This window comes from Nannobrachium achirus (assembly GCF_963921795.1).
Source record: "Nannobrachium achirus genome assembly, chromosome: 9".
NCBI lineage: Eukaryota > Metazoa > Chordata > Actinopteri > Myctophiformes > Myctophidae > Nannobrachium > Nannobrachium achirus.
In genome coordinates, this window is record NC_137818.1 from 57,014,149 (window position 1) to 57,085,233 (window position 71,085).

General features: G+C 42.6%; 2 protein-coding genes across 2 annotated transcripts; both read right to left on the reverse strand.

The window, feature by feature from the left end:
• Window positions 1-10,573: 10,573 nt before the first annotated feature.
• LOC308291001 (NUAK family SNF1-like kinase 1) lies at window positions 10,574-41,838 on the reverse strand (the record flags this gene model as incomplete). Its single annotated transcript, XM_080732914.1, has 7 exons — window positions 10,574-12,830; window positions 13,375-13,507; window positions 14,166-14,285; window positions 20,856-20,921; window positions 27,345-27,496; window positions 30,040-30,160; window positions 41,446-41,838. The coding sequence occupies 7 exons, from the start codon at window positions 41,836-41,838 to the stop codon at window positions 11,536-11,538; spliced, it is 2,280 nt and encodes a 759-aa protein (XP_080589040.1). The 3' UTR covers window positions 10,574-11,535.
• A 4,957-nt stretch (window positions 41,839-46,795) lies between these two features.
• LOC308291003 (kelch repeat and BTB domain-containing protein 12-like) lies at window positions 46,796-59,191 on the reverse strand (the record flags this gene model as incomplete). Its single annotated transcript, XM_080732916.1, has 10 exons — window positions 46,796-46,956; window positions 48,594-48,791; window positions 49,472-49,619; window positions 51,754-52,030; window positions 52,913-53,274; window positions 54,052-54,201; window positions 54,594-54,677; window positions 56,773-56,905; window positions 57,986-58,167; window positions 59,021-59,191. The coding sequence occupies 10 exons, from the start codon at window positions 59,189-59,191 to the stop codon at window positions 46,796-46,798; spliced, it is 1,866 nt and encodes a 621-aa protein (XP_080589042.1).
• Between the last annotated feature and the right edge of the window lie 11,894 nt (window positions 59,192-71,085).

The following is a 71,085-nucleotide window of genomic DNA, read 5'->3' on the forward strand; positions in this document are numbered from 1 at the left end:
AAACAAATGTCTATTTGTGAGCCTATATCTTTTCAAAGTCAAAGCATAATGTTTTCAGTCATTTCTGATCATCAAACATTTTGTCCCCCAAACCAAAATCATTTGGTGTGACACTAGTTTGGACAAATTAAACAGGCAATTATTTGGACACCTATTGGCTAGAGAGGTCCTTCTTCTGTAAGGCTATTCAGCACTCCCAGCACAACTGCAAGACAGGTGTCTGAGGTGAGTTATGATTTTAACATTTTCATGAAATGCCATCTTGTTGAAACTTTGACAAACTCACCACTTTGGATGTCTGTTGGTGTGACACCTTTTCATTAAAAAAAGCTTAAGTTATTTGAAGTTTTGGTCATATTTCCATGTAGATCTAGGTTGCTTTGTTATAGCTAGCATGCTGTTAGCATGCTAATGTGTACATAGTAGCCTCAAGGTAAACCTAAATGCAGAAAACGTAATATGGTGTGACACTTAATCATAATGGTGTGACATGTCTGCTTGTCACGCCATATGACTTGATTGTCACACCATATGATTTATACTGTATTTAACTACAGATATAACAATAAATAACAAAGTTCCATGTTTCTTTTGTACTTTTAAACATTTGTTTTAAACATTTTTACATAAAATGTAATTTAGCTTCATTCAGTGATACTTCAAATTCATCAGACAGAGCAGAAACCCCTTCACAGAAACCTTAACATATTGTTTCAATCTAAACAATATTTTCTCTTTGTCTTAAACTATACATTCCATTTTCTTTTGTCAGCTGGAAAATGACAAGTGCTGAGAGAACGAGAAAGTACAGGGAGAAACTAAACAATGACCCAGCAAGGAGAGAGGAGCCAAAGGGGCGAGACTGCATTTTCTACGAAGAGCAGGAGGTTGTCTGTGGCATAGCAGAACCGCAACAAGGCAGCCGGTTTGCTACCCTCACCAAATACGACTGGCTGATGTACAATACAGTCTAAATGTATAATCTAATCTGATCTAATACTTTTGTACTTTCACTCACTGGACTGGACAGTGGACAGTGTTAAGGTAGGACCCGAGACAAAACTAGCGAAAATGGCTGATCTACAAGCTCTCAACACGTTGTGCTGCGAGAGCTTGTAGATCAGCTATTTTCGGAGTTGCGCAACCCAGCACTCTTTAGCTAGTGGAGATGTGGTGTAATGTCATGATTCCTAATTACATTTGTTCAACACAAAATGCTGTGTTCAAGTCCAGGAGACTTCGGAAAAAAACAATTTACCTGAATGCTGAGTTCTGTTTCCACTAATTGGTGTTAATAAAATGTTGCCTTGGCTCCAAGTGTGGCTATGCGCCTTATTGTCTCTTTAGGATCCTTCTGCCGTGGGCCGGCAGAAGACTTAGGTGTGCGTAGCATTCCTGTGCACATCCTCATCATCCATCTACTACTACAATTCTTTCTTATCCCATGTTAAAGCCCTACAATAATATCCTGTTCAGAAATATTAAGGCCATGTTATCCTGGGTAATTGTTTAATCAATCAGTAAAGTTCAGTACTCACTAATAGGTAGGTTAAAACACAGTTTGCTTTGACACATGAAGATATGATCATACGGTGTGACACTAAATCATTTGGTGTGACATTCCAAATAGTGAAAAATCATACCTTTATTAATGATTAAACCAAAAAAATGTTTATGGATTACATAGAAAATATTATCAGGAAGAGTCACAAATATTTGTGTAATTTTAGAGAAAGTTTTGACAGAATACATTTAAAATATGTTGTAAGATCATGAACATGGGCCTCACACAGAGTGTCGATTATGAAAAAAATATACAGATATAATTAATTTTCAAAAAACTATAGTGGATCACTGGTTAGTTATGATAAAGGACTTTGATAAAGTGAGTAACTTAAGAAAGATGTACTCCATTTTCATTTTATGAACAATTATTTTCATGTCACACCATATGACGATTTTAGGCACAAGTACAACAAACTGCTGAATAAAGTCTGATTCCAATAAAATATCTAAAAACAAAATGTATTTCCATAAGGTTGAGAGTGAGTAGAACAAAAGTAAATAACTTTTATGCCTGCAATTTAAAGTTTTTTTAAAAACACATTTTTTGGGGCGTCACGTCACTGACCCACATACCACCTGCACATGCCCAACAAATGACATTTTTCACATCATCCTTCTCTTTTCTTTTCCTTTCCTCCTCCCGTTCTCTCTTTCTCTTTAGCCACACATTCCCTTAGGTTCTTGTTTCCATGTGGTTCATGTACACCTCCCAAAGCCGGTCAAAGTCACTCTGTCTACCTCTAACCACATAGGTTAGCCTCTCCATCCCGATAGAGTTCATGAGCTCCCTATGCCACATCCTCAAAGTTGGGGCTTCAACACTTTTCCAGCATAATGCCACAGCTCTTCTAGCTTGGAGAAGTCCAAAGTCAAAGATTTTAGTTTGCTTTGCTGAATGTATAAAGTTCCTTGGGTGGATTCCAAGTATACAGAGCTTAGCACTCAGTGGAACGGTAATTTAAAACATTCCTGACATACACTTTATGACTTAATTCCAAAATATTTGCATCTTAGGACACTCCCACATACAATGAAATAAGGTACCTTTCTCAATGAAACATTTGGTACAGATATCTGGAATGTTGGCAGACACATGGTGGAGTTTGACAGGAGTTATGTATGTTCTCATTAACCATTTATATTGGAGTAATTTAAACCTTGTATTAATTGTCTGTTTTTGTGCTTTTACACATGTCTGTTTCCACTCTGCGTCATCAATATCTTATCTTCCTGAATGTCCAATTTCCATGCATTTAATGTACCGTATCTATTGCCGAATCAGTAGGCTATTATATTCAACTAACAGATTATAATATACAGATATGGAACCACTCCCTTCTAGATTTAACGTTTTCTCGATTATAATTACATCTAACGATGCTTCTCGTCCATTCACGTTTGGTGAATGTAGCCTTGGACAGGAAAATTTGATGTATTCAGGCGGAATCCATCGATCATCAGGTGTTTCGACCCTTGAACCGCTACACCCTCCTGATGGCAGGGTCGGCAGTGGTGGCCAAATCACTGCCCATCTCCTCCTCCTGGCCAAGGCTAAACTCCCCTCTCCTGCTCTATTTATTTTTGAGCTGTGCAAACTAGGGAGTAGGGATGCGAATCTCGACCACTGAGGCGATACGATACGCACCTCGATACACTGCCAGCGATACGATATAATTGCGATACATTGAAATCCTGCCGATGCGATGTATCACGATTCACCCCTGTTCCCGATACGATACGATTCACCACGATTCAAGCCCACATCCCAAAATTTACAAAACATAGCGACTAAAAATGTATGAAATTTAAATTCAAGGGAATTTATTGTTTCACTGTAGTACTAGGCTCTGTCTAACAACCCAACATATAGTATTCTGGGAGAACACAAAGCTGCTGGCTATTGTAGAATTGTTTGATAACTAATCATATAGAAGGCCTATGTCATTATTAGTATGTCTTCAACTGGGGGTCAGGGACCCCAATCCAGGGTTATTACAGGGGGCCTGCCAAATATTTATGAGATACAGTAGTCTATATAATGCCTAGCCTACAGCGAGAGTCCCTGCTTGATCTCTGTCTGAGCTAAGGGGTCCTTGACCTGAAAAACAATAAAGTCCCTCCCTAGTTTGTATATTATATTATATTATATTATATTATATTATATTATATTATATTATATTATATTATATTTAATCCAGGACCCCAAAAAATGTAGTAGGCATGATCGCAATCGTGAAATTCCATGTTTAACCCCCATTCCAACCCCATCTTTCAAACATGGCAGCCATGTTTGTTTACATTTCAAGAAAACATAATGGCTGCTCATGAATGCCTGAACGGATTTCCATTCGGATTTTTTTGTTTGAAAGCTGTGAACAGTGTGCACACACGTGGTGCATGATCTATAGGCATGGGCGTGCATGATCCGTGCACTATGAATTACACGGAAGTCTATGGAGAGGGAGGCGGTGTGGAACTTGTAAGCCATTTTGAAAAGACCCTGAATTAGTTAATTTAATGATGACATTTTAAAGTATTGCAATCCAAATAAAGAGATATTTGTGTTTAAGTACATTTTGTTTTATTATTGAGAGCTTCTGCATTTTGCATCATCCAGTGATGCTTTTTGCATCATATAATGCAAAATGCATCACTAGCATGCTGAATACTAAAATATCTCAAAAAACAGACTGAACACAAAAAATAACTCAGGATTGTGTTGATTGTGTCCCAAACAACAATAAAATAAGATAGGGTTGTCCCAGGGGTGAAGTGGTGCTCATTGGATAAAAGGATTTTTTGTTGTTTTAACATCTGACGAATATAGCCTATATATATATATATATATATATATATATATATATATATATATATATATATATATATATATATATATATATATATATATATATATAAATGTAATGGTAGATTTGAAATAGATGCTTGTTCGATGCTTACCCATCCTGGGGGTGAAATAGTATTAAAATAATACGATGCAGTCGCTGCCATATACCATCTAAGATTGGGCAGTTGGAGTTCCCCTCTTTCACAGCTTTCTTACCATTCCAGATAAATCTGCTAACTACTTTAGATAGGTTGTCAAAGAACGTATTTGGGAGTGGCAATGGGATTGTTTGAAAATAGTATAGAAATTTGTGTAAAATTGACATTTTTATTATATTTATTCTTCCAATCATCGATATGGGCAAATTGGACCATGGTCTTGTTTCAATTGTTTTGTCCACCAGGGGGGTATAATTTGCTGGAACTATTTCCCCAATATGAGGGGTAATCTTGATACCTATTGCTTTGTTGGTGTAGAATATTCTGCTGCCACTAGAGGGAGTAACACCCCCACATTACTATTGTACCAAAGGTAGCCTAGATGTTTTGACTTTTACCAATTAAATGTCATCCAGCCACACTACACTAACCTAACCTCCCACAGGCTTTCCTCCATATCCACACTAAAATGACTTTGCATTCTGGGATGACTGTTCTTGTTGTATTCATGTTATATACTGGTCATTTTATGCCTATAGTTATTTTACTCATTGTAGACTACTTCCAGTATACCGATATTAGACCTAGAAACACCTGTTGTGTAGGCTAAAAGGGTTCCTTGAATATGGTTCCTAGTGAGATGATGTAATTAATTCACTTGTTTTTTCTATGAAGGATATTTTGCACAGCACATTATGTTCTACAAATGGCGTGTGGCCTACCTATAACTTGACTATAGGCTTCCCTATTAGTAAAGCCTGATTTAATTATTCTAAATAGCACACCTACAAGCTCATAATAAGGTGTCCATCCACAACAATAAATTAAGCCTAATTTATGGTTGCACAAATTAGAATTAAGAGACCCAAGGCTCAAAAAGTCTGGGTGGGCATTGTTCATACAACAGAACATTTGTTTCTCCTTCTTCTTCACCACATGTGAGGAGAGGAGAGAAGGAGAAAAAAGTCTGCAGGATTGAACTTTGAACCCTTTCCCCTGGTATGACATGCCAGATATTTGGCAGAGTTCCTCATCTTCAGTGTACTTGCATGGCTTTGGAGTCATTCAGTTCTGCTTATGTAAACAGTTCATGTAAACTGTAGCCTATTGATTGATTGATAACCCTAGCTGTTTGCAATAGAATCACTGGTACAACGTCAACTAAAAGGAGATCCTGGTAAGCTTTACGGCTTATTTACGCAGGAACCACTTCATGTGTATCTCATATAACATTGAAAGACAGACGGACAGAACATAGTACTTTACATAGGATAACATCAATATTACAAAAGCGGAAAAATGGGGGAATAAAGGGGGGGTGGTATTTACATGTCTCGAGTAGCAGCCGCCTGAAGGTGACTTTTTAACCAATTTTGAAGGAGGCTAGGGATTTGCACTTATTTAAGGCTTGCGGAAGGGCGTTCCACATATGTTGGTGGTATAGCTGGAGAACGAATTAGAGCCTTTTATAGTGTTAAATCTCGGTTGAACATGATTAGTGGAGATGCCTCTCTGGTGTTATGATCGTGGACATCCTTGACCTTTAAGAAGTAGTTTGTCAGGTACATGGGTATCTTGGAGGTCTGTTCACCAGGCCCATTGCAAGATGCTGTACTACTTTGAGCCACCCCACGCCTTCGTGGCGATGAACGGTAAGGTGGGCCCGAGGAGGAAGACCAAACACGACCCTAATCAATTTGTTCTGGGCTGTTTGGAGCTATAACTTTAATGCTTCTGGGGAATCGCAATACCAAACGAGGATTCCGTAATCAATGAGGGGCCCAATAAGTGCACCTTCTAGGGGCGTGATTTAATATTGATCAACCCTATGCAAGAAACTAATTTGTTGGTTGGCTTTATTCATTACCTTGGTAGTAATTGTTTCACTGGATAGGTTAGCCTCCAGGATGCAACCTAGGTAGCAGTTTTTTTCGTCACCTAATTGTGAAGTTCTTGACTTTGCTGAGTTTCTGAATAGATCCAAAGAGGATACATTCAGTTTGAGAGTCTGTTGTCATTGAGCCTTGTGCAGATCATGTTTAGTTCACAGTTAAGGGCCTTTTCAACCTGCAATATGTCTCTGCCTAAGACTAGGAGAGCCGATTCATCCGTGAACAGAAACAGATTGCAGTCACAATTCAGATGACATGTCGGCTTTGGGGGACTCCACATGCAGTCCACAGTTTACTGGGAGGGGGGGGGAGCAGGGTTCCGTTGACTTCCGCCATCTGTTCCCTCCCCATCAAGTAAGAGTGCATCCATCTCATGTTTATCAATCAGAATAGAGTGATCGACAGTGTCAAACTGTATATTGTATATGACTGACAGGAGGGCCACACACAGATCAATATACCATACCAATATAGCATTTTTAAGGCAGATATTGCAGATGCCGATATGGTCGATTATTAATAGTGTATCCCTGATTTTAAACTGTTCCTCATTTTGCTGGAACCCCCTCAAGGAGCCGTGGGGGGCCCCTGCATGGACCCCACTTTGAGAACCACTGCCTGGTGGTATAAAGCTGTCCATGCCAGACTTGTCAAATGTAAACAAGAGCCGGCCCGGCGGTAAGCTTTCATTTGTTTCATCAGAGGCTCAGTCCATTAAGTTAGAAGGAGCACTACAGGACACGAGAGCAGTGTTTAGAGGAGAACTCATTCAAAGTCAACAATGGAAACAATGGTGGAAAATATGTTGTTTTTCAGCATTTGTGGCAAAGTGTAGGTGTTTAGATTTTCCGTAGCATGCAAGCCCTTTGACCTGCACGTGTAATGGTCAGGTGCAAACTCACACGCGTGCGTGTGAACGTGCACACGCACGCACGCACGCGCGCACACACACACACACACACACACACACACACACACACACAATGGGGACAATATAGCCTGAATTCCTGGATACGAAATTCCTGTCTATATAGGTTACAAACGTAAATGATTGAAAACATATGTCCACTTGAACTTCTGATTAACTTTTATTTTTACAGTATATAGGCCGCTGAGGGACTACGCTGTGAATGAAAGCGGCCCCATTAGTCATGCTCACTAAAGTATTTTCGACCTTTTCATTCTGTTGGGGTGGCTCTACAGATGCTTTTAGGGTAAATGAAAACATGAGTAAATGTGGCTCTTTTTGGCTCTCTTGTTTATGGAGAGCGCATGGCCCTGGAGTTTATCAAATGGATAGTGGTTGGCATGTCATAAACACTAGTGCCATATTTTCCTATGCGGTTCATATTTGGAACCAAAAACAGGAAAGTACCTCTTAGTGTACGGAATGAGAAATATTTGGAAAAGAACAGTAATTTGTAAAAAAAAAAAAAAAAGGGCATTTTGTTCAGAGTGCTTGGTGCTTCATAATGGTCGTTATCGTTTTTAAAACTAATTTGTATCTCTAGAATGTGCTTAAGCTTCTTTATAACCTTTCATGTTTTCTCACAATTCTTTGGACTTATTTTTAGCAACATTGGACGTCCGTGTGAATGGATTAGCGTGCCAGCAACACAAATCTGTCAAGCTCCTATCTCATCTATAATACTTATGCTATTTTAGCGTCGGCTATTTCTGGCCACAAAGCCAGAAAGAGAACACAAGACATTTCAGATTCACATAATTTATTTTCAGTTGAAGTACCAAAATGGAAAAAGGAATTCATTACAAAATTATACACACGCAATGGCATACTGTAGTTATACAACCACATTAAATGTACCCAAACCACCCATGCAAAAAATCCACAGCAGCATTAATGGGGTTAAGATGAAAGCAATGTGATCCACCTGCCAATCACACTTTGTCTGTTGGCACAATGGAGCATTTACCTATTGAATACTGATAGGGCTGTCACAATTATTACATAATTGTCTAATCGTGATTATTTGACATAATCGTGATTATTTTTCATAACCGTCATAATCGTTTCCATGTTGAAAGATATTTTTAAGAAAGTCAAAAATAGTGGAAATAGCAGATCTACAAGCTCAACGTGTCGCGTTGTGAGCTTGTAGATCGGCTATTTCCACTATCAATGTTCTTTTTTAAGTATAAAGTTATCAAATATGTCAGTCATTTCATTGTATATTTAAGGTTATGTGTCATAATCTGCCATGTGCAACTTCAAAGCCTACAAGCCAAACAGAAATGTAATTGTCAACGACAAAAACATAATTAAATCGTTAATTGCAATTATTTGAGAGAAAATGTATCGTCATGTAAAATGTCATAATCATGACAGCCCTAATACTGACACCCAGTGATGAAATACCACCTTACAGTTTAACTGTACTCATACTCCCAACATATAGCAGGTACTATGCTTTTATATGGTCTTCTCCTGTTAGTTTGGCATCACCGTTGACATGGTGCATTAGTATAGTGTAGTGCAGTGGTTCTCAACCAGTGGTCCAGGGACCACCAGTGGTCCTTGAGGGGTTTCCAGGTGGTCCCCAGCTAAATGATGGGAGAGTTGGTAACCAAAATGGAGTTAATGTATTGTTAAAAATCTGCACAACTTAATTTACAAGATGTCTACACAATTAGAGAATGTAGAAGAATTGTTATTTCGATCAATGTGTGCCAATGGTACCACATCAATACAGCATGGAGTCTTATCCAACGATAACAGAATATTCTATGTTTTGAATCTGAGAGGTTACAGTAAATCTCATCAAATGGTGGTCCGTGGCTCAAATGCCTAATAAATAAAGGACCTTGATGTGAAAAAAGATTGAAAACCACTGCTGTTGTATACATAGATTGATTCACATAGAGCATCGCAGCGGAAGTTGATTCCTGGGGTCACTACGTCATTCCCCATTCATTTTCGCCATAGACTTTTACAAAAATATTTATAACAATTATGTTAAGCCTCGAACCAAGCCATCCAGGATGGAGGTGAATCATGACCATATAACCTTTTTTTCTATGAAAAGAACATTTTGAAAATCGCTAAACAAAGGGTAGTTATTAATGTAGTATATCAAATAATGTAATATTAAAATATGTTTTCACATAGGATCAAAGGTTATATGGTCATGATTCACCTCCATCCTGGATGGCTTGGTTCGAGGCTTAACATAATTGTTATAAATATTTTTGTAAAAGTCTATGGCGAAAATGAATGGGGAATGACGTAGTGACCCCAGGAATCAACTTCCGCTGCGATGCTCTATAGACACCATCATATCGTTGCTGTTGGGCAAAAACATGCACTCTATGACCAGAACTGCTAATACCTTTCAGGAAATGGAACAAAGAACCTGTGCTCCAATCAATCTGGGAACCCACTCGGTTTGGCTCCTCCCCTTTCTTAGTCCACTTCCTCCTGGTTGATTCTGTGTTTATTCCTACCAACAATAACCCTACATGTTTAAGGCAGTTGTGATGACAGCGCATAATCTGTCTTGAGAGATTAGTTCCAATTCCAATGGATTCAATGTTGTAGTTATTATTTAGTCACAAGCTCTTGTTAATACTTTAACTTTACACATTGGTTAAATATTTCGTCGTTGTCGGGTGAAAACCTTGTATGTCCAAAACCATTCGTTTTGCATTTATTATCTTAAAAATTATTTAAAAACAGCCGATCTACAAGCACACAACGCCTCGCACCGCTGTTTTCACTACTTTTGTGCGACGGCCTTGTATGATGAAGAAGGGCTTTACTTAGCGAAAGAACGTACAAATTTGAAACTTGGAGATACGAGGTTTCCACCCGACAACGTCGATTTGGGGGTGGCAGTATAGCTCAGAAGGTATAGAGCGATTAAGACTCTGAAGCCCTAACTGCTCCCGATAAACAGGTTGTTGCCTTGCATGGTTTTCTCCGGCCATCGGTGTGTGAATGGGTGAATGTAATGCCCACTTTGGATAAAAGGCACTATATTAATGCAGCTTTAACAATATATATTTATAGAACCCACAGACAGACCCATTTCAGCTTTTTCAAACATAGCAAAACATTGCAGATGCGACACGCTGTGAGCTTGTACATTGTGCAACACTGTTGTACAGTATGATCAATTTGGGCAGTGGTTGTCAACCAGTGGTCCAGGGACCACCAGTGGTCCTTGAAGGGGTTTCCAGGTGGTCCCCAGCTAAATGATGGAGAGTTGGTAACCAAATGGACCTGTGCTGTGCTCCATTTGGTTTCATTTTACGCTCTAAATTATAGTATAACATCTGCATTACTTAATTTACAAGAATTCTACACAATTAGAGAATGTAGAATAATTGTTATTTTGATCAACGTTTGGTACTAATATCAATACAACATGGAATTGTGGACAAAATCTTATCCAATCTTATCAAATGGTGGTCCGTGGCTCAAATGCCAAATAAATAATGGACCTTGATATGAAAAAGGTTGAAAACCACTGAATTAGGGCATTGATTTACGAAAACGTCAAATACAAGGTATCTGCCCGTCAGTTCCAAAGACACAAACATTGTTTGCTCAGTGAAGCAAGTACCTTTTCCAGATTAAAACTCAAACACAGCTCCTCGAAAATAGAAATCCGTCATAAAGCCATCAAAACATAGGACCTCATGTGCAGGTGAGGTCCTGGACTGCTATTCAATAAACCGACACAATCTTTTGACAATACTTAAAATAAATAAATCAGACGTCAGTTTACAGTATATCTGTTGTCCGTGTGGTCTTCTTGTGCTAAAATGCGCGGTCAAAAAATACAAATAAATGTATCACTTAATACTGACAAAGTGTTCCCAAAAATATAGTGCTTTCATTGATGGCAGACAATTCATTGCAGTCCAACATAGTACTTGAGATGCACATTGGAAACATAAGGTCCCTCCCCCCCCAAAAAAGGCCTTTTCCAGGGAGGCGTTGTGGATTACCACAGACAACACGTGTCTCGTACATCATAGATGCATCATTTCTGAGACAGAGACATCGCTGAAGTGCTGACATTCACGTCCATATTAAGTCGTTCCAACGGGCCTATCTTAGCATGTCCTTCCTCCCCTCCAGTGAGACTGCTCCTTCCCCGTCTTCGCCGTCCCACTGCCGAGCCCTGTCCAACTCCACCCTGTCCGCCTCCACTCCCAGGCCCTCCAGGTCCTCTTCGGAGCTGCAGGCGCTTCGCCTCAAGCCGCGCGAGAAGATCCTGCGTCGCGACTGGACGCTGAGATCCAGCAGGTCAAAGGAGTCCGAGGAGAAGAGGCTGTCCTCGCTCACCACGCTGGGCGGCCGGCTACTAAAGCCCCCTTCCGCGCCGCCGCCCCCTGTGGGAGCTCCCTGGAGGAGCCGCTGGAGCGCCTCGGGGAACGCCATGTTGGGGGCCGACGAGGACGACAGCCGGACGTCGTCGGGGAGGTCCAGGCTGCGAGAGAACTTGCCGTTGCGTTTCAGAATGCCCTTCCTTCGCCGCACCGCCTCCGTGCGCATGGTGGGGCTGTCCTCGGCCCTGAGAGGGGAAGAGTCCGGCGTGACGCCGGGAGCCCCGCCGCCGCCTCGCAAGGTCAACTGAGAGGCCCCCCGCTCCGGGGCGGAGGCGTACCCCGACTCCCCTCCGTACTGGTTCTTCAGGATCCCTTTCTTGGGCATCTTGGACGAGGGCTGGCTGAAGGTGGAGGTTGGCGGCAGGAGGAGGCCAGTGGCCATCGGGACGTCGGGGAGCGCGCTGCGCGGTCGGTAAGGCTGAGGAGGGGCGTTGCGCGACGGAGAGGGAGGAGGGTTTTCTTTGTTGGGTTTTAGAAAAGCAGAGTCAAAACTCCTCTGGGGTTTCAGGATACCTTTCGGCTTCTTCCTCTCCGCGCTGGAGCTCCTGGAGGACCCGGCGCCGGCAGCAGCGGTGGCGGCGGTTATAGGGGCCGCGGCGCAACAAACCGCGCCGGTAGCGCTCCCTGCCGTTGCCTGGGGAATGGCGTTCTCCTTGCGCGACTTCCTCAGGCTGGACGCCGCCCCGCGCGTCCTCCCTCCTGCTCCGCCGCCGCCGCTTCGGTCGCCCTTCAGGGGGAAGCTGAAGTAGAAGGGGTGAGCGGCGGGGACAGAGCTGCTGCCGCTGCAGGCGGGATCCACGGCCATGCTGCTGGTGGCGGCGACGCGGTTCTGCCAGTCGATGTAGCGCGCCAGCAGGGGCGAGGGGCAGTCCTGGTGCTGCGCGGACGCGTGGGGGCAGTCGCACACGCTCTCCTCGTAGCCCCAGTTCACCCACCAGTGGTTGGCCACGTCCTCCACCGTGGCCCGCTCCTCCGCACGCACCGTCAGCAGCCAGTCGATGAGAGCGCAGGCATCTGGGAGGAGGAGGAGTTTACAGATCAGGTCAGAATCTAAATATTATAACCTGAAACATCGATGTACAAACAGGCAATAATAAAAATCATGGACCAGATATCGATGAGATGGCACCACTGTGGTATTTTAAGAAAACAACACCGTTTTACTTTCTGCAGTCTTTTCAGTAAAGAGGGCAACAAGTCTGGAACTTATACAGTATTTAAGTATATTAAATTTTGTTTAGAAAAGCCTCCTGAGGACAGGTATTGAAAATTAGCACTACTACAGTGCCAAGAACATCTAAGCAATACATCTGGGCTCTCCAATGTGATTGTGGTGTCCAGGTCAAATAAACATACATCAATCAATCATTCAATACCGGCCGAGAGCACACTTTTCATTATTATAATCCAGCGGTTGACAAGTTGCTATAGTGACTGACTACTAGAAGAACCAGTGGGCAGTGGTACTGGAATATGGGCATTTTGATGCCAATACTTTTGTACTGATACTCGAGTGAATTCTGAATGATGAACAGACTTCCTCCATCACTGGGTTTACCTGAGGGGGGGTTGGGCCTTCGGTAGCGGCCTTGGCTGATCTGCTCTGTCAAGGTTGCGTGGCAGGCACCATCAAAAGGCATGCTGCCATACACCAGGGCATAGAGCAACACTCCTAGTGCCCAGCAGTCCACCTATAGCACACACAAACAAACAAACTGTCACATGGCATTTGCAAAATGCTGTGGAGATTATTTGGCTTGTGATTATGACTGCGACTGCTTTGGCTGGATGAGTGGAAACTATATGAGCCTGACACACACTAGGGCATTCACGAATAGTGATTTTTAGTATTCGAATTATTCGTCCTCAAAGTATACAGGACTGTCCAAACTGTCAAATATTAAGTAAGCAAGAGATAAACATTGTGAAAATAGCCGATCTACATGCTCACAACGCCTCGCGTTGCGAGGCGTTGTGAGCATGTAGATCTGCTATTTTCACAATATTTATCTGTGGAACCGAGTCATACAATTCCAAGTGCTTGTCAGGGTGGGGGTCCCCAGTTCAAATATGTTTATTTTGGGGGTCACAGCCTAAAAAGGTTTGAGAACTCCTGGTATAGAGCATTAACAAATTCATCCACCAGGGGCATTGACAAAAAAAAAGAAAAAGGCGAATATTCGACTTCGGTGAACAACGTCGAATAGTGACTTTGATATTCGAATATTCGAAAATTTGGTGAATGCCCTACTGTGGAGATTATTTGGCTTGTGATTATTTGGCTTGTGATTATGACTGCGACTGCTTTGGCTGGATGAGTGGAAACTATATGAGCCTCTGGACACACACCTCTGGGCCCTGGTAGGGCAGTCCTTTTACGATCTCAGGAGAGGCATAGAGCGGACTTCCGCAGTAGGTCTGCAGCAAACCGCCTTTTTGGAAATGGTTGGAAAGGCCAAAGTCAGCCAGCTGCAGAACAAGAGAGAGGAAGGGAGGGAGAGAGAGGGAGATAAAATTCATGATTTCCATGATTAAACGGTACAGCCTATCAGCTGGCACATTCTGCACGGCAGAAACCAGTCCAGACTACATGTCTACCACTATGAGAGGTTCTTATGATATAATGGCCTAATTAGTCACAACTGACCTATTAACAACAAGCACACCGACACTCACTCGCTCGCCGTGTAACGCGCGCGCACACACCCGCCAAGTGGCGCGGGCACAAGTGCACGCACGTACCGTATATGCGCGCACATGACACATGACAATTTGACAAACATAAACACCAGTGCCATAGTGCAGATTCCATTTCAGTTGAGTATTCGCCACAAACCGTATGGCAAAAATGAATCACACAAACCCACAAGAATCCAAAGCAGTTCCTTTTAAAAGGGCCCAAAAATAGACAGTGTGGTCAGCTTGGGCCATGTCCGTGCGAGCGAGGGGAGAGACTTGGGGCCATGTCCGCAGGGGCGTCACCAGGCGAGGGGGGGAAGTGGGACTGAGTTACTAGGGCCCAAGGTGGAGAAGCCTTAATTATTTTATACTTTAGCTATTGAAAAATATTACATTTTTTCAATATTTCAATACTAAAATATTTTTGAAAACTCGTGAAAATGTGTGCAAATCTTTGAATATATGTATTTTTTAATTTAACATTTGTAACTCAAATTTTGCTTCTGGGGAGTCCCTGGAACTAAATATTTTGAGATGGGGGTACGTGGCCAGATACATATCATTTTGGGGGTCCTTCACGTGAAAAAGTATCAGCACCACTGACATAGAAACATAGATTTTTTGAAAAAAACTATGTTTCAGAAATGTCAGAAATGTTCAAAGACATTTTCACAATTTGTCAAAAATAGCAGATCTACAAGCTCGCAGCGCGGCACTCTGCTATCTTTCAATAGTTAAAGCACACAATCTGAGTGAATCCTTGTACCACAGGGCTCCAGAATTTGGTGCGACACGACACCCCTGCATGTCCGTGTGAGTGAGGGGAGACTAAATGAACCACAGGCCAAACGCTGTCACGTAACAGCACAGCCACTCCAGGCTGCCAGAGGCCACAGGCAGTCAGGACCGAGAGAGGCTGACTCTATCTGAAGTGATTATTAACACGCACGCCCGGCCGGGCCCGCACGCTATCGCTCCCCCTGGGTGTTGACAGTACCAGACACATGACAGGTTTATTTCCATGTAACAGAGAGGCATGTTTCAAGAGCGGCGAATTGGTTTCCGCGAGTGACCGAGGTACCTCTCGGACGGAGGTTGACATTGTAATATATACACAACTCAGACGTCGGCTCAGTGTGTGTTGACGGTGTATTTATGTAAGGTTGACTCTGATTACAAGTAGAATGAGGCGAGTGGAAGAGGTAGAAGAGTTGTGTGGTTTCGACGTGACAGCTTCCCCTCCTTCTCTACACCTAGTGTAGTAGCCTAGAACAGGGGTTCCCAGCACCTCCCAGCACCTTATATTTATAGCATATCGTCGTCGTCGGGTGGAAACCTTGTATGTCCAAAACCGTTCGTTTTGTATTTATCATCTGTAAAATGTACTAAACTAGTGAAAACAGCAGATCTACAAGCACACAACGCCTCGCATCGCGAGGCGTTGTGTGCTTGTAGATTGGCTGTTTTCACTAGTTTTGTGCGACAGTCTTGTATGATGAAGCAGGGCTTTGCTTTACCAAAAGACGTACACATTTGAAACTTGGAGATACGAGGTTTCTGCCCGACAGGGACGATATTTTGGTGATTATGTTGCGAGGAAAACGTTGAGATAATAGCCATTTTGGTTAGAACTGACTGAAAATGACTTTGTACTTCAAGTTTAAAATGATACTAAATGTATTTTTAAGTGTCCAAATAAATACCAAATATTATCAAATTATCTCGCGGCACCCCAGGGTGCCCCGTCACCCACTTTGAAAACCCTTGGCCTAGAATAATAGTGTGTGGGTGCGTGCGTGCGTGTGTTTGTGTGCCGTGCAGTGCAGTGTAAATTCTTCCCTGGCACCAGCGCCAGTCAGCCGGCCAGAGTTAAGCCTGCATGAGATTCAGCCACTCATTCCTGATCGCTGTGGATTCTTGGGTGAGACATTCTTCTAGCCCAGAGAATGCCTGTACACACACACACACACACACACACACACACACACACACACACACACACACACACACACACACACACATACTGTACACAACTGTACGTGCGTGCACAGTGCACACATACATAGTGCACAAACACTTTCCCTTAATCATATAATTCCTCCGCACTTGGTTGAGAATTACACTGGCTATATTGTCAGACATGCTAGGATCACCATCCACTGTCTATTGTCTGTATTGTGTTGCAGCGTATACAACAGAATCCCGGGCCGGTGGAGTTAGACCCCTGGTTTATATTGTGATAAGGAATGTTTACAGCCCATTGTTTCTGTTTATGATGAGGATGATATCATTGTTAACCGCATGAGGCCTACTGTAGACTAGCGGCCCAATATATTCTGGGGGGCAAACACTACGCAGAATATTGTGTAGTGAACTTGTAGATTGAAGTATATCCACAAGTTTCCAACGTCCCATCGTGCATTTGCGCAGAAGGTGTGCGGCAGTTCCGGCGTCGCAGCCGAGAGTGATCTACAAACTCACAACGGTTGCATCTGCGACGCGACGTGAGCTTGTTCTCTGGATGTGTCCCACACAAAATGCTACAGTAAATTCTTGTGGAAACAGGTGGATAGGCAGTGGTGTGTTCTAGACCAGGGGTCTTCAACAGGGGGTCCTCAGAGTTACTACAGGGGGTCCTCCAAATCTTCCAATCCTTCTTATATTAACAACTTGAACCCTAGTGTCCATATTCTGAGAACTGTAGCCAAAAATAGCAGATCTACAAGCTCACAACGCCTCGCGCTGCGAGGCGTTGTGAGCTTGTAGATCGGCCATTTTTGGCAAAGAGGTTTGGTGTAGAGGGGAACAAGAGCAGACTAAGTACAGAGTAAAAGGTCAAGTTTATTATGATGGTTCAAGTGGTTAAATATCTGAAAACACAAATTGACATGAATCCAAAATACACTGATGATCGTGCTGTCAAACAACGAAACTATATGGAATCTATAGGGTTGTGGGGGTCCCTGCTTTATCTCTCTCTCAACTAAGGGGTCCTTGGCCTGAAACCGTTGAAGACCCCTGTTCTAGAATTTTTTTGAGGGCATACTATAATCTATGATCGGCAGCTATTCGTGTGGCCAGGGCATACGCCAGTGCATAATGCCTATCAAATACGCTACTTTGAAAGGTTCACGAGGGCAGACGCTATTCATATTTTTATTTCCGACAGCAGACGCTGTAAACGTGCGTTACAGGTAGAACATAGCACTCTTGCTCTCAGTGGGGGCTTAAAGGGATAGTTCGCCCCCAAAATGACTTTTTTTTCTATCGATTCACCCCATGGAGACGTGAATTCATGGATATTTTGTTGCATTCCTAAGCCAATAATTTGAGGAGACTCTTTGTGTCTCCATAGGGAACAAAGCAGGCTCGTTGTGTCTCCATAGGGAACCACTGCTGGTCATCAAATGATTGGCTCAGGAATGCTACAAAAACAATAAAAAATCCATGAATTCAAGTCTCCATTGGGCGAGTAATCAATAGAGAGACATTTTGGGGGTGAACTGTGCCTTTAACAGAAGGCTTTAGGTGGAGCAGCACAAGACACCAACCTTCGGAGGGCACCAAACAGTGGGCAAAGGTGAAAGAAGACTCACAACCACAAGAGTGCTGAAATCTTGGAGCAATGGCTGCTGAAGGAGCTCCAAACCGCTGAAATGAGCCCCCGGTACTTTAAACTCTACACTAAATCTCTTTGAGAGAAATAGCAGATCTACAATATCAGAACTTGTGAGCTTGTAGATCTGCAATTTTTGGCAAAAGTTCTCCTCAGAATAGGAATGGTAGGGCAAAAATCCAATCGCACAGATTAGGTGGCCCCCTCCTGTAGTAACCCTGAGGACCCCTCAGGGTCATGGACCCCCTGTTGAAGACCCCTGAATAGAGTTGAAGTGAAATGTGTTCGTTTGACATCTGGGATGAGGTTCAGTCTTATTCTTTTTTTTTACCCAGTAGAGGAAAGATATTTTAAGCCAAAACACAACCTCCTCCATGGATAAAGGGTTAGACGTTTTTATAAAAGAAAAATACCAGCTGCTATGTGACCTTCAGCTGTTTCACGGCGGCTTTTCAAACCCGGTCATTAGTTTTATTTCATTAACATTTCATCCCTGCAATCTGTCTCTCTGCACTGAATGCCATGGGGTCACGGCTCGGCTTTGAGGTCAGTGTCCCCAAACCAGAACTTCAAAGTCCCCTCAGTCTGGGGTAAGGCAGGGGTCTTCAACGTTTTCAGGCCAAGGACCCCTTAGTTGAGAGACCCCCACAGCAGGGACCCCCACAACCTGTTAATAGATTCCATATAGTTTCATCTTTTGACAGCACAATCATCAGCGTATTTTGGATTCATGTTAATGTGTGTTTTAAGATATTTAACCACTTGAACCGTCAATACTTAAAGAACTTGACCTTTCACTCTGTACTTAGTCTGCTTTTTTCCCCCCGCTACACCAAAGATCTTTGACAAAAATAGCCGATCTACAAGCTTGTAGATCTGCAAATTTTGTCTAAAGTTCTAAGAATATGGACGCTAGGGTTCAAATGGTTAAAGGAGCTATAGTCAACTTTTTTTGTAGGGCCGACACTTTGTTTACATTCTTGTCTATGTTAGATTAGGATGTAAACAAAGTGTCGGCCCTACAATGGCCAAAATGATTATTTTATCATTATTTTACGCTTTGTGTGGTCATTTTTGACACATTATATGAAGCTTATTTTTTCATAAAATATTTTTGAAACATTATTTTTATTTTGGCATCCGTCTTTCAAAAGAAAAGTTGACTATAGCTCCTTTAATAAAAAAAGGAGAAAAAAAGTTTCTATCACACAAAGATTTGGAGGACCCCCTGTAGTAACTCTGAGGACCCCCTAGGGGTCCTGGACCCCCTGTTGAAGACCCCTGCTCTAAGGTATCTGACTCTCAGTGGTGTAAAGTAACTGAGTAAATACCGGTACACTTAGTTACCTTGTCATTCTCTGTTCAGCATGCAACAAGCAGCCCACCTCCATCCCCAACTCCACCTATAGTCATAAACATCAGATTTGCCTGTAGTCTGAACAAAGCTTAACTGCCTACTGCCTACAGGCGCTGTGAGCTTGTAGATCGGCTATTTTCACATCGTTTGTACTTTCTTAACCCATTTAGGCCTGATGCCGATTCTAAAAACGCCTTCTTTTCTGAAAAAACTTTAAATATTTATATAAAAAAAAAACACACAAAATAATTATGTTGCTATACTGTACGGTTCCCGTCCATTAACATTTGGCAATTTGGCCAATCCAGTAACATGCAGGCATTAAATTGTATGTTTAGAATTGTGCAGATACCCTATAGTGTATACACTCAATACTGTATGTTGGTTTTGTACACTGTTGGGTGAGAAAACAACGTTGCACATTAAGCTAATGGTCTGTTGACTCCTTGGGGTGCCGACCCCCACAAGTTGAGAACCATTGGCCTACATGACACTTCCTTTCGCTACACATGAAGGCATACCGTGTATTCCTATACATTATCCCATGAATTCCACTGAGGCTTATACTGTAGACCCTACAGTATGTCCTGGTGTGGTATGTGCTGTGAAAGGCGATTGTGGCGAGACTCACGCAGGCATGGAATGAACAAGACGCCGCTGAGAGAAACACACACACACGCACTGTTTTCTTTTGACGGACAGACGGAGAGCATACTTACATTAACCCAGCCGCCCGATTGGCCCAATTGCCTTTTGGATTCCATGCATTCCCCCCCCTCCCTCCCTCCCTCCCCCCGGGCTCTTGTATTGTACCCATATAAGGAGTGGAATGCCCAAATAAGGCAAGGAATGACCCCTGGGTTTTGTTATAGGACCTGGCACAGTGTCTTTTTTAATGTCGGTTTTCTGAGCGCAGCATGCCTTCGACAACACATTAAACTTATTCTGGGGCTAGCACTGAATTCCAGTATAATGTCTTATGAATGTGCGGAGATTTGTGTTTGCATTTTGCGTCGGAGCTGTTGCCAGAGGTTACCGCTTACCAGATGCAATGTTATAGCCTTGGCTGGCGTTCCGCGGAAAGGACATGCACAAACGCACGCATACCCAGTACACCAATAGGAACACAATGGAAATAAGCTTTTTTTTTATTTTAATGTTTATCCTTTTGACTAATGTGTGCAACTGCACGTTTGTGCAATTGATGCTGTCAATGAAGAAGTAAACCAGTCCGGACTGCTGACCTAGTGGTCCGGTCACTTATAGGCTCTAATGTATCCTGACAGCGCATCATAGGTTCGAGTCCCATTCCTGCACATAAAGGCACAAAACTCCTATAATAAAGAAGTCAGTCGACATGATCTAAACATTAAGACGTTAATCTTACCTTGACATTAAGTTCTTCATCCAGAAGGATGTTCTCTAGTTTGAGGTCTCGGTGGACAACACCATTCTGGGGGAAAAAAAGAGGGGGGGAAAAAAACACAGAAGACCCATCAAGTCCTGCTCGGAATGTGTCTCTCTTGACTCTTGTTTATTTATTGAACCACTTTACTGTAACAGATACTTTTCTCTTGGCATGAATACGACTGCATGGCATGCAGCATGAAATCATACTTGTGATCGTTAGCCATTCTCATCATCAAAGGCTTTGGTGTCTTTACAAGCGAGGCCAGATTTAGTTTTTTTTCCCAATTATTCTTTCATAACCATTAACATTCCTATCCGATTTCATGGGGCAGAGCCATGTCTTTAAAACGTCTTAACATAGCAGACAGCACCGAATCGTCATGCTATGAGGAAGCGAGTTGTTTTGAGTTCTGATCTGAATCAGCCCCCCTCCCCCCCCCCTGTCCCGTCCCATCCCCTGTTAAGTACTGGGGGGGGGGGGGGGGACCTCTCACTGGTTCCCCGATGACTCTGTGTTGGAAACACTGAAGTGCAAAGCGGGTCAGATGGGAAGGAATGTCTCTCTAGTGTCATCTTTAGCTTTATTTAGAAACAGGACAGTGGAGTAGAAAGACAGGAATCCAGGCCGGGATGGGGGCCAGACACAAAAACACAGGTCACACGGTTGGAATCGACCCAAGACGTCTAATAATATGTAATCTCTCAAGACAGACTCTAATAGCTCTGATAACAAAATCTGATCTGATCGATCAAAGGAAGAGGAACAGACAGAGTGGGCGTTCCCTTTTATTTGACGATGGTTCGCCAGACTGAATAATATGTGATGTCAGTGGTTCTCAAACTTGTTCAAGACAAGCCAAGGACCCCCAAATTGATGTATTTATTGCCCGCAGACCCGCATCTGAAAGGAGTTTCTTGCCAGGGTGACCCCCCAGAAGAGAAGATTTACTGTATGTTAAAAAATAATTCAAAATTATTAAAATTCCTACAAACGTTTTCATTTTATTTTTTATTTTTCATAGCAAATAAGCAAGTTCGCAACGGACAGTAGCATATCTCCTGTTTCTATCTTCAGAGTCTTTGGTATGACCCAGCCCGGGGATCGAACCCCGACCGCCCAGTCTCAGGGCGGACACTCTAACCACAAGGCCTCTGAGCTGCTGAAGCAGTTAATAAGCATGTGCAGGAAACCATCAAGATGCCCCCCCCCCAAAAAAAATATGTTTTATTTTAGCATTTCACAAATGTTTCAGATTTTCCCTTCCGTCAAAGTAGGCCTACCACATGAAAATGTGTGTGGGCTGAATCCAGCTGGACGTCATATGACTGTAAAAACCACTAGTGTGGTTTTGCGGCAGGCAGGGATAGGAAGTGGACTGTGCACTTTCTCGGTGTGTGCTCCCAGCAGACTTCAAACGGTGTTCCAGAATAGAACATGAAAGCTTCGGCGTGAATGAATTATTTAAGTTGCCTCTGAGGTATGCCGGACTCTCACGGGGGAAGTGTTTGGGCTTCAGGAAAGAAAAAGAGGGAGCATTATTCACAGCCCAGGCTGTCTTGTTCCTATCCTTAAGGGTGATGTATACTTAGCTGCACATCGGCGTCGCGCAACCATAAATAGCCGATCAACAATCTCACATTTACATGACGATAACATTTCTCTCAAATTATTGCGATTAACGATTTGTGTTTTGGTCGTTGACAATTACATTTCTGTTTGGCTTTTAGGCTTTGAAGTTGCACATGGCAGATATGACACATAACCTAAATATACAAAGAAATTACTGACATTTTTGACAACTTTATACTTAAAAAAAACATTGATAGTGGAAATAGCCGATCTACAAGCTCACGACGCGTCGTTGTGAGCTTGTAGATCTGCTATTTCCACACATTTTTACTTTAAAAAATATATATGAACATTTTTCAACATGGAAATGATTATGACGATTATGAAAAATAATCACGATTATGTCAAATAGTTGCGATTAGGCGTTTATGTAATAATTGTGACAGCCCTAAACGCATCGCAATGAGAGCTTGTGAATCCGATATTTTTGGTGCTGTGTGCGGACACACCGGTGTGCAGCCAAGTATAAATCAGGCTTCTAAGGGGAGAGGAGGGGAAAAGGGAGTGGGGTGAGCAGTTGTCTGCTCTGCACACACGGCGGATGCATACCACAGGCTCACATACATGTACAAAAGCATTTCTGGAGGTCGCGGGTCACTTCCTTCACTTGATGGTTCTTGAGAGGGTGTAATTGGCGAAAGAAAGTGGACTGTTCCGGCTCATTAGCCCGGAAGCTAGCTAAGAAGACTCCCCATGCACAGTGGTGGTAAAAGTACTCACATTTCTTACTTAAGTAAAAGTATACTGCATTGTACTGCAAGTAGAAGTTCAGAATTAAAAATGTACTTGAGTAAAAGAACAAAAGTATCATTATCGAAATATAGTTAAAGCACCCATTATGCAGAATGTCCCGTTTCAAGTTTTCATATGTATAAAAAGCGTTGTGCTTGTAGATCGGCTATTTTCAAATGTCCGAAATGTATATGAGGCTGAAGTGGTTAATGCATGTTTTGTAATAACAATCAGAATCTACAAAGTAACTAGTAACTCAAGTTTTCAAATAATTGTAGTGGAGTAAAAGTACAATATTTGGATCCGAGATGTAGTGGAATAGAGGTAAAAGTATTGGAAATTGGAAATACCCGAGTAAAGTACAAACACCTCAAAGTTGCCAAGTACAGTACTAAAGTAAATGTACTTGGTTACACCACTGAGTATGTGAAACTGACAAGTAAGAAGACCCCCCATGCATCATTCACCACGATTTCTGGGTGGTCTTTATAGTCAGCCCTACAGTACAGCAGTGGTCCACAAACACTTTAATGTGGACCCCTGTTTCTAAATGTTTTATACCAGGGACGTCACAGAAGACTTTTGTTTGTTAGATTTTGTCTAGACCAGTGGTCCTCAAAGTGGGGTCCAGGGACTCTCTGGGTTCCTTTTGGGAGGTCTAAATTGATCCTTACAAGTATGTAACTCTGACAGTCTACAAATGAAACCAAATGGATCCTTACGGGTCCATTTGGTTTCATTTGTATACTTGTCAGAGTTAAGGGGAGACCTTGACATTTTAAAGTTTGAGAACTACTGGTCTTAACTGTATAGGAGGGACATAAGAGGGACAAGAGAGTGGAACTTACCGTATGATCTGAATAGTTCTTTTACATTCTCCCATTGGGCTTTTAGCAGTGATGGAGGAAGTACTCACATGTTTTATTACTTAAAGGTATCAACACTGCAATTTGGAAAATAACCGATCTACAAGCTCACAATGTACTGTGAGCTTGTTTTTTTCTCCAAATGGCCGAAATATATATTGGGTTGAAGTGGTCAGTGTGTTTTGTAATAATAATCAAAATCTACATAACTAGTAACGTAACGTTTTTATATAATTGTAGTGGAGTAACGGTACAATACTTTCCTCTGCGATGTAGTGGGGTAGAAGTAAAACTATTGAAAATGGGAAAACGGCAAGATTTTTTCAAAAATAGCAGATCTACAAGCTGACTCCGTGCCACGCTATGAAATGACACACAGCTGTCCCGGTTTTAACGGGATAACGTGAACACTTTACTGTGCGCACAACGAAGACGAGGTCATGAGGAGGACACAAAGGCAACACGCAGACGTGCAGAGAATGTTAGAGAGACAGGGGCTGACATTTCTAAAAAGGCCTTTTGGTGAAAATATTGAAAATAGCCGACCTCCAAGCTCACAACGCGTCGCAGCGCGACATGTTGTGAGCTTGGAGGTCGGCTATTTTCAATACTTGATACCACATGAAACTAAGCATAAAAAAGGCAATACTGGAGATGTGGCATACGATTTCTCCACAGTGAGGGCAATTCTTGATAATGCATTCATGTTCAGAGTTTGGACAAGGCAATTATCTTGAATGCTGCCTTCAGGTATGGCATGGAAAGAGGGCATTTACATTTCATTCACCATAGTAAAAACTGCCTTCATGGTCTGGAGAGGGAACTTGGTCTGGATAAAAGGGCAGGGGCTCAAGCCCCCTTTCATGTGCCCGTGTCTGAATGACACACGGCTTTCCCGGTTTTAACGCGATATCGTGAACACTTTTACTGTGCGCACAACGAAGACGAGGTCATGAGGAGGACACAAAGGCGACGCGAGCAGCCTAAGTGTCAGTGTGTGACTGTTACAAACAGTCAAGTGTTAATTGTTTTGACCCCAAAGACGTCTGAGAACTCCGGTCACGTTTTTTTTCCTGCAGCATTAATAGGATCATTGGGATTTACTGGAATTATACACTAAGTTTGACTGTGTTGTTTATTCATGGCACTGTTGGACAAACCGCAGCCTTGTGCATACCACCGGCTGCAGTAATCACAGGGCTAATGTTTTCTCAGATACAAGCTTCAATAAACAGTGTGTCCGGCCTTGTTTGGTTCATGAATGAATGGTACGCTGTAAAGTCCTCCGTTCATTTAACTGTGAGAGTCGTATAAAGGAAAGCAAATGTAAGGTAACCCATTAAAGGAGTAGATCACCCCCAAATTACTTAATTTTTTTCCCTATTGATTACTCATGCCATAGAGACTTGAGTTCAATAATATATATTTTTTTTGTGTTTGTCGCATTCCTAAGACAAAACTGTGATTATAGTAAATTTACCCCCATTGTTTCCGGATGCATGTGGACCCAAATGCATGGCACTGTTAGGGTAATCTTTTTTTTTTCGTCTTAGGAATGCAACAAAAAACAAAAATTATTATTGAACTCAAGTCTCCATGGCATGAGTAATCAATAGAAAAAAAGACATTTTGGGGGCGAACTACTCCTTTAAGATAGTGTAGTGTTATTTAAGGTGCTGTAAGTTATATTTTTAGGTTCAAACTAAAAGTGTTGCGTTAAAAAGTTAAGGCTTTATATTCTGAAAGCAGCCATTGCTTCAGAGTGTTTGTTCAGTAATAGGGGTCTCCTTGTCTCTGCAGCTCTTTAGAACAGTGGTTCTCAACCTTTTCAGGCGGCGACCCCTAAAATAATCATATTTTAACTGGGGACCCTCCACCCTGACGAGCACTAAGAGTTGAGGCATTACATTTTGTATAACACGGTTCTATTGTGAAAATAGCTGATCTACATGTGTGAGCATGTAGATCAGCTATTTTCAGAATTTCTGCTTCTAATATTTGACAATTTGGCCAATGTTTCATTTGGTATTAAAAGAGGTAAAATTAAAAAGTCCTTAAATTGTCACTTTAGAAATGTGCAGTTACCCTCTATACACTTAACTTTATGTTGGTTTGTTTACTGTTGAGAGAGAAAACAATGTTGCACATTAGGTTAATCATCTGGGGACCCCCCAAAATAATTTGGGGACCCCCCTGGGGGTCCCGACCCACAGGTTGAGAACCACTGCTTTAGTGAACAGAAATGTGGGACATCCCATCAGGAGGCAATTTCACTGCTATCAGAGCAAATCTAGGAAAACACAACATAATATTTATAGAGGTGGCACTTGGAGTTGCTAGGAAATGCACTGCAATAACATGGAAGTCTGACTCCCCCCTCCTCATTGCGAGACGGTTCTCAGAAATGAATTGCTGTGATGATTACTTATCTTCTGAGAAATGGGTTTGACACGTTTTTTGGAAGATTTGGGAACCTTATTTGGATTATATGGAAACGTTGTCCCTACCTGTATCAGAGATGTTATAGGTTGTTATCTACAGTTATCTGAGTCTATAGATCTATTATTTCTTGAAGCTACTTAAAGGACAACTTTCGTTTTTTACAACAAGGGTTCATATTTTAGATTGTAATTAAAGAATGAGTGTTCAAATTATTTCATTTACTTCTTTCTATTGTTTTAGAGATTTTTATTTCAGTGGTTGGGGGCATGTGTACAAGTGGCTAAATATGTAATTTTACACAGAATAAGCCCATTCCCAAGATACAATGCAACCTTTCATGGTTGGATGTGACTTATGGGGGCTAGAAGTGTTACTGTAAATAGCAATAAAGAAACTGCTGGCTTATTGTGTCTAAAACCACTTTAGACACAATAAGCCACTTGTACGCATGCCCCCATGCGTACACATGCCCCACATTTTAGCACGGTTAAACGCGATAAAACAATAGAACGAAGCAAACGAAAACATTTTAAAACTCAATTTTTCTTTTCTCTAATTACAAACTAAAATATGAACCCTTGTTGTAAAAAAAAACAAAGTTGTCCTTTAATGTTACAGTAGATTTGTCTCTTCTCTTCTTTTTTGTACCTGCCATTTTATTTTTGATTGTTATGTTTTATCTGTGTGTGTGTGTGTGTGTGTGTGTGTGTGTGTGTGTGTGTGTGTGTGTGTGTGTGTGTGTGTGTGTGTGTGTGTGCGTGCGTGCGTGCGTGCGTGCGTGCGTGCGTGCACACACCTTGTGGCAGTAATGCAGAGCGGAGGTGATCTGTCTGAAGACCTCTCTGGCGTCTGTCTCCGGCAGCCTCCGTCTCTGGTGGACGTAGTCGTACAGCTCTCCTCTGCTGGCGTACTCCATCACTATCACTATCTTATCTCTGCTCTCGAACACTGCACAGCACACAGGGAAAACGTTTAGATTAGCCGCGCATTACAAAAGCTTTGCAAATGTACTTAAAAAGGCATAATTTGTGCATGTGTGTGTGTGTGTGGTTCTCTGCTTTGTCTGGGTGGATTTCAGTTGGATTGTGAGGCCCAAAAGGCTATTTGGTCAGTGGCGTAATCCTTCACTTTACAGTACTGTACTGTATATCATCAGCCAAAGCGAGAGGTCTTTAGTGAGACTCTTGGGAACACACATTTACACAGAAAATAAACAAACTGCTAAATGGTGCATATCGCTGCTGTCGGATGGAAAAATCGTATATACAAAACTGTTACTTTTCAGGATTAAAGTAAAAAAAATAGTAGCAGAACTACAAGCTCTAGCTTGTGGATCTGCTACTTCTGATGCTTTCGTGGGATGCTGCAGAATCAAGTAGGGCATTAATTTACGAAAAAACACAACAAAGTTAGAATATGGAGATATAAGAGGTTTCTACCTGACAGCAACAATATATGACATATCGTCACTGTCGGGCAGAAACCTTGTACGGTTTCAAATGTGTATGTTTTTTTGCAAAGTAAAGCCCTGCTTCAGGCCGTGGCACAAAAGTAGTGAAAACAGCTGATCTACAAGTACACAACGCCTCGCGGTGCGAGGCGTTGTGTGCTTGTAGATCGGCTGTTTTCACTATTTAGTTAATTTTTTTAAATTGATAAAAACTAACGGTTTTGGACATACAAGGTTTCCACCCGACAACTACGATATGGTACTATAGAACATTTCTCCAAAGCACTTTACAATGTACACTACACATTCACCTATTCACACAGGGCACAAGAGATGGGCGAAAATACATTGAAAAGTATTTTGATACAAAATACAAATACTGGGTCAAAAAATGTATCAAAATACAAAATATAAATACAGGCCAGAGAAATGTATTTAAGATTCAAATACGTATTTTGTATTTTGAAAATACAATACTTTTTTATAAAAATTGATGCAATGATTAGTAATTTTATAGATTGACTGCCATGTATTACATTAATTGCCTGTCAGAATTTTGAAGAATAAAGTGCCCTCCAGACTATACGCGGTCACAGCCTCCTAGTAATTCATTTTCAATGGGAGGCGGGCGGCTATTTTGGGGCGGCGAGGCAAGCGGGCGCGTTCTCGTTTGTGCATGCGTACGCGGGCGGTGAGAGATGGATTGTGTTCATCTTTGTGAAATACCGCGTGGTGTTTACTCACTGAGCGAGTGTGTTTGTGTCTCACCACAGTGCGGTAACCGCTGATCCAAGCGGCAGCCGTAGCGGTGACCGTGTATCGTGTGGAAGGCACTTAAATTGACCATACTATGATGTTTGTCTTGAGCAGGCAGCCTAAATGTTTACCACTGTGTGCCAGTGTGTGAGAGCTCAGGCCAGAAGTGCCTTCCACACGATACGCGGTCACCGCTACGGCTGCCGCTTGGGTCAGCGACCCGCGTACGCATGCACAAACGAGCACGCTCGCTGGGATTTTCACGGTACTGCGCCCCGCTCGCCTCGCCGCCTCAAAACTTCGCTGCGTGGAAGAAATAGCCGCCCAACTCTCATTGAAAATGAATTACTAGGAGGCGGTGACCACGTATCTTCTGGAACTATGGCATGAGACTGAATGCACCAGTACTTCATAGAGTGCAAAACCCGCTCTGCCAGCCTTATAATAATAACTAAAACTGCACTCTGTCGAGGTGCCAACTTGCGTCTTGTGCACAAGTAGGCCTTGTGCGTCAGCAGTGCGTGCCATGAGGTGCGCTCACCACTGGCATCACCACTGGTCAATGCCAGTGATATCACCACTGACATCACCAGGAATGCTGGTCCCTCATTGGCTGTTAATGATGACATTGCCAGAAATGCTGGTCCCTTATTGTGCTACGTGCTTAAACACACACAGCTACCTACCTACCAACCTACATACATACATTCATACGCAGATCAACGCAGTACTTGCACACAAGTAATTCAAAATTGTAATCATAATGCACGTTACATTTGAAGCAAATCAAAGTCAAGTGCTATGGCTGTATCACACACACAAACCACCAGCAAATTAGATTGAAAGAAAATGTATCTTTCCCCCTACAATTTAAAACTTTGTGAATGTTTAAAATGTTTCCATTTGAGAATAAAATTACATTAAAAGTATTTTGTATTTCAAATACAGAAAATACTAGACCTGAAAGTATTTTGATACAAATTACATCCAATTTTTTCCATACCAGCCAAATACAAATTACAAAATACAAAAAAGTATTTCAAATACGTATTTCAAATACATGTATTTCAAATACTGCCCATCTCTTAAGGGTTCAGTGTCTTGCTCAAGGACACTTCGACACAAATCAACCCATTCCAATTCCGAAGTGCACGTCTGTGTGCATGAGTGTGCATGCGTGCGTGCACGTGCATGTGTGTGTGTGTCTTCTTCTTTTGTGTATGTGTGTGTGCATGTGCATGTGTACAGTATGTGTCTCTCAGTACGTCTAAGCTTGTGAACTCACCCTCGTGGAAGCGTATGATGTTGGGGTGCCTGAGGGACGAGGTGATTTCAATCTCTCTCTGGATGTGAACTCTGTCCAGGTTGTCAGTGATTCGCTCCTTACGTATAGACTTGATGGCCACCTGCCAAACACAAGATATACAGTACAGGATGAAGACATTAAACATACAGTATAGGAGTATGCCCAGCATCCTTATTCTGCGGGAAACATGATCCCCCTCAGAATTTATTTTTTAGAGAAAATACGCCACATGTCATGGGCTTATACCGGTAGATCGACTACAAGGCAAAAAATTTGTCAAAAAAGCGGTCCAAGTACACAGCACGGGCCTATGGGGTACAGGTGCATACAGAATAGGATTAAGACATTAAGTACAGCAATGCCATCCAATGATATCTGTTTGATTAAAAAACTTAAAACAGCATAGTAGTAAGGCTGCCTGCTATCAATTATTTATTATAATCAATTAAATCGATTACCAATACACAGCAACACAGTCTTTATCCTGTTCTGCAGAGGATTTTGTGCCAGTAAAAAAAAATAACCAATTTAGTTCCTCAACACCGGATCATCCAAGGTTTAAATCCATTCCCCTCATTATTTTACAGGTCGTGCTGCTACGTAAACCCGTTTCGTACAAGAAGAAACACTGGTGAAATTCACAGCTCATGTAATATTGACATAGAAATACTGTAGCTGGAGACTATGATGAACATGTACATACAGTATATGCACACATGCACGCTTGTGCCACACAATGCAAGCATGAATGCACATCCACACACGCATACACGCATGCACGCACGCACGCACACACCCTGGGGTATTAGAGGTGATTATGTGTGGATTGTGAGAGTGAATCGCTTGTGATCAGAGCTCAGTTGGAGACAGAAGGCTGACAGCTGACACTGTTCACACACTGTTCCTTTAATCTCACACAAATCACACTTTATAGTACACATCCCCAACATGCACAAACACACGCACGCACGCACGCACGCACGCACGCACGCACGCACGCACGCACGCACACACACACACACACACACACACACACACACACACACACACACACACACACACACACACACACACACATTGTGTTGTTATTATACATGTGAGGACATCAGTATTTTAGGACATCCATAGTAACCCTAGAAACACTTTACATCGGATATTTCCGGCGAAGAAGCTTGGTGCAGGGGGCAAAAGAGCAGACCAAGTGCCGAGCTAAAGGTCAAGTTTACAAAGTATTGAGGGTTTAAGTGCTCTGACAAATGCACATTCAACACAAATCCAATATGTAGAGGAGGGGTCCCTGCTTCTTCTATCTCTCAATTAAGGGGTCAGGGGGGGTCATCAATATGTTCGTGGCAAATCTTTGATTTAATTTTTTTACACACCATTATAATGTTGTTATTTTGATCACAAGACCCAACTACTGAATGTCAAGTCTCCAGGTTTTCTTCAGAATCACTTATTTACTACGACAATATGGCATATTGGTCCAACTGGTACTAGTGGTTCTCAAATGTTTTATTTGAAAGGACCCCCTTAAAGGACAACTTTAGTTTTTTACAACAAGGGTTCATATTTTAGATTGTAATTAAAGAATATAAAAGATGAGTGTCAAAATTATTTCATTTACTTCTTTCTATTGTTTTAGAGATACTTATATCAGTGGGTGGGGGCTAAATATGTCATTTTACACAGAATAAGCCCATTCCCAAGATACAACGCAACCTTTCATGGTTGGATGTGACTTATGGGGGCTAGAAGTGTTACTGTAAATAGCAATAAAGGAACTGCTGGCTTATTGTGTCTAAAAAGACATATTTAGCCACTTGTACGCATGCCCCCATGCGTACGCATGCCCCACATTTTAGCATGGTAAACGCGATAAAACAATAGAACGAAGCAAATGAAAACATTTTAACACTCACTTTTTTCTCTCATTACAATCTAAAATATGAACCCTTGTTGTAAAAAAACAAAGTTGTCCTTTAACTCAGAGTTACAGACCTGTTATGGTCATTCAGGGCTATATCTCTTTTTTTCCCTGATAATATTATCGTCCACTAACTTTGCATGTCCGTGGGGAAAAAATGAATTTTGACCAAAATGTCCACACCACAACAAGCCAGCATGACGATGACCCCTGTAAGGTCATTGAAGACCCCAACTGAAGACCCCAGCTCCCCCCCCCCCCCCTCCAATGGTGTTCCCAGATTGGTGACCAGGTCACAGTGACCTCAAACAGATAGCATTATTCGCCGCGGCCCCCCCGCGGGGGCGACGCTCTTTAACACACAGAGCACTGATAAAGTCCTGTGTGTCAGCCTGACAGCCCCTGGAGTGTCTCTGAAGGTCAGCAGAGCAGACCACGGATTCTCAGCTGCTGGAAAGAGAGAGAGAGAGAGACCTTTTCTGGACGTCAGAGAGGAACACCATTCACACGCTCTCTGAACCACAGTCGTTATGCAACACAAGCCTTGTGAGTTTGCTTGTGGTGTGGTATGGTGTGGTGGGGCGCGTACTCTCACATGCGTGCGTGCGTTCGTCCGGTCATCCGGGGCTGCGGTGTCATAGGCATCCGATGACGATTCCCCTGCCTTTTGTTTGTTGGCCTTGTTGATTTTCACAGCTAATTTTGATTTAGTTTTAGTCATATTTTGGTCATCTGAAATGCTTTGGTGTTAGTCTAGTTTTAGTCGACTAAATCTACAGTTTATTTTGTCGACTGAAATTTATTTTGGCGTAATTTTACACATGCATGCAAAGAATAGCCGATCTACATGAGCATGTAGATCTGCTATTTTCAGAGCACAACCACGATCTACTGGATCTCTTCCCCACTAGTCCCTCCCTAACATTTTAGTTTTTATAGTGTAAATTGACAATATATTTAGTCTCAGTTTTAGTCATAGTAGGATAGTACTTATTTAGTTTTTAATCAGTTTTCGTCAGTGAAAAAAATGTAGTCATAATTTTAGTCGACTACAAATCTACGCGGGTGGTGTTGGATTTAACCACTAAAACGATAGAACATTCGGCAAAAATAGCTGATCTGCTATTTCCAGGGAAGATATTAGAGGGGAAACAGGAGGAGGCCTAGAAGGCCTTCCATCTAGCGCCACCCTCAGGCAATTTGTACTCTTAGCCCCAATAGAGAGATCGTGGAGCTCTAATAGAGGGTATGCACGTGACATCATCGTACCTGGATGTTATGTGTGAACGTCTACTGAGAGGCAAAAAACAGAGTCAGTAGGAGTCATGAGGAGTCAGCAGGAGTCAGCAGGAGTCATGAGGAGTCAGCAGGAGTGAGGAGGAGTCAGGAAGAGTTTCCCAATGAGCGCTTCCAAACTCCAATGCTTCATGCTGCTTTACGTTTTGCCACTCAGTCTAGATGAGTAGCGTATGACACATACCCTCTTTCGATGTCAGTTCAAACCACTTTGGTCAGATTGGGTGCAAGGAGCAGTACGGCCTCTCATAGGGACCACTAACGAGATGAGAAGAGCCCAAATGATGAAAAGGCTCTTTCAACTTGCAACGTTTTGTCACCCACAGTGACGCGATGCAACAGATGCATCTCCTCACACTGCAGGTATACAGCAGAAACTACTATAGGTGGAAAGAGGAGTGAGAAGGAGGGAAAAGGGCGGTAATGGAGGAGAGAACAATGGGAGTAGGGATATAAAGGAGGAGAGATGGTACCGGTAGGAAGGTGGAATGGGTGATAGAGGAAAGAGTGATCTTTTCTTTTTTGTAATTGGAACGAACGTCCTCAGGGAGGATGGGGTACAAAATGTCTGGCATCCTTCTATGCCGCTTCCTCTGTGTTTTACATTAACGCCCCGTCAGCTGAATCCATGCAGACACACTGGACATTGTTAAATGACCTGGGTACTAAGAGCCCCCATAAAGGGGCATGTGCATGAAAGGAGGAAGTGTGTGCGTGCGCGTGTGTGTGAGAGAGAGAGAGAGAGAGAGAGAGAGAGAGAGAGAGAGAGAGAGAGAGAGAGAGAGAGTGCAAGTATGCTAAGTATGACCTATGAAATATCCTTCACACTCACAATGTTTCATTGTTCTTCCAAATAATGTGCCGTGTGTGTGTGTGTGATTCCGATTCAGCTGAAAAATGCCGAAGTGTAACAGGATGCATCTAGAAAACACATCTAGGAGTTGTTCTTTCTCGCGGTGACTTTAGAGTGGGAACTCTCATGCTGTAAGGTGGTGTTTAGTCTGCTTGCGTACAGAGCATTTCCATTTCTCACGTACAACGGAAATCTTTAACAGGTTGTCAAATAAATCTCTCACATACATGGCTAAACAAGGCTCACCAGAGACCACAGCAGCATAAAGGAAGGATGTCACAACTAGAGATGCCAAACAAATTGTGCCTTTGTTTGAACAAAACCAGAAACCCTAACCAAAATGTAGGGATACTAGAAGTAACCAAGCCAAAAGGGATATGCCAAAAAGAAACAGAAATTGGGAACCAGTAGCCTAGCTGGAGCTAGACTTCATCCCCACACATGTTAAGGCTAGGGAACCAGCTCTTCCCCCTAACATATGAAAACAAAGCCTGAAAACTAGACTACAGATTGAGACTTCCCATCCAGAACTAACATAACAAAACCAAAGTATGTTGAGTAAAACAATTAGGGGAAAAGGAGAAGAATGAAGGGGGAGAGAAAGAAACTGCTGCTGTATCAGTTTGGTTGTATCTCTCTCTCCTGGCATTGCTTCGCTGCCCCGCTGTCTTTTTGAACGGTGCTCCTGGAAAGGGGCTAAGCTCCAACATCTGGCTTTGTCCGGGCTCTGAAGCGTGGCCTACATCTGGCCTACATCTTGGCACAAAACACTCAAAGTTTGTTGTATGCCCAGTCACATTGACCAAGCTTTGCGGGACACTTTATTAAATTAAGTCATAAATAGCACCGCTCACTTCACACTAGGTGTGATTCTTAGACTGATGGTTAACTAGCTGCAGGTGCTCCACTCCTAGACCAGGTAAAAGGAAGACAAACCAGGCAGGCCCACGAGTGCGTACATTCAAGTAGGCCTGCAGCTATCGGCAATTGTCTTAGCAAATTATTCTATTGATTACTTTTTGATTAATTTGCTTTTATACGTCAGTGAATCGAATAAACACGTATTCCCTGTTTTATTACTTCACTGCACAGCGGCGGCACATACAAATAGTGAAGATAGCTGCTCTACAAGCTTATAACCAGTCGCGATGCGCCACGGCTATTTTCAGTGTTTTTGGAACCTACTAATCTATTATTTTATTAAATGATCGATTTCGTTTTTTTTTTTAAACTCAATTCAATCGATTAGTTTGATCAACTCTGCACCTTTACATTCAAGGCTACACCCAGCTACACATATACAACAAAAACAACAGCAACTAAAGAGTAGATGCCCTCTTTCTCGATAGACAGAAAAGGTGGCTTGCAAAGCCATGCCAGAAATACTGACCCTTTTCAGGAAGGGCAGCTGATCATTCCTTCTTTACCATGACCCCTATGGCCTGGCTGTCTCTTCAAAGCATTCCCACTGCAAAGCTCATACTGTGTATAGCAGACCAGCATACCTTTACGGGTCCATTTTTCTACTGTATTATATTTATTATCAACAGGCGTTATCACTTTTAGCAGGAGGTTTTTGTGTGTGCGCACGTGCGCATGCGTGCGTATGTGCTGTTGAGGGTTGGGAAGATCGACCTCAGACCACTTAGTTATTTCCTGTTCCATTATTCCCATCCAAGACTTGGAAAACACACGCACGCACGCAGGCACGCAGGCACGCACGCACGCACGCACGCACGCACGCACGCACGCACGCACGCACGCACGCACGCACGCACACACACACACACACACACACACACACACACACACACACACGTCCCATGAGAGTCTGAACATCGCTGCAGGCCCCTACTGCATCTGTGGCCGATTTAACAGTAGGATTATACAGGATCTTTGCCAATTACACAGCAACATCCTCGGTTAATAAAACTTGGTTCGGGAGAGTTCAAATTGAACCAAATGGGCTCTTCTTCCCTTACAGATCTCTCAGTAAAATGAACACTGAGGACTTCGGTAGGTGTGCAGACCGTCCAGCTTACAACCTGCACGCACGCACGCACACTCAGCACTAAAATGTCTCTCTCTATTACTGTCTGGAGGGGAACTCTACCACCCAGACTCTGCCATGTAGCCTGCCCTGCATGTTGCTCAGCCTGGTACCAAATACATTGTCATACAGTAAGAAACGGGCTAAGATTTTATTGATAATATCATATTAATATACAAATAAATTCTGGTATTTTTTTCTTTAAAACCTTGAAAAAACCTTGTTTACATTGTGATTCTGATGAATAGAAATGAGTTAGTTCCATTGATCCAAGCCAGAAACACAATCGATTGATTGGTCATCATTAAACTAAACGTAATCTGAGGATGCACGTAGCCCTGAATACAGGACTCTCATATACATGAGAGTCCTGGTGCTGCCTCAACATGAGGAGTAGTGGGCAATCGAGCCCTTAACGGTTTGAGCTAGGAACGTCAGATTTCAAAAATAAACTGCTTACCCAAGCCAACTTTGATAACGATTTGACGCCGCACAACGTTCATTACACGCCGCTCCCCGGTTGCTGAATAAAACGCATTTTTGTCCGAAATGATTTTGCTTAACATAGGACGTCCGCCTCTAGTGGACAGTCGCGTCATCGCATCATCTCCGTTCACTACAATGATCAACCGGAGATGACGCGACTGTCCACTAGAGGCGGACGTCCTATGTTAAGCAAAATAATTTCGGACAAAAATGCTTTTTATTCAACAATCCGGTAGCGGCGTGTAATGAACGTTGTGCGGCGTCAAATTGTTATCAAAGTTGGCTTAGGTAAGCACTTTATTTTTGAAATCTGACGTTCCTAGCTCAAACCGTTAAGGGCTCGATTGCCCACTACTCCTCATGTTGAGGCAGCACCAGGACTCTCATGTATATGAGAGTCCTGTATTCAGGGCTAAGGATGCACGTATCCCACCCATATGACCACTTAGTGACCACTTAGTGGTCATATGGAAGTGGACCTTTTTTTTCTTTTCTTTTTTTTTATGGGCCCTGAGGCCTCTGACAAGGGAAAAGGTTGGGAGCCTCTGTCATACAGTTTTAATGCAGAGACAGGACCAGGAACCAGTGAACATGACATAAAGCACAGATTGGTGACCTAACTGCAGTATTAACGTCCCATTACGTCTGCATCCTATCTCCTGTTGTCACATTAAGCCTGACTTATTACCCGTGTCGTGTGCTGAAAATAGCCTACTAGGGCTGAGCTTTCCTTTTCAGGCCTTAAGATCACTTTAGTGCCAGACAAGTGAAAACCACAATTTATTTGACTTCTGCTAATACGAATAAGGCTGCTAATTCGAATAAGGCTGCTATAATGCAAATAAAACAAGCACAGAATAAGACGATAGCACGGAATATTGCACCGCTAAACTGTAATATAAACCTATTTCTGGCACAAGGCCATCAAGACCACCCAATACTGTAGATCTAGGGTCTTCAACAGGGGGTCCTCAGAGTTACTACAGGGGGCCTTCCAAATCTTTGTGTGATTGAATTTTTTTTCTCCTTTTTTATATTAACCACTTGAATCCTAGTGTCCATATTCTGAGAACTTTAGCCAACAATAGCAGATCTACAAGCTCACAACGCCTCGCAGCGCGAGGCGTTGTGAGCTTGTAGATCTGCTATTTTTGGCAAAGAGGTTTGGTGTAGAGGAGAAAAAGAGCAGACTAAGTACAGAGTGAAAGGTAAAGTGTAGTAAGTATTGACGGTTCAAGTGGTTAAATATCTGAAAATACATATTTACATGAATCCAAAATACACAGATGATTGTGCTGTCAAATGATGAAACTATATGGAATCTATTAACAGGTTGTGGGGGTCCCTGCTTCGTCTCTCTCTCAGCTAAGGGGTCCTTGGCCTGAAAACGTTGAAGACCCCTGCTGTAGGTCTTCAAGACGGTTGCCCACCACCCTGAATCAAGAATTGTGGTGGGTTTGAATAGACACACTCAACACTAGTAATGTGTTCCAGTAAATCCCCCCTCCCACCCTACACCTCCTCCACTCATCCTTCCACCTTTTCTCTCTCTCTCTCTCTCTCTCTCTCTCTCTCTCTCTCTCTCTCTCTCTCTCTCTCTCTCCCCCCCCCCCCCTTCTCTATCTCCTCTCTCTCCGACAACAGGCCCCAGGTCTTGTTTCCAAAAATAATGTCCGTTTTGTTTCAAGGAATCTTTGGTATGTGTTGGCTACCAGCTCAAGGAACAAGCGCCCCCCCCCCCACCCTTGCCCGCCACCCCATCCTATACCCATACAGCAAAAAGTGTTCATTTAACTCCAGAGAGATACAAGCCTGTTCTATTTGTACACTCTTTGGGGTTCCATTCGCGTCTGGTCTTCTGAGCCTAAATGAACGCTAAAGAATGTGACTGTGTAGCAGCCTACTTTATCTGCTTCCACGTTCTACCGTATCTGTATCTGGAATGTGTTCCATAATCTGATTATGAACCCAGATAATCCTTGTAACACACATGTTTGTTTAACCAGACAGCAAACAAAGAGAGACACTTTATAGGACCTGGTGGGAGATCTCATTTAATGCCTGACATGAACCAGATTAGCATCGGGCGGAAAACTATGTTTGTTTTGTTGATTGACCTACAGTAGGGGTGGGCGATATGGTGATAATTATCATTGAGACGATACAATGTCTCCACGATATGCCTTTTCAGAGATATCGTATATATCGTGATGCAATTGATGGAGCCTTGTAAAATCGTTAATACAGAGATTCATTGCAGAATTCAATTTAAACCTGCATTTTGGTCTAAATCAGTAGTTCTCAAACTTTAAAATGTCAAGGTCTCCACTCTGACAGTATACAAATACATTTGTATACTCTCTGACAGTATACAAATACATTTGTATACTGTCAGAGTTACATACTTGTAAAGTTCAAGTTAGACCTCCCAAAAGGAACCCAGAGAGTCTTGTTTTTGTCAAGTAACTTGAAAAATAACCATAAAAGCCAACATGAAAAATAATTGTGATAAAATCGTGTATCGTGATACAGCTTGGAAAAATATCGTGATATTTGTATTTTTCCATATAGCCCACCCCTAACCTACAGCAGTTAATGTCGCTGAAATACAAAAAACATTGTACATTCTTTAATGACACATTTTAGAAGGTTTCAAAGGTCATCTCTCACCTATAGACACAGGATCTGACATGAATTTTGACAATTTGACCTGATGGTCAAGATTCAAATCCCCTGAGCAGCAGGCAGGCTCTATTAGCTCAATGGTTAAAATGTCAGCACAAACGAAAGTTTTAAGAGGAAAGTTACATGCAGTAGTGCAGCTTTAACTAAACCCTCCGGAGACTTAGTAAACTACCCGAGTTGGCTCTGTACTTGGACCTCTTTTTTCCCCAATCTACAATCTCACATATTAACGACGCGTAGCTTGTAGATCAGATTTTTTTTAATTTTTTTTGGCTAATAAATAATCCCCCATGAAAATCCCTCAACCTCATATGTCCAAAAACTGTTACTTTTCACAATTCAAATTCAAAAACAGCAAAAGCAGCAAATCTACAAGCTCTAGACACATTGCTTTGCACCATGTTTCGAGCTTGTAGATCTGCAACTTTTCATGCTTTTGTGTGATGTTGTAGATGCAGAGTGATCAAGTAGGGGCGTTATTTTACGCAAAAAAACAGTAAAAGTTATAATCCGGAGATAAGAGGTTTCATCAGTAATTAGCACAGGCTCAGGCCTCCTACAGTGAGTCTAAGAGCTGAATGAGTGACTCAACACCAAGGCATCTCCATGCTGCCAGCACAGGAAACTAGAGAAGTGCTCAGCAGCACTAGCCAATGAGATCACACACACACACACACACACACACACACACACACACACACACACACACACACACACACACACACACACACACACACACACACACACACACACACACACACATTCACAACACACACACACACACACACACACACACACACAGACAGACATAGGCACAAGCAATGTTGTGCACACACACACACACACACACACGTACACACACACACACACAAACAGCTCTTACCTCTTACTCAGTATTAATATTTAATTGGCACTGGGCAGGATTCTTGGAACAACACACGCATGCACACGCACGCACGCACACATGCACGCACGCGCGCACGCACGCACGCACACACACACACACACACACACACACACACACACACACACACACACACACACACACAAAGGAAACAGCAGACTAAAAGCTAAGTGAAAAACAATGTCCTGGCAGTGGCTGAGACCTCCTGGAGGGGCCAAGGGCAAGATGGGACACAAGCACAGGCACACGCACGCTGCACGCACGCACACACACACACACACACACGCACACGCACGCACACACACACACACACACACACACACACACACACACACACACACACACACACACACACACACACACACACACACACACACACACACACACACACGAACACACAAACAAAAACACACACACACACACACACACACACACACACACACACACACACACACGTCCCCCCCCTTTTTTTCTGCCTTTGTATTTGATGTTATGCTTTTGAAACTGATATTATCCTAGATAAAGTACTGTGTTCTATCCGTCTGTCTTTCAATGTTATATGAGATACTTAAAGTGTGGTTCCTGTGGAAATAAGCCTCGGCTTTCTAGGATCTCCTTTTAGTTGACCTTGTACCAGTGATTTGTACTGTCATGAAACTGTACTTTTTTCTATTGCAAACTTCTAACAAATTCTTCAATCAAAACACACACACACACACACACACACACACACACACACACACACACACACACACACACACACACACACACACACACACACACACACACACACATGCATAGTTACTACATGATGTAGCAACTGCTGAATAAAACGTTTGCACTTTTTTCAGGCTATAAAGACAGTATGCCTATAGTATGCAGTCAGATGTTGGAAAACATCCTGTGATCATTTTTGACGTTTTAATATTAATATTTCCCCCTATGAATTGAGTACAAAGGACCCTTATGTAAACAAGTCGTGTCATTTTTGGACGTGTACTGTCATGTCTTTTCTTATTTAATATGCAAACTGCAAAATTAAGTATTCAATCAATCAATGCCTTTATAGCTTACAAGTTACAATGTATCTTTTTATGTACTTTTGTTATAGGCTGAAGTCATAAATAAGTAGAGCCCAGAGGCGTAGTGTCCTAGTAGTCATAAACTATAAGCATGTAACTTACTGTCTTCTGGCTCGCTCTCTCCACCGCTCTCTTCACCTTGCCGTAGGTTCCTTTCCCCAGCGTCTCCATCACCTCGTAGCGGTGCTTCAGGTTGTGTTTGTGCTGGTGCTTCTTCACATCATCCACGGGTGGTGCTGCCGCTGCTGCGGCCACCATGATCCCCGTGTCCGCGTAGCGATGCTTCTTCTCCGCGCTCCTGGAGGAGGAGGAGGAGTAGCGCCGGTGGTGGAGGCTGCCCTGTCCGCCTCTGGGAGAGTTCTCCTCCCCGCCGCCGCCGGGCTGCAGCTCGTCGCCGGTGGCCGCCGGTGCTTGCAGACACTCGGAGCGGTCAGTGGAGCTCATCGCGCCATCGCTGGTCATACCGTCGCCTGTGGCCGCTTCCCTCCAGCCCATCCTCTCTGCGCACGGCGCGCAAAAACACCTGCCAACAACAACACCGTCTCCTGTCCTGGGATGGGATCCTGGGGCGATCACCCCAACACAATGTTTGATTTCTGTTCAAATGCAACAGACAACCGGCTGTCCACAGAGTGCCATTCAATTCAAAGTCGCCAAGTGATCCGCTAAAGATTGAAATATCGGTTTTTGATTTGAGCCAAGATCTATAGGAGCAGCAGCATTGTCCGTGAACCGTGAATAGCAGCCAGAGACGTTTTGCGCATCCATCCAACTCCCACACACCACTGTTATCTCTGCTCACTCCTCCTCTCTCTCTCCTCTCCTCCTTCTCGCTTCCCCCCCAAAAACAGCAACAGGAGCAGAGAAACCCACATGGATCACTGGGTGGAGCCACAGCCAAGCCTCATACCAACGCCAGCTGTCATAGCAACATGCAGACGCGCCGCACTCTTTGAGGAGTAGAGATGGGATTTGTGGCTCTTTGAAGTGAGCCGGATCTCTGGGATCCGTTCCTTTCAAAGAGCTGTTCAAAAGACTCATTTTAGTTACTTGTCACTTTGTAGATTTTGATTATAATCACAAATCACTTCAACTTTATTCGGCCATATATATACATTTATTTTCGGCCATTTTAAAATAGCCGATCTACAAGCTCACAATGCGTCGCGTTGCGACGCATTGTGAGCTTGTAGATCTGCTATTTTCACATTTCTTTTTCTACATTTTATTCATTGGAAAACTTGTGAAATGGGACCTTTTGCATAATGCGTACTTTCTACTATTGGTACCTACTTGTGGCAGAGTATTTCCACATTACATTTATTTACTCAAGTAAAGAATTTACCCTAAAAAAAATATATAGACCTATATATAGGTCTATATAGGCCCTATATATATATATATATATATATATATATAGTCTATATATATATATTATATATATAGGTCTATATAAAGAAGAAAAAAAGGCTCCCTATACTGCGAACCGGATCCCATCGTTAAAGAGCCGTTCAATAGACTCGATTCGTTCGCGAACGTCCCACCTCTATTTAGGAGCATTCTGAGCTTTCCAACACGGCCTAACGTTTGAGCGGCTAAAACTCGGCAGGAGAAGGAACAAGGAATGCTTGGTATGCAGCGCTGGGGTCACACTGTCATGCTTAAATCACCACTTCAATCGCCTGCTTGTTGACATTTTTACCAGGGAGCAGTGCTCAGGAAAATACAATTCGGGAACTCATTGACTTTTTAGCCTAGACTTATGTCAGCAAGTAGTCTACTAGCCTGGATGGGTCATAGAGCCTAGGTGATGATAGGTGGTGGGAAAACCTTTGATGCTAAAAGAAATGAGGTATAAATAGTTAGGGACTTGGCTTTATAGGGTGTGCCAAATGTAGTTCTAAGAGCGGCCATTTCTTGTGACAACACAGCCTTACACAGGTGTTCTGATTAGACTATAGCAGGGGTCTTCAACAGGGGGTCCGCGACCCCTAGGGGGTCCGCGGAGGTACTGCAGGGGGTCCGCAAAAATTTTTGCTTAAAAAAAAAAAAAAAAAAAAAGATTTAAAAAAATATATATATATTTTTTTTTTTCACATTTATGTTAAAAAATAAATCATGATTCTATCCATTTTGAATAGCTTGAATACATTATTACTATGCAACTGACAGATTGTTGATATTATTGACATTGGTTCTCAGTTAATAAGTAGTATGTTTAGAAATGGTAGTGGTACGGCCCACAATGCTCGCTGTTAGTGTAAAGTACATGTTTAAAATAAAAGATATGTCGTAGCCCGACCCCCCCACCCTACAAGGTGGTAGGGGGTCCCTGCTCCATCTCCCCATCAGTTTAGGGGTCCCCGGCCTGAAAACGTTGAAGACCCCTGGACTATAGCATTAGTTCTATGCAATCAAACAATTGAAACACCTGTGTTTTGTCACAAGAAATGGCCGCTAAGGACTACAATGACGTAGCCGCTGGCACACACTATAGCCTACAGGTGGATGTTACTAAATTCTAGGCTATTCAAGTTGAAATAACACAGACAAATAAGAAAATTATAGGCTGGTGGTGTTGTAGGCCTACTTTAAAGCATTTAAAGCTATTCTAGGATCACATTTACAGAGGAGCTTAGCTCCTAAGCCACTGCAATACATTAAACATTAATTATTACAGCATACATCAAGACAATACAATAGCTACCTCCCACAGTGCTCAGTTGAACAAATCAGAAAATGAACAATTTTCATTGGAAGTGTCTCAAAAGTCAAAACAAACCTGCACTGATTTTGAAATGTTTGTGGATATTATGAAATGATCAATTCTAGAGAAAGTGAAAGGGAGTTTTTAATATGAATATCAAAACAAAAGTAGGCCTACTGACGGGGAAAAAACATTCCCAGGGGACAGACCACGCCTGAAACACAGATGTTACAAAATCCAAACTGTGAAAAATGCAAAGATCAGAATGAAAATGAAAGGAACATTTTCTTTATGGGCGTTCATGTGAAATGCTTAAGCACCGTTAAAAAGGGTCTAAAATGCCAAAGCTTTACAGTAGAGGATTTTATGTTCAAGCGAGAAGATTTGGACTAAAATCTAAAGACTTCGGTTTCTGCTATAACTTAGCCTACTACAGTACTGCTGCTTAATAGCCTTAATTTAAAATATAGGCTTCAATAGGCAGTGCTTCTAACTCATCCTCTCCACTGCCATAAGCATCTCATGCTTATGGCATTCATTTGGGTATAACCCACTGCTAAGTTAAAGCTGTTAAATCATGTCTGAAGTTTGGTAAACTGAAAAAAAGAATCAACTGCTAAGCGAAAGCTTGGATATTAAATCATGTCTGAAGTTTGGTGGACTGAAAAGAAGAAAAATGGAAATAGGGCTTAAGTGGTTAAACTGTTCCTCGTTGTGCTGGGGACCCCCTGGACTCCTGGGGATGTATGTAATTTAAAAAAAACTGTCAATAGAAATATTCTTCTGCCAGTACGTCATGTCCAAGTATCTGAGCAAATAGGGGAAAGGAACCAACGTCAAGGGGTCATTTGGAACCCCCTCGAGAAACCATGAGGGTCCCTGGACCACACTTTGAGACCCACTGGTGTAGCATATTGTTTCCCTGACTCTGTTTGAGCAGAATGGAACACAGCCTTCATTAGTATTATTGCCAACCAGGGCGTCACAAGGGGGGGAAAAGTGGGACTGAGTTACTAGGGCTCAAGGTGGAGGGGCCTGGAATTATTAGCTATTGAAAAATAGCAGATATTCGTTCCGTCATTAAATGATATAACCTTTCGTAATTGGCGCGGAAAAGGCATCAGAAATTTCAAGAACCTGTTTATAGATAGGGGTTTTGCCTCTTTCGAACAATTGACAAGGAAATACGGCCTGCCTAGATCGGACCTTTTTAGGTTCTTCCAAGTTAGACATTATGTGGAATCTGTAATACCCGACTTCCCTGAAGAACCCAATACCAATCCCATAGATACCTTTTTATCTTTCGATCCGACGACAAAAGGCGCTATATCAATCCTATATGACACCATCTCCAATCTGAAATCCGCGCCATTGGACAAGATAAGAGCTGACTGGGAACGGGACCTTGGGCTCGCTTTATCGGAAGAAAAGTGGGATTCAATTTTTTCCTCTATACATAAATCCTCCCTCTGTGCCCGCCACTGTCTAATACAGTTCAAAATAGTTCATAGGGCCCACATCTCTAAAGCCAAACTTGCAAGCATATACCCTGACGTGAGCTCTAGATGTGACAAATGTAACGGTGAAGCCACGCTTATACACCAATATTGGTCGTGCCCACGGCTACAGTTGTTCTGGAGTGGCGTATTCGATACACTGTCCAACATTTTAGACCGTGATCTAGACCCGGACCCCCTATTGGCTCTGTTCGGTACAGTCGGAACTGAGGGTCTTCCCCTAACACGGACAGAGAGTCGTATGGTTGACTTCACGTTATTGATTGCTAGACGTGCCATTCTGCTTAAATGGAAAGATGCTGTCCCGCCTGGGCTTAATCAGTGGCTTTGCACTGTGATGTCCTGTCTGGAGCTGGAGATGCTGAGGTTCTCAATTGCTGGCTCTGAAAAGAAATTCTATAAGACTTGGAGCCCTTTTATGATGTTCTACCGTAATACCCAAATGGCGTAGTGTGGCGCTTACCTGCTCTGACCAACCCAACACGCAACAAGTTCTGAATATCTATTCCGCTTTCTTCTGACTTTCTCTCTTTTCTCTGTACTAATTTTTATCTTACTTCTTGTTTTATTGAATCTGGTGTGCAACCGTCCTGGGGATTGAGGGTGGGGGGAGGGGGGATAGGGGTCGGGTTTTGGTCTCTCTCATAATGATGTACTCAGATATCTACATGTGATGATGTTTTTTTTATTGAGATTGTCTACCTGCCTCTGGGCTATTTCTATGTGAAAATATAATAAAAAGATTTGAAAAGAAAGAAAAATAGCAGATATACAAGCTCGCTGCAAGCTTGTAGATCTAAAGTCGTGAAAATGTGTGCATTTGTAACTCAAATTTTCTTCTGGGGGGTCCCTGGAACTAAATATTTTGAGATGGGGGTCCGTGGCCAAATACACATCATTTTGGGGGTCCTTCACGTGAAAACGTTTGAGCACCACTGACATAGAAACATAGGTTTTTCAAAAAACCTTAGAAGGATTTAAATATTCAAAGAAATATTCAAAGATTTTTCAAAAATAGCAGATCTACAAGCTCGCAGCGCGGCACTCGGTGCCGCGCTGTGAGCTTGTACATCTGCTATTTTTCAACAGTTAAAGCACAAAATAATTGAAGTGAATCCTTGTACCCAGGGCCCAGAATTTGGTGCGACACCTCTGTTGCTAACACCTGTAAAGGAAGTCAGAAGAGACCCAACTTCTCTCCAAAATGGCCGCTGTGCATAGAGTCTATTCAACTCAGTTCGACTGGCGCGATGAGGTTCCGGGGGTTGAGGCTGGCCACCAGACACACGTCGTAGCTGTCGTGCATGGCCGCTCGTCTCTCCACCACCGTCCACACGCCGTCTGCCGGGTCCAGCTCCAGGATCTCCTTGGTGATGATCTCATGACGGTCTGTTGTCACACACAACGAGTCGAGGAGGACAATAATGTGTAAGTATTCACCGTGAGTAGGCTGTTCGTCTAATTTCCTATACGCTGCTGCATTCATCATTTCACTGGCATCCACTCACTCAGTTTCCCAGAGAGCGTGTGTGTTGTTGCGTTGTCACAACAACAGGATGTGTTTAATTTCCTGGCTTCAGCATCTGTTTTTAGACCCAAATTTGTGACGTGTGACATGGCAGCCACCCTCTTTAGCGCGTGGAACTTATTCATAAAGCAGCAAACACACACCCCACCACCATGTTGACAACTCATTGAAAAATCTCACTACTTAAAGGTTTCCTTAAGCCAAGCCTAACTGTGAAAGCTCTCTGTTTCCTAAACAGTTTGCACAATATCGTCGTTGTCGGGTGGAAACCTTGTATGTCCAAAAGCGCTCGTTTTGTATTTATCATTTAAAAAATGAACTAAACTAGTGAAAACAGCCGATCTACAATCACACAACGCCTCGCGTTTGCGAGTCGTTGTGTGATTGTAGATCTGCTGTTTTCACTAGTTTTGTGCGGCTTTGTATGGTGAAGCAGGGCTTTACTTAGCGAAAAAACATACAAATTTGAAACTTGGAGATACAAGTTTTCTACCCGACAGTGACGATATGTAAAATGATGATGTATGGAGTTGGAACAACAGATGTTCAGGAGGCGGAGAACCATACCTTTGCTCCACCCTACACACAAATCATGGACGCTATACTTATACTCTGCCCAAACCACCCAGTAGCCTCTATGTTTTTCACATCGCTCCTCCACCCCATTCACCTCCATAATTGCTCTTTTCCCTGCTCTTCTCTTTCTCCCTCACTCTCTCTCCCTCAGGGTGATGCTGGGGGGTCACCGTCCACAAAGACGTGCCGACGATGCGAATGACCTCCTCGTCAAAGACTCCTGGGTCAGCGACCCTCCTGGAACCTAAGCCCCTTCCCCTCGTCCATTCTTATTCATTCAATAAACTTAATAACCTCTCTCAAAGGTGTGGTTCTTGATTCGTGAACTTATGGCTGTGTTCCTGTTGTTATATTTATACATTATCAATTTGGGGTTCTTTGACCTTTCTCTAAACCACTGCTTTAACACAGCAGCAAGATTTGTGAACTGTTGCGATAAAAGAAGGCTGGCGAATGGAATACAACCACCCTAAGGACTGCAAACCATTGAATGGCATCCATACCTACTGCACATACATAGTATAAACAGAGCTGCTACCTTTAAACACGTTTTAAATTTGAGGATTTTTTCTTTTCTTTTCTTTGTATATTATTGAAAAGAAAAAAGAAATGCTTCGTTCGAAAATGCCCTGTATCTGTACAAAAAGACATATGGCTCTATTTACACAATGCTGCACCGCCTCCAAGTGTAGCCTATATTATGTTCCCCATTTTCAACAGTTTTTATTATGTTTCGAAACTTGCTTTGGCAATGTAAACGTATGCTTTCTCATGCCAATAAAGCTCCTTTGAATTGAATTGAATTGCTTCAGAGAAAGCTAAGAGTTAGGCCAGGAGAAAGCCATGCTCGGCCTCTATGGAATCCAAATAACTGAAGTCAGTCTGACTGAGAATAATAACTTTTTAATTGATGAGCACCGACCTGCTGCCTTGAAGTATCCACAGAGGTAGAGCTTGCCGTCCACCACTCCTACGTTGGAGGCGTTGCTTCGGAGGGACAGGAAGGACATGGGCAGCGTCGGCCCCGCTCGCCACACGTCTGCCACAGGGTTGTAGATCTCCACCGAGCTGAGGCAGCGACGGGACTGGCCACGGTCCTCCCCCTCACACCCTATACCACCTGGACGCCAACACACACAAACCTTTTATCTGCATGTTTCAGCTCTTTTATGTTTTGTTCTTTTGGTAATTGAATTCCCTACTTCGTTATACTAGCCTTCAAGTAGTCTACAGTGTCACACTAAAGTAGTAAAAAATAGCCAATCTACACTCACCCCTTCCCCAAATAATGTTGGGGGGTCCCCAGTTGATTAGCTTAATGTGCAACATTGTTTTCTCACTCAACAGTAAACAAATAAACATCCAGTTTAAGTGTATACAGGAGGGTATCTGCACATTTATAAAATTACAATTGAATTACTTTTTTAATACCAAATTGGCCGAATTGTCAAATATTAAGTAAGAAAGAGGCATTGAACATTATGAAAATAGCCGATCTACAAGCTCACAACATCTTGCACTTGGTCAAACTACCGTAAATGTAATGCCTACAATTCCAAGTGTTTTATCAGGGTGTGAGTGCCCAGTTCATATATGATTATTTTGGGGGGGTCACGACCTGAAAAGTTTGGGAACCCCCATTAGCCTCCTGCTTACAAAACAAAGAGCAGTGATTAACCAAGATCATTCATCATTAGTCAGATATCAGATACTGTAGGATATATACTGTATCTCTGTAACATTAGTCATGATGTCTAACCTAGGACGTATATCTCTGTAACATTAGTGGTGATGTCTAACCTAGGACGTATATCTCTCCGTTGAGGACAGCAGTGCCACAGCGGTACCTGCAGTATTTCATAGAGGAACACTGTGTCCATGAGTCGCTGCCCGGGTCGAACTGGAACACACGGTTACTCAGCCTGTCTGGATCCTCATCTGGCTCATCTACCTGTGAGACACCATGATGACACATGAGGAAGGAGGAATCACAATGGAATCACAATCAGGTTTTCTTTGTCACTACACTACAGTAAACTATGGAAGTAGTTCACCCCCAAAATGACCTTTTGTCTATTGATTACTCATGCCATGGAGACTAGAGTTCAATAATATTTTTTGGTTTTTGTCACATTCCTAAGACAAAAATTTGATTTGAGTAAATTTACCCCCATTGATTCCGGATGGGGATCCGTTTCGAAACGGGTCCCCATCCGGAACGAATGGGGGTACATTTATTGTTATCACATGTTTGTCTTAGGAATGCGACAAAAAACTAAAAATATTATTGATGGCGTGACTAATCAATAGAAAACAATTCATTTTGGGGGTGAACTACTCCTTTAAGTCATGAGTTGAAATTGTGAAGATCTCAGGGGAGAAAGCCTTAAAAAGTAAAAACATAATTCAGGATTACAAATTAGAGTAATTTATTGTATTCTGTTTCTTTTTACTACTTTTCATTGGTTCAATATTATTTTAACCAACACACAGACATAAAGGGTGTTCAATAGCACATATTTATGAAAAAAAGAGAGGGCCAATCGGGCGGAGTTAGCTGGTTTGGCAGAAAGTGTGGAGTTAGGAGGTTTTGTCCCAAGCACCTTTTACTACTTTCCATTGGTTCAATATTATTTTAACCAAAACTCAGATGTAAAGGGTGTTCAATAGCCCTGATTTATGAAAAAAAAAAGTTAAGAGGTTTTGGCCAGACAGTGACGAATGCTATGGCAGAGACCCTTATACTAACTATAGCAACAATAGTAGCAGTACTATCTTTAATAGTTATATTTCGTCCTATGGGACGCTGTGAGAGACACATGGAGGGAGGGAGGAATGGCATGCAGTGAGATCACGGGAAACACTGTATCCTGTCGGCAATAAAGGGTGGACTGTGATGAACCCAGAAGGAAATTAAGTTATGTACAGTACAAAAAACGTCTAGAAGATGGTCTGTTTCTGTCTCTTCACCTTGTCTGTGTGCATTTCTGTAGCTAATCTAGTGATTGATTGATTGATTGATTGATTGATTGATTGATTGATTGATTGAATACGATATTTAGACAGCACGAGGTACAGTCAGACATTAAGGCTAAAAGGATAACACAAAAAATGTGGTTCTATGGATAGTGTTTAGAGAAGTGGTCAAAAAACACATTATGTGGAATGATTATTGTGAACATTTTAACAGTGAAAGAAAATTGAAAAGGTTATTGCTTGTGATTATACATGTATGTTCTGTACAGCAGGAAAGGTCAAGTTTATGTATTATCCACGGTTCAAGTGGTTAAATATGTGAAAACACAAATTTGAAATGAATCTAAAATACACTGATGATTGTGCTGTCAAACGATGAAACTATATGGAATCTATGAACAGGTTGTGGGGGTCCCTGGTCATCTCTCTCTCAACTAAGGGGTCCTTGAACTGAAAACGTTGAAGACCCTTGGGCTAGTAGTGGTTAAGATGTTGGCTTTCCTCTGCATGGTTGGGAATACTCAAAATCTTAAGGCAACAAACTTCAGAAAACCTTTAAGTTTAGGGCAACTTAAAAATTTAAGTTAAAGGGGAAGACCACCCATTTTCAATATTGAAATATGTCATTAATATACCTTAGAGGAGTTGTGTGGAAATAGAAAAAAAGTTCCCCCTCTTCTGTGTTGCCTAGAACTGGAGAATTGATGTTGGGGTTTGTATTGTAAATTACAACTTGATGACATCACACATTGTACTTTACAATACAAACCCCAAAATCAATCCTCCAGTTCTAGGCAACACAGAAGAGGGGGAACTTTTTTTCTATTTCCACACAACTCCTCTAAGGTATATTAATGACATATTTCAATATTGAAAATGGGTGGTCTTCCCCTTTAAGCAAAAATTATAAAGGCTGAGGCAACTGAAAATGTTAAGATAAACCAACTAAACCAATTTCAGCTAAACTTAAAGTTTTATGTTTGATTGTCTAACTTAAAAGTTTTCTGAAGTTTGTTGCCTTAAAATGTTGAGTTTTCCCAACTTTTATTTTTTACAGTGAGGAGACCCGGGTTCGAATCCCCGGCAGGGCGTTGTCTGCACTGTACCTGTGGCGTCCAGCCCCCGAGCACGTAGAGGTGGTCCCTGAGGCCCACCACGCAGTGACAGGCCAGGGGGAAGGGCAGGGGGGCGAAGCTGAGCCAGCTGCCTCCCCTCTTCAGCGACCACCGCTCCACGCTGTCCGTGATGACGTACTGGTGGTGCACCTTCATCTGGCCGCCGATCAGGTAAATGGAGTCGCCCAGCGAGCCCAGCGCGTACATGTCCCTGTACGCCGCCGAGAGCAGCTGCACCCAGCCGCCCTCCTCGGACTTCTGCTCGTATCTGGACACACGGACAGAGGTCGTTATATGAGATACTTCAATGGTTTCCTGTGTAAATAAGCCAAGTGCTTTTCTAGGATCTCCTTTTAGTCAGTGAAAACTGTACCTTTTCCTATGCAAACTTCTAATAAAGTCTTCAATCAATCAATCAATCCATTATGCTCAAGGGTATAATAATCTAGCTTGGTTGATAAACCAGACTGCACAACACCACCCCCTGGAGGAATTAGTATGAGCAACGCCAGGCTAATAATAATCATCAAAGGTTCACAACCCTTTCAGGCCGTGCTTGAAAAAGGTGGAGAAAATGTGCATAAAATAACTATATTGAGAGTAAATACGGACGCTATGGGTGGCAATTGTCATCCCTGCATGCATGCTTCCATACTGTATGGAGAATGTAGTTTTGACGGGGGTTACCAGTCCTACAGTACATCTAGCTAACGAAAATATGGCGTTTCTTCACAAAACCTTTTTTGATGATTGGTTCGATATCGCTTCCCAAGTTCCCATGCTCAGAGTGGACACAGGCGGCTTTCGTTGGCTGGTGCTTGTAGCTCTACGCCTTTCGGCTTAAAACGGAGACAACGCCTGAACGGTGGGTCATATACAGGGACAGGGACAGGGGCCGTTCCGTCGTAGCCTGGGGCCAGCCTAGATACTAATGCATCTAGCTAACTAACTGCAGTATCCATTCCCTCCTTGTTTTAACATGGCTGGAATGTCTAGCTCAGCTAGGCTAGTTCCGTCGCTCCCTGGCTGGCCTAGGAGCCTCCCGCAGTCGAGGGACCGCCCTGTTTTCACACCGTTATCACAGTAATAATTTACATTTATGTCATTTCTTCTCATTATTTCCAGTGTCCCCTCACATAAGCACACAGACCTGTAAAAGTCCAGCCTCTTGGTCCTGTGCTGGTCCTCGGCCTCGGCGGCCACCACTATGCTGTTGTCCCGCGTCACCAGCCCTGCCGTGACCTGACCCTTGACCCCGGGGGTGCCCCTCAGCGGAGCGGGTATGTAGAACGTGCGCCTGCCTCGGGGCACGAAGCAGAAGCTGAGGTCGGCGCGCCCCCCGCGGCGGAAGGGCACCCCCGACTCGTCCACCCCTCCCAGGCAGAGCAGCAGGCTGGCGGTCTCCATGCCGTAGCGAAGGGCCGGCCGCGGGGGAGCCGCCATCTTGGGCAGGCCCGAGGTCTGCAGAGCGGCGTCGATCATGCCAAAGCACTCGGCGTCGCGCAGCAAAACCTGGGGAGCAACATGGATTATTATGAATGGGTGATAGTAAGAGCAGTGTTAGAAGAAGTACTCAGATGTTTTACTTAAGTAAAAGTATCGATACCACAATATAAGAAAGTAACAGGCCTGTGTTCAAAATGTCACTTGAGTAAAAGTACAAAAGTATTGGCATCAAAATACCAAAGTACCAAAAGTAAAAGTAGTAAAATGTTTGAATAGCCTATGAAATAATAGGGCTAAAGTGGTTGAAGTATGTTTTTTAATCTGAATCTGCAAAGTAACAAATTGTAGTGAAGTAAAAGTACAATATTTTCCTCTGAAATGTAGTGGAGTAGAATAAAACTATTGCACGTTGGAAATACTCCAGTAAGTAAAAATACCTAAAGATTTTACTTAGTACTTAGTAGTTCACCCCCAAAATGTCATTTTCTCTATTGAGTACTCATTCCATGGAGACTTGAGTTCAATAAACAAAAAAATGTCTTTGTCGCATTCCTAAGTCAATAATTTGATTATAATAAATTTACCCCCACTGATTCCGGAAGGGGACCCAAATGCATTTGGGTCCCCATCCGGAATCAGTGGGGGTAAATTTATCATAATTTATTTTTTGTTAGGAATGCGACAAATACAAAAAAAAAGTCTCCATGGCATGAGTAATCAATAAAAAAAAAAGTAATTTTGGGGGTGTACTACTCCTTTTAAGTACAGTACTTGTGTACATTACTTTACACCACTGAGTAAGAGTGAATATGGAATTTAAACTCCCTCCCTCCCTCTCCTCACCGGGTTTCTCCTCCTGGCTTTGCGGAGGAAATCGGGCTCCACGAGTTCCAGCCGCACCCGCCTGAGGAGCTCCACGGCCTGGCCTTCACTCTGGGGGTCTCCCCTACGCCTCTCCACCCAGCGCAGCACCAGCTCCAGCACAATGTCCTCCTGGGAGTAGGGATGGGACGATAAGCTATATATATATTATCGTTTATCGTGATAAAAAACACTCGCGATAAATCGTCTTCCGTCATGCTCTGGGATCACTTCACGTTTCATTTGCCGAGCTGCATATCCAGTACCACTTAATTAAACCCTCTATTGGTAAAATAATATATGTACTAGATGTCTTTTCACTCTCTACCAAATCAGATCTACATGCTCACAACGTGTCGCCTTGCGACGCGTTGTGAGCATGTAGATCTGCTATTTTTTGGCAAGTGTTCCGTCCCAGGATAATGGATGTTTGGGATATTGTGATTATTGCGATAATATCATAAATCGCGATTTCTTTGGTCACAATAATCGTGATATGAATTTCTATATCGTCCCATCCCTACCTGGGAGATGTTGAGGTCGTCCGAGCTCAGGAGAGCGGCCAGACTGTTGGCGTCCAACTCCAGAAGCTCCTCCCCCTCACACACCTGCATGAACATACTACTAAATCAGTGGTTCTCAACCTGTGGGTCGAGAGACCCCCTGGGGACCCCCCAAATTATTTTGGGGGGTCCCCAGATGATTAACTTAATGTGCAATATTGTTTTCTGCCTCAACAGTAAACAAACCAGCATACAGTTTAAGTGTACTGTATAGAGGGTCATCTACACTTTTCCAAAGTGACAAATAAAACACTGGCCAAATTGTCAAATATTAGAGGCAGAAATTGTGGAAATAGCAGATCTACATGCTCACAACGCCGTTGCGAGGTGTTGTGAGCATGTAGATCGTCTATTTTCACAATAGAATCGTGTTATGCAAAATGTAATGCCTCAACCTCAACTCTTAGTGCTTGTCAGAGTGGGGGGTCCCCAGTTAAAATATGATTATTTTATGGGTCGCGACCTGAAAAGGTTGAGAACCACTGTATTAATTGACAGTGAAAAGTGAATATGCAATTACTCTTTGCACTCTGCACTACGCACTTTCATTGAGTGATATTCTTGCACTGTGTTTATTAGGCGCTTTTACTGTAGGTCGTTTTATCAGATTTTATAATCATGTTTTATTGTAATGGAGCTTCCGAGCGTACGTTTTTCATATTTATGTACCTATGTGCATCTAAGTGACAATAAAGTGAATCTGACTCTGAAACAAGGAACAACCAGAAGCACCTGCAAAAGATGAAGTAGACGGAAGAAGGAGAGTATAATGAATATTGTTAGCCTCATAGCATAATTGCCTAAAGTAATCTTTTGGCTAAATTGGCATTTCTGCCTAACTCTACTCTCCTAGCACTGCTGCTTAATTAATCAGAATGCTTGTTACATTCCAAAAGGACTTAGGCAGAAAAGTGCTTTTAATCGCCTCACAGCTAGGTCCTGAGTTCGATTCCTGCCGGGGGACGCTGTGGGCGCTGGGGGCGTGTTCCCTCCTCCGCGTCATCAGCGCCCACACTAGGTGGGGTTGGCGATAGGGCATTTCTGTGTGGAGTTTGCATGTTCTCCCAGTGTCTCCTAGGGTAGATACCCCAAAACATGCAGTAATCCTGGTCTCTATACTGCCTCCTCCTGGCCAGCCGGGGCGCCTGATAGAGGGGAAAGGTACTGGTTGGAATAACGTGTTCCTTCCACGCGCTACGTCCAAAACCGGGGAAATCCCCACTGTCAGGTAAAAAGAAGCAAATTGGACTCCTCATGCATAGAAGGAAGCATGAGGTCAATCCGTTGCCTCCCAGGCGCGGCAGAGGGAGAGCAGAGCCCAGGATTACATAGGCAATTGGCACTGAGTGAAAATGGGTTACAAAATTATTTTAAAAAAATAAAATAAAAGTGCTTTTAAGTCAACTTTAAAGGTAGATAAACATGATATGGCAAAATTCTTTGTTTTTTTCACTTAGATAAGTGAAAAAGTGAAAGTGATTTTGTGTTTCTTCTTTCCTGAAAACGTTATGACTTATGCAACTATGCTATGAGGCTAAGAGTTTTAATTTTATGTGTTTTGAGAATGGAGGCGACAACATTTAAGAGAGAAGGTGAGAGTCAGTGCACTAAATCTTAGCAAAGTCTGATCACATTTGATGCTTTTAGCATGTATAACTGCCCAACAAAGCCAAAGTGCAGTAACTACGTTTTTGGACACACAGACTTATTTGTGTATTCCAAAGGTCAAATTAGCCTTTGTGATTTTGGGGAATAAAAAATGTGGCTACCTGCAGATATCTCATTTGGCTGACCAGTGAAACACTTTTAAACTCATGTATCAGTGATTTCTTCTTTGTAGTTACTGCACTTTGGCTTTGTACAGTTTGTAGGGCAACCCCTTTACATTTTTGCAAACTGTTAATAAAGTATTCAATCAAACAAATTGTTCTTAGAGAAAGAGAGTTGTATGGCAGAGATTCAAAAGGAGACCTACACATAAATGTATCTAAGTGCAGTTATATTCATAACATAGCCGTATTGGGTCTTATTATTAACAGTTGTCCGAGGCCCTGCAAATATTTACAGCAGTTTGCCATTACCTGCTTCATATTTGTTTTTGCATTATTCAACTTTGAAGATCCGAAGCAAATGGAAGAACCTGAGTGAAATGCTGACACAGGTATCTCAGGGCACAGTCAGCCAGTTCCGAGGTGCCCAGGGCCTGGGCCCAGTGGTACAGGCCTACGCAGTTGGATGCGTCCATCCTGGCCTCCATGTATCCTTGACACAACCTGTAGCAGTGAGAATAATGACATGAAGACGTCATTTGTTAATCCTTTCATCTTTGACTGGATCAGATCACAAGATAAAAGTCCCCAAGGCAACTAGTCTTGTACAAAACAGATACATTTCTGAACAATTAAAAGACAATAAGTGTTGTTGGCCAACACAGTCATATATTTCACTTTGTTTATTCTTGCTCTGATGCAAGGTCTGCCCTGGTCTGTGGCAGAAGTATTTCGGCTTTTTAATTGTTCCAAAACACTAACTGGTCTTGGTATGTACTGTATGTAGTTAGGGTTGGGATCCTTTGGGATTTTAACGATTACGGTTCCTTAACGATTCGCTCTTAACGGCCTGATTCCTTAATCGTTCCGTTAACGAGTCCTATAGGAGGTTCCCTCCAACTGGACCCTTACAGGTCTGTAAGAGAGTGTACAAATGGAACCAAATGGACCCTTGTGAGTCATTTGTAGCGGCCCTTGAAATGATAAAGTTTGAGATCCACCGATATTGTGATATTGTAATTGTAAAGCAGACGTGAAGTCCACATACCAACTCTGACAGTGTGATAAAACCCGGTTCCAGAAAATAACTGTTCCAAATGTGATGGAACCGATTCCGGTTCCTCAATGTTGGATCTCCGATTCCTCTGGTTCTGGCTCCTAACACCCTATGACAAGGGTCTTCAACGTTTTCAGGCCAAGGACCCATTAGTCGAGAGAGAGAGATGAAGCAGGGACCCCCACAACCCATATAGTTTAGTTTCATCGTTGTACAGCACAATCATCTGTGTATTTTGGGTTCATCTAAATTTGTGTTTCCAGATATTTAACCACTTGCGAGCTTGTAGATCTGCTATTTTTGGCTAAAGTTCTCAGAATATGGATGCTAGGGCTCAAATGGTTAATATAGAAAAGGATCAAAAAAGCTTCTATCACACAAAGATTTGGAGGAGCCCCTGTAGTAACTCTGACGACCCCCTAGGGGTCCCGGACCCCCTGTTGAAGACCCCTGCCCTATTATGTAGTTGTTATAATATAGGCCTATAACCCTCCCAAACCCTGGCTATACCAGAGAGCTTCACCCACCTGAAGGCTCCATCCACGTGGAGCAGGAAGGCGGCTGCAGCCACTCCCTGGATGTTGTCATCGGAGAGTGTCAGCCGGCCGCGGTACATGTAGTCCAGCAGGAGCTCCAGGCTGGGGGCAGGCGTGTCCCTGAGGGCCACCTCCCCACCACGGGTCTCCCTCAGACCACATGTAAACATGGCCTGAGACACAATAGACAATAGACCAGTGGTTCTCAACCTTTTCAGGACCTGACCGCCCAAAATAATCATATTTGAACTGAGGACCCCCCAGCATGACAAGCACTTGGAATCTTAGGAGTTGACATATTACATTTAGTTTGACTCGGTTCCACAGATAACATTTTTGAAAATAGTCGTTCTACAAACTCACAGCGCCTTGAGGTGTTGTGAGCTTATAGATTTGCCTCTTTCATACAATTTGGCCAATGTTTGACCAGTTTTTATGGTATAGTTTGTTGATTACTTTTGATGCACTAATGGTGTTTTTTCTTTTCATTTCTTTTCACTGTCATCTGAGGACCCCCCAAAAAAATCATGTGGGGTCCCGACCCACAGGTTGAGAACCACTGCAACAGACAATAGAAAGCAAAGAAGCAGACACTATGACAATAGCATTACAAAAGTTTTGCTTGAAAGAATTTATAGACATCTTTTATATAATATTTAGTTCTGAGATGTGCAATTAATAATTATTGCATGTAGGCCTATACCTTGCATTTTCCACCATCATATCTGATGTCATGTATTCTTTCATCCTACCTTTTTCAGCTTCAATAAATCAAACATTACCCCAAATTGGCCAAAATACCTGAAAACCCAACAGCTAACAAAACATTAAACAAACTTGTCAATTCCTAAACCTACTTAAGCACATACCATACCAGGCATATGGCGTACTATAAAACAAACTAAACTGAAATCTCACACCAAACTGAAAAACTAAAACTAATGAATACTTCAAAACCATGACAACTCACTGATACCTTCTGTTTACTTCTTGAGAAAGTAAAGAGGAAATACTTCTCTGTTCTACCTGGAAGTAAGGACTGAAGGCAGACAGCACCACCCTGTGGCAGGGAAAGGCAATGCCTTCTGCGAGGAGAACCACATCAGTGAGCTCTTCAGTGGATCTCATCCTGTCCAGCTGCTTCAGGAGAGTCAGGCCATGCTCTGCCGGACAACTCTCCAACACTGGAGCGTCCATTGATTAGCTGCACCGCACCACCTCTGTCAGCCAGGAGAACAACATGTTATTATGACTACTGACATGTATAATGTCTAAGTCAAGTGGATGGATGTCAGAGTTCACATCAACAACAAACAAAAAAAAAGAAAAGAAAAAGCAAGCCCAAGCACTTAGTCTCTAACCTCTTGAACCCCATTGCCCCCGCCGGCGGGGGCAAAAGGTGTTGACCTCTGAACAGCTGTCAATAAATGTCAATAAATCAATAGAGACCAAATCAAACTACAATTTCTTTGTTGATTATTGTTACAGTGGTCCTACAGCATAGTAATCAGCTGCCATTGTACTTTTCATCCATACATTACTCATATTACAGTATTATTACTACTTATTGTTACTCGTTTTTATCATTTTTCACCCTATACTTTAACATTACTAATATTACAGCACTACTCTCACTAAAACATCTGTAGAGTTTACATAGTTTGGAATATATTCATACAATTTTGCCTATCAATTGATGACACCTTGGTGAACAATTTCTCTATTCACTATATATGTTTTCAATGAGGTCTTGAGGCTCATTCACTATTCAGAAGGCAAAATTTCCATAGGCGGAGGTCTTTTTCAATCATCTTTTCCTAGCTAAATGATCACAGCAGGACAATCTGGTAAGAGAAATGTGATGTTTTACACTGCATTTGTGAATTTTCAGGGGTTAGCTGACATTTGGGGGGTCAAGAGTAGCCACAATCATTGTAGTTTTGTGTCCACAACTGTTCCAATTTGGGCATACATTTTAGGCGGATTTTTCCCCTGGACCCCCCTGGGGCTTAAGAGCTAATGTAGCCTGACAGTATATCATGGGTTCGAGTCCCATTCATCTCTCCCTGTTTCCTGTTCGTCTCATTGTAGGCCTACTCTATCAATAAAGGCAGAAAAGGCCCCTAATTATATTTAAAAAATATATACAGCAGTAAACAATATAGTTATATAGTTAGTCCTCAGTGTGAATGGCACTTTAGATACAATTAAGAATGTATTTTCTTTTAGTTTGATTTATAGCATCCAATTATATTTTTACAGTTTCTCTCCCCAATTTAGTCTTTATGCCAATGAATTCCTCCCTACACGTGTCTGTGCTGTCACTGCTGTTGTATCCTGACTCAGCTGCCAGTGAGGAGCCCCCACCGGGAGGACGTAGGGCCTTCGTTCTATTCGTCCCGCTCAACACTCCCTGCTGACAGTTGCCACCTCCAGCCTGTAGGAATACATGCAGTGACAATAGACCGTTTGTCAGCCTTCTGATTGGTCCCTGAGACTCCCTGACTGGCCAACCAGAAAAAAACATTCACTTTTTGCTATCGGGGGTGGAGTTTGTGCAGTGGAGAATGTTGCTTCAGGCTTTCAAAAACTGTCCGCAGTGCGCGACACGGAGATCGGCCGGTACGGTGATAGCGACGGCAAGCGTCAAGCGATCTCGCTCATCATAACGAATAAGCTTCAACAAACTAGTTCACATGTACCTTATCAATGGTCTAAGAGTCACGATTGGGTACATATAATTTAAATGGGCAGAATTACGAAAAGCCAGCCTATTATGTGAGGAGAAACATTCTCTCTGTCCTCTTCCTAGTACCCAAGATGCAATGCGCTTCTCTTTCTATCTCTGATCCAGAGGATTAAACTAATTAAAACATTTATTTTTCGGGGGAAAACTACTGTTTTGCTATGTAATTACTGTACCTTTTTCTTCCCTTTTTATTAATATCACGTAGATGTGTTTTTTGTGGTACTTTATATAGCTGTAATGAGGCTATGAAGGGGAAAAAAATCCCATCCACTTCCACTATAAAAGAATCTGCAAAGAGGATTCTGTCCCACTGGGATTAAACACATTAAAACATATATTTTCGGGTAAACCCCCTGTTTTGCAATGTAACTACTGTACCTTTGTCTTCCCTTTTTATTAATATCACCTAGGTGTTTTTCCTTTGGTACTTTATATAGCTGTAATGAGGCTATGAAGGGGAAAAAAATCCCATCCACTTCCACTATAAAAACAATCTGCCCAGGGTTAATGTCCCATCATAGTAACAGGGCAGAATGGGGCGGGATTTACAAAAGGGTTTATTGTCACCCTCCTCCCCGCCCGGCTTCCCTCCCCCGAACACGGGTCAATTGTGTTCGCATCGACGCCCGACAAAGCCGGATGCACCACGGTGGATTCGAACCGACAATGGTGGTGGGCGTTAGAAGTGTTGTTAACCGGACATACAATGGTAGAGAGCAATGGTAGCAGGGCGGCCAGCGACTGCTGAAGTCACGTGGTGCAGCACTCTCACTAGCTGAGTGGTTGCACCCATAAAAACAACACAGTAACAGAGAAGGTAATGGCTCTCTCAGCGTGCTAAACATAGCCTACTAACTGTGTAAAGGTATAACCTTACACCAGGCAGAGAGACACACAGAGGCCGTTCCCAGCATTATGGATGAATGGAAGCAATAGATTTTTCAGAGTGCACTCAGAGCAGAACTGACATACCCGTTTCAAGAGGTTGTCCAGGACTTATTGGCCTCACGGTGGTTTGCAGGATGATCTCAATTATGCCTCCTTCTGTATTTCAAACGACATTGCACGGACCGCTGTGTGTTATTGGTGCTATAGTCGAGTGTGCCATGCTATTTTCTGCCGGTGACTTGTCTGTGACACTTGCTCACTAGTAGAGGTTTTAAATAGACCAGCTACAGTAGGCTACCAGGTCAATCGCTCTTCACACATTTGTGGAGGTGCACAGAACACTTTCAAATATTTATATACAACTGTACTTCTTCAACATCCAGTATTATTACGTTTTTGGAGCTGTGTGAAGCACAGGCTCCCTATACGTGGCCGTGTGGGTCTGTCTGTGTGTCTGTGTGTCTGTATGTAGCCTGAACTTCCTAAACTTCGGCACGCTACTAGTCCCACAGTTTTGCCACCACACACTCGCGCCATATGTCAAATCGACCGGCTTACTCGGGAATCGTGGACTAGTAACTTGCTAAGAGAAAGGTTCAATAGTTTAATTGATATTAATTTATTAGTGAATTAATTTTCCCCATTGACTTATAATGGGAATCGCAAAAACTCACATTCAATTATTTGTCTCTCGCAAACCATAGGGGCTAGAGTTTCAAGACTTGGAGAGGAGGTTCATAATGATTTCAAGGATTAAATAAAAAATAATTGTGTCATTTGGCCGCATGGTGGCGCCATAACACCCCACTTTACGTTTTGGCCTGTAACTCTTGAACCGTAGGTCGGAAAATTAAAAATATTTTTTCCCTGGATTCCTTGGGTCATGACGCATCTCCCCATATAGGCCACGCCCATTTGCGCCATGATAGATTTTCCGCCATCTTGAATTTTCTCCAAAACACACTTTTTGCTCCTTTTCCTACATATTTTCTTCAAATGTCACAAAAATCGGTACACATGATCCACACACACACACACACACACACACACACACACACACACACACACACACACACACACACACACACACACACACACACAGCTCCACTTCACACGGGTGTGATTTTTTATATTATTGTTATCTTGTTGTTAAATTGTATTTTTATGTTAGCACAATCTTGGTGTCCCTCAAACATTTGCTGATTCCTGATTGTATCCTACCTGTATGAGTGATTAACAAATCTATCCCTCTTGCTAATTATCGCAAAAGTCTTACAACTTTCAACAGATCCAAGCTGAGGCTGAAATGCCAGACCATAAATACAAAAAACTAAACCAAGTGTTCTTCAGTACTGTACCACCTGGTATGTCTCAACTACTGCAAGAACTGAACATTTAGTTTAAAGATTGTGGGATAACCACTTGAGAGATAATATGCATCTACAATAACAATATGCTAAGGTTGTCAAGGAATATCAATTAAAACACAAGCCATGTTTTGAAAAGGGAATAGGATAGGTTGCTGCCTTCATGGAGGAGATACATCGTTCCAATGTACAATAAGGACAGACTAAACCAGTAAGACTCCCTAATCGGGAGATAAGCGACCGTTGGCCTGTATCTGTAGGAGCAGTGTCCAAAAATGTGTTTGAAAAAATCGGCCTGATGGTGGCGCTATATGGGACAGATCCATGTTGATGACATGAGTGTAGACATACTGTGTTGCGATTTGCGTGATTTTAGGGCAAAATCTGTTGGAGCAGTGTCCAAAAATGTATTTTAAAAAATCTGCCTGAAGGTGGCGCTATATGGGACAGATCCATGTTGATGAGATGAGTGTAGACATACTGTGTAGCGATTTGCGTGATTTTAGGGCAAACATTGTAGGAGCAGTGTCCAAAAATGTGTTTTGCAAGAATCGGCCTCATGGTGGCGCTAGACGAGGGCCATGTGAGAATAGATAGATAGATAGCGTGGAGGTTGTGGTTTGGCAGGCAAGGAGTGTGTGTGCAAAATTTGGCATGGATTGGGGCAACGGTTACGGAGATATGAGCAGGGCAAAAGTGTGACGTGTGACGTGTGACAGACTGACGGAGGGAGGGACGGACGAACGGACTGACAGGCTGTGGAGGTTTGGATAGTATAGGAGTGCAAGTAACTGCGACCTAACAGTCGCAATAATTTGAACCCACAATGATTTCGAATCTGGCAAGGTGTAGGCTGAGCGGTGGACATTGCTCTTTTCTTGTCTTGTCATGTTTTTAGATGTGTAATTCATTTTTGGAGCTGTGTGAAGCACAGGCTCCCTATACTATACGTGGCTGTGTGGGTCTGTCTGTCTGTCTGTCTGTGTGTGTGTCTGTGTGTATGTAGCCTGAACTTCCTAAACTTCGGCACGCTACTAGTCCCACAGTTTTGCCACCACACACTCGCGCCATATGTCAAATCGACAGGCTTACTCGGGAATCGTGGGCTAGTAACTTGCTAAGAGAAAGGTTCAATAGTTTAATTGATATTAATTTATTAGTGAATTAATTTTCCCCATTGACTTATAATGGGAATCGCAAAAACTCACGTTCAATTATTTGTCTCTCGCAAACCATAGGGGCTAGAGTTTCAAGACTTGGAGAGGAGGTTCATAATGATTTCAAGGATTAAATAAAAAATAATTGTGTCATTTGGCCGCATGGTGGCGCCATAACACCCCACTTTACGTTTTGGCCTGTAACTCTTGAACCGTAGGTCGGAAAATTAAAAATATTTTTTCCCTGCATTCCTTGGGTCATGACGCATCTCCCCATATAGGCCACGCCCATTTGCGCCATGATAGATTTTCCGCCATCTTAAATTTTCTCCAAAACACACTTTTTGCTCCTTTTCCTACATATTTTCTTCAAATGTCACAAAAATCGGTACACATGATCCACACACACACACACACACACACACACACACACACACACACACACACACACACACACACACACACACAGCTCCACTTCACACGGGTGTGATTTTTTTCTTGCTGAGTCGCAAGACACATTTCAGTAAAAGCTGAAAATAAAGTAATATAGTATCATGTGGTGGTGGTGGGGTGTCTTTGTGGGGGCACTGTTCTTTCACATGAAGTCACACTTGATGGTTCCATAATTGTTTATGGGTCCCATCATTGTTTTCATTGCATCCTCATAGCTCACCTGCTGTCCGAAAATCAGCAATCAAATCTACCGAAGACAACTGAAGACAAACCTACCCTGTGGCAATAACAACTTTATTGTCACCTTTGGTAAAGGGCAATCCCTTGTTCAGGACACTTAAGCCAAGTCACACCAGAAGTGCATAAGTCACGCACGCACGCAGTCTCACACACTCTCACACACTCTCACACACACGCACGCACGCACGCACGCACGCACGCACGCACGCACACACACACACACACACACACACACACACACACACACACACACACACACACACACACACACACACACACACCTCATATATTCTGGTATTCTGGTGACCAAGGCTGCTCATTTACAGGCCGAAGGTATGGAGGCGCGTCTTGTCTTTTGGAATGCTCATTGGTTGTGACGCAAATGTTAGAAAGCAGGACTGACGCAGCACTTTACTACCAGAGGCTTTTCTGGTAAATGGTAAATGGTGCGTTCATATAGCACCTTCATCCAAAGCGCACTACAATGTGCATTACATGCACCCATTCACACACACATGCACTCACCCATGGCAGAGAAAACCTTGCAAGGCACCAACCTGCTCTTTGGAAACAGTTGGGGGTTCAGTGTCTTGCGCAAGAACACTTAAGGTTATCTCGATCGTCATCAACAGTATCCATAATAAAACATTACAGACTTTCACATCATTGGAGACATAATTTAAGGACACTTTGAGCCAGGGTTTGAACTATAGGAACCTTTCATTTCCCAAGTGGCCACAACTGAACCACAAAGAGATTTGGTGTAGACAAGGGATGAAAAGAAGCAGACCTAGACCCCCAGGGGGACCCTGATCCACGAAGTATAGGGTGGTTAAAAATAAGCGGACCTCTACAACACTACACCAAACATACAATGTGTATGTTATACATGTTTGTTTAGCTATTTCTATTCCTTATTCACTGGGTGCACGTGGTACAAAATAACTCCCCCAACTCCACCGGTTAAATTATAACCAAATCTTTTAACCTTTTGACAATGTTTATGACAATAAAAAAGTAAGGTGGACAACATTCATCATTTCTTGGTACAGTTATGGCAACCTCGTCTCGATTGAACAGCAATTACTGTATAGAGAACACCAGACAGCAATAAAGAATATGTGATGAATTACCCTTTTATCTCTCTTTATCTGTTTATCCTGTGCCATCCGTCCTGTATTTGCTTTGACTTGTTGTTTATACATCTAGATTACATCCATTGTGCAAGATTTCAAACCATCATTTATATCTCTTTGATCGTATAATCCACTCTTCCGGGTGGCTTATGAGTGTGTAAGTACAACAAGAGTTTGTGTTTGACATTTGTACCACCTGTTGCAAGCAAGTTTTTTTAGGTCTTTTTAAGAGCACTTTTGAGGAAGAACAAAATGTCATTGCTTTGATTACAGTCCTTGCATTCTGTTTACAAAAATGTTATCCACTTTTTCTTTTGATGTTATTGTACGCACTTCTGCCAGTCGAATACGCATTAAAAAAAACTAAATATGGCTCTATGTTTACTCATTCCTTGACAGATTTCTATTCTGGTATTGTATATCTACAGGCCATAAGTATTGGTGGAAAAAAGTGACATATGTTGAATATTTTCTCTGGGGTCCCTGTCACACAATATTTTCAGATGGTGTTCCGCGGATGAATACATATTCATCTGGGGGTCCTTGGCCAATTGCTATCCTCAGTTGTGATTGTACGTGGGCCATATCTAGGCCCATGTATACTGTATATGAGTCAAGTCATTAAGCGTCCTGCTAATATTTGGCTAATGTGGGATGAGGCGGGACATACGTGATGTGACAACACACTTTGAACCATTTGTGTCAGGCCAGATCTAGGCCAGATCTAGGCCAGATGTAGACCACGCTTCAGAGCCCGGACAGAGCCCGTATACTTTTTTACACCTAGTAAGTGTGAAGTGGGGGGTGTTATTTATATCAGTTAATTTCATCAAACGTCCCACTAGCCAATCACAAGGTGTCCTGCAAAGCTTATCCAATGGGACCCTGGTGTAAAATATACATTTTGGCAGACATTTTTTAACACGTTTATCCCCTGGGTTTTCGGACAGACAACAAACTTTGAGCTGTTTACATTTATTAATGCGTTTTCCCATTGGGCTCTGACCGGACAAAGCCACATGTAGGAGCTATAGCTCCTGTTACAGCTCAAAAACAACATTAGGAAGCCCAAGTAAACTTTAGAAACAAGCCCCCACAAAAAAACACAACCCGCAACTATCAATATTTACAAGTGGCTTTACAGAACAAGCAGACATGGCAACACAGGTCTGGTTATTGTCCTCACATTCCCAAGTGAGCGACTGGAGTTAATGTGTGCCAGCAGGAGGAGAGATGACACTTCCCGTCACACCCACTGTCGGGTGATCTATTAAAGTTAAAGAGAAAACATGCACACACCAGCACGTGTATTTTTCTGCGTGGCGCTGCCTGCATGCTTTACAAGACTTGTGATCAATGTTTTCGGTCATATGAGGCAAACTGTATAGCTGTTAGTTAGTCATTTTTGTGGATGTGTGTCCCTGAGCAAGACTCTTGGGTAGTGGCTCAGGGGTAGAATTGCCGTCTTAGAACATGGAGGGTTCCCAGTTCGATCCCCCAGAGTTAGAGTTAGTGTTGAAGAGTCTTTGAGCAAGACTCTGAACCCCTAGTTGCTCCCGGTGAGCAGGTTGGTGCCTTGCATGGTTTCCTTTGCCATCGGTGTATGAATGTGCGTGTGAAGCACCTTGGTTAAAGGTGCTATATACAGTAAATGCACCATTTACACTACAGCAACCCCTCAAATGAACACACTGTGTGATGGAGCGAGGTGGAGGCAGCGTGTCAAGCTGCTAATCCAATTGACTAACCAATACATACAGAGGAAAATAAATAAATGAATACATCTTCATCAACAGTACAAATCCACAGTATACAGACAATGAAGATACACAGTAGTCTCTGGTCGTTGGTTAAGAGACTGAAGAGAGTCCAATTTTAAGGTGCATTCCATATACCAAAATATTTGTACTCTTAGAGTCTTTAGTTTTATACAGTACTTGGCCTTCAAAACTAACTAAGATTGAAGAGTGCTTCTTGCAGAGCAGTAAACTAAATATGCAGTCTTTCAAGACGCCAGTTGCACAGAATCTGCTACTCAATAGGCAATCATATTATTGTCAGCATAAAAATGGTCTTTGGAAGTTTTTTTATTTTTGCTTTTGTTTTTGTAGATCAGAGGCAATATCATTTACTCTAGTCTCCTTTGGAGACCCTGGGAAAACTACCTGAGGCAAGGCAAATATTAAACATAATGAGTTAAATATCGATATTGTCTCCGTCGGGTGGAAACCTCATATGTCCAAAACTGAATAAATAGCCAAAGTAGTAAATATACAAGCTCAAAATGCATCACTTTGCGCCGCTGTTCGAGCTTTCAGATCAGCTACTTTTGATACTTTTGTGCGACGCTGTAGTATGATCAAGTAGGGCGCTAATTTACAAAAAAAACACAAACGGTTATGATAGGATAGGAGGTTTCTGCCCAACAACATATATATAAGTTAATTGTTTAATGATGGATGGAGCTGCCAATTTTATCAAGTAGGAATCCAGATTATCCTTTCCATTTTAAAAATGTGGCATTTATGGCTTGCATCATGGTATCCTTAATATCAGCAGGTGAGAGGTCAGGAGGTGAAAGAGGAACTGCTCATATTCACAAACACACTAGGTAAAATAAGGTCACAATGTGCTCTATCAAATTAAGTGTCCAGCATTAACTAAATGCCCATTAAAGGTTCATTAAACTCATTTATTTTTTATCCAAAAACTGAAAGATGATAAAAAAGAGAAAACGGACAGACAGTTTAATAGACATTACAACCTGGATGGACACAATTTGATTTAAGAAATTCAAAAGACAGAGATAATCATGTTTGGACAACATGATTCTCTGGCCTTTCCTGTCAATTTAAGCCAGAGGTCCTCAACCTGTGGGTCAGGACCCCCAAATTATTTTGGGGGGTCCCCAGAATAGAACTGTTATACAAAATGTAATTCATCAACTCTTAGTGCTCGTCAGGGTGAGGGGTCCCCAGTTAAAATATGATTATTTTGTGGGTCACAGCCTGAAAAGGTTGAGAACCACTGCTCTAAGCTCCAACATCCACTCCTCTGTGAGGAACCTTGGAGTGACCTTTGGTAGTGCCTTCGAATTTGACAAACAGGATTAGCTCTGTTGTCAAAACCGGCTTTTCCCAGCTAATACTTTTAGCTAAGATTAAGGCCTATCTCTCCCTGAAAGACCTAGATCATTGACCAAGTCATCATCATTAGGGGCCTGCAGTTCTTTCAAAATGCAGCTGCATGCCTCCTCTCTGGTAAAAACTAATTAAAAATAAAATAAGGGACCACATTACTCAAATCCTCCCTGTCGCACTTAGAACTATAGACTCACTCCCTAGCTTCCACCGTGGACTGAAGACTCACCTCTTCAGACTCCACCTAAACCCATAGCACTACTGTGAAGCCCCTATCATAGTAGGCACCGCGGTGATAAAGCTATCCACCGCGGTGTAGTCTTTTTAAGTCATATCTAACAAATATGTTCCTACAAAAACAATGCAGTTTCAACTTCAGAAGAATGTCATTATGTCACAGCTGTGCCTGTCCTGGGTGCCTCCAGACAGTCTCCTCCTGTACTTCCCTACTTGTCCTCCAGATGTCACCAGTGTCCCCTCGCCTGTGTCATCTGCTGCTCCACCTGTAAGGTGTTGATTGTCCTTAAATCCATAATTATGTATTCACTCATGCCCTGTTAACTGTGTGTGTGTGTGTGTGTGTGTGTGTGTGTGTGTGTGTGTGTGTGTGTGTGTGTGTGTGTGTGTGTGTGTGTGTGTGTGTGTGTGTGTGTGTGTGTGCGCGCGGCTGCACGCGTGCATGCGTGTGTGCGTGCGTGCATGCATGCAGGTGTGGGTGCATGTGCGACTGTGTGTGTGTGCGTATGTGCAATGTCTGTCAGTTGTCAATGTGTTTGTTGTGTTTCTGTGTTAAAGTGCTTTGTGTTCCTGTTTCTTTGCAAATGTTTTGTTTTATTATTCTTTACTTTTCTTTTTAACTCTGTTGTAGCCTATATGATGGTGTCACGCTCAGAGAATACCAGATAATTACGGTAGGCCTACCATACGGCTATTTCTGAAGTACAACACCATCAAACAACAGAAAATGTTGCAATGGGCGCCATTAGTCTGGGGATCCATGGTTCAAATTCAGTACCAGGGACGTACAGAGAATGTTAGAGAGGCAGGGGCTGACATTTATGAAAGGGCCTTTTGGGGAAAATATCGAAAATAGCAGACCTCCAAGCCATGCGGCGTGCTGCTGTGAGCTTGGAGGTTGGCTATTTTCGCTGCTTGATACCACACTGAATCAAGTCAATACTGGAGGTGTGGCGTACAGCATGTATTTCTACACAGAGAGGGCAATTCTTTCAAAATAAGATGCTGCATTCAAGTTCAGAGAGTTTGGACAAGGCAATTCTCTTGAATGCTGTCTTCAAGTATGGCATGGAAAGAGGGGCATTTGCATTTCTTTCACCATAGTATAAACTGCATTCATGGTTCTGGAGAGGGCACTTTTTACAGACAGCTAAAAGGGCAGGGGCTCAAGCCCCTTCTGATGTCTATGTGTGCACGTGCCTGTCCACTGTGTGTATCATTGCTACACCCGCCCGCATTACAGGTATAAATAAGCCTAATGGTAACCCTCACCTCACCCTAAACTAACTATTGGGCCATTCGAATAATAGGCAGCCTCTGTTGTTAACTGTGCAGTGACAGAACTTTAGAAGCAGACATCACACTGCTCGCTGGCCTTCTTTTATGTTTTGTTAACCGAAGTCAAATAAGTTGATACATTTGTTTTGTTTTTAACATAAATATACATTCCTTTTCATTCATCCATAAATCAGGCCTTGATACCCTGCCTGACAGGCAAGGTTGCCTTTAATCTTGTTCTACCTGCACCTCATGTGTCTGTCTGTGTTCTCCTCCAACCCCCCTACACTATCGCATATAGGCTACTACAACCCTGACAAGACATGCCATAAAGATAAGCTCTAATCATCCTTCCCCGAACTGGGTCAGCTTTTGTTTTAATTTGAGAAAAAGGTCACCCAGGCAGACCTACTAGGCCGGGGTGCTGCTGGGTCAAAAACAAGGGA